The 62,330-nt window shown below is 42.6% G+C and overlaps 5 protein-coding genes across 6 annotated transcripts in view; 2 read left to right on the top strand and 3 right to left on the bottom strand.

Annotated features, from left to right (window-relative positions):
- Positions 1 to 4,027: 4,027 nt before the first annotated feature.
- Positions 4,028 to 6,679, bottom strand: ctsbb (cathepsin Bb; the record flags this gene model as incomplete). The annotated part of the gene is made up of 9 exons (XM_080514051.1): positions 4,028 to 4,104; positions 4,232 to 4,360; positions 4,751 to 4,867; positions 4,953 to 5,093; positions 5,170 to 5,255; positions 5,824 to 5,939; positions 6,147 to 6,261; positions 6,379 to 6,464; positions 6,557 to 6,679. The coding sequence occupies 9 exons, from the start codon at positions 6,677 to 6,679 to the stop codon at positions 4,028 to 4,030; spliced, it is 990 nt and encodes a 329-aa protein (XP_080370177.1).
- A 770-nt stretch (positions 6,680 to 7,449) lies between these two features.
- fdft1 (farnesyl-diphosphate farnesyltransferase 1) lies at positions 7,450 to 15,683 on the bottom strand. Of its 2 annotated transcripts, XM_080514325.1 has the most exons (8): positions 15,570 to 15,683; positions 13,371 to 13,468; positions 11,164 to 11,347; positions 10,884 to 11,012; positions 10,454 to 10,645; positions 9,604 to 9,780; positions 8,640 to 8,792; positions 7,450 to 8,524 (listed from the first exon to the last, which is right to left on the bottom strand). In XM_080514325.1, the coding sequence occupies exons 1-8, from the start codon at positions 15,666 to 15,668 to the stop codon at positions 8,300 to 8,302; spliced, it is 1,257 nt and encodes a 418-aa protein (XP_080370451.1). In that variant the 5' UTR covers positions 15,669 to 15,683; the 3' UTR covers positions 7,450 to 8,299. The 2 variants fall into 2 exon arrangements, with proteins under 2 accessions (XP_080370451.1, XP_080370450.1); XM_080514324.1 differs by lacking the exon at positions 15,570 to 15,683 and having other exon boundaries at positions 13,371 to 13,877.
- A 6,783-nt stretch (positions 15,684 to 22,466) lies between these two features.
- Positions 22,467 to 30,047, bottom strand: gata4 (GATA binding protein 4; the record flags this gene model as incomplete). The annotated part of the gene is made up of 6 exons (XM_080513708.1): positions 22,467 to 22,592; positions 23,134 to 23,270; positions 23,428 to 23,509; positions 25,468 to 25,593; positions 25,711 to 25,877; positions 29,513 to 30,047. The coding sequence occupies 6 exons, from the start codon at positions 30,045 to 30,047 to the stop codon at positions 22,467 to 22,469; spliced, it is 1,173 nt and encodes a 390-aa protein (XP_080369834.1).
- Positions 30,048 to 46,423: 16,376 nt separating this feature from the next.
- Positions 46,424 to 59,392, top strand: ncoa7b (nuclear receptor coactivator 7b). Its single transcript, XM_080513791.1, has 16 exons — positions 46,424 to 46,510; positions 49,320 to 49,477; positions 50,988 to 51,058; positions 51,181 to 51,288; positions 51,388 to 51,489; positions 51,797 to 51,922; positions 52,609 to 52,793; positions 53,156 to 53,318; positions 54,680 to 55,202; positions 55,383 to 55,554; positions 55,714 to 55,861; positions 55,946 to 56,071; positions 56,880 to 57,032; positions 57,254 to 57,349; positions 57,447 to 57,520; positions 57,623 to 59,392. The coding sequence occupies exons 1-16, from the start codon at positions 46,473 to 46,475 to the stop codon at positions 57,756 to 57,758; spliced, it is 2,379 nt and encodes a 792-aa protein (XP_080369917.1). The 5' UTR covers positions 46,424 to 46,472; the 3' UTR covers positions 57,759 to 59,392.
- An 877-nt stretch (positions 59,393 to 60,269) lies between these two features.
- LOC308143513 (adenosine 5'-monophosphoramidase HINT3-like) overlaps positions 60,270 to 62,330 on the top strand; it is a 2,369-nt gene continuing 308 nt past the window's right edge. Inside the window, exons 1-4 of the mRNA XM_080514348.1 lie at positions 60,270 to 60,398; positions 61,412 to 61,529; positions 61,932 to 62,001; positions 62,216 to 62,330. The exon at positions 62,216 to 62,330 is cut by the window's right edge and continues 12 nt beyond it. Of these exons, the coding sequence (XP_080370474.1) occupies positions 60,297 to 60,398; positions 61,412 to 61,529; positions 61,932 to 62,001; positions 62,216 to 62,330 (405 nt within the window). The 5' untranslated portion in view covers positions 60,270 to 60,296. The remainder of the gene's footprint in view (positions 60,399 to 61,411; positions 61,530 to 61,931; positions 62,002 to 62,215) is intronic.

Raw genomic sequence — 62,330 nt, 5'->3', positions numbered from 1 at the left:
GAAACGATTTTCAAATTATTGGATGGAAATTGAAGAAAACCAATGGGCAAAGAAATAAGCAATACATTTATTTATTTATATACATGTATTGGATTTCAACAAATCATCACAAAGTAACATCAACCATGAAGAAACTGTTTCTGGCACAAGGAGGTGGAGAGGCCCCATTATGACCACATGACGTCAGAATGCCCCATTAATTTCCCACTTAAGTCTCCGTCACTCCTCCCTGGAGATGAAGAGTAGCCTTCATCACTCCACCATGCCTCCGTCATTCCTTCCTGGAGGTGAAGAGGAGCCTCCATCACTTCTCCTTGGAGGTGAAGAAGAGCCTCCATCAATTCTCCTTGGAGGTGAAGAGGAGCCTCTATTACTCCTTCCTGGAGGTGAAGAGGAGCCTCCATCACTTTTCCTTGGAGGTGAAGAGGAGCCTCTATTACTCCTTCCTGGAGGTGAAGAGGAGCCTCCATCACTTCTCCTTGGAGGTGAAGAGGAGCCTCTATAAATCCTTCCTGGAGGTCAAGAGGAGCCTCCATCATTTCTCCTTGGAGGTGAAGAAGAGCCTCCATCACTTCTCCTTGGAGGTCAAGAGGAGCCTCTATAACTCCTTCCTGGAGGTCAAGAGGAGCCTCCATCACTTCTCCTTGGAGGTGAAGAGGAGCCTCCATCAATCCACCCTGGAGGTGAGGAGGAGCATTGATAACTCCTCCCAGGAGGTGAGGAGGAGCCGTCATAACTCCTCCCTGGGGATGAAGAGGAGCCATCATAACTCCTCCCTGGAGGTGAGGAGGAGCATTGATAACTCGTCCCTGGGGATGAGGAGGAGCCATCATAACTCCTCCCTGGAGGTGAGGAGGAGCATTGACAACTTGTCCCTGGGGATGAGGAGGAGCCATCATAACTCCTCCCTGGAGGTGAGGAGGAGCATTGACAACTTGTCCCTGGGGATGAGGAGGAGCCATCATAACTCGTCCCTGGAGGTGAGGAGGAGCCATCATAACTCCTCCCTGGAGGTGAGGAGGAGCCATCATAACTCGTCCCTGGAGGTGAGGAGGAGCCGTCATCACTCCTCCTTGGAGTTCAGGAGTCTCCAAGGGATCTGACATCCTCTTCTTCTTTTTTTTCCCCTGAAAAAAAAACAAAAAACAATTTTACATGAGTTGATCAAATATAGTTACTGTGCATGTTCAATCAGATTTAGTGTTGTCATGTCAACCTGAAGCGACATTTGTAAATGCTGCTTTCTTACATAGTTGATGCTGTTGTTCCACCCTGGGTATTTCTGAGCGTGGAGCTCAGCCTCTCTCTTGGCCTGCTCTTGGTATATGGCCTTCTGGGCCACTGTCATCAATTTCCACTGTTGAAGAAGGACAACATAGAATCAAAACACAGACACACACACGCACACACACAGAGATGCTCAACCACAAGCCTGCTTGTTAATATAAGAATCATAACAATGCCATTGTTACTGCTTGGTGAGTGCTGGCAGAGGGGATAAGACACTTACTCTCGCCCCCAGGAGTTTGTTAATTTGTGCAGTTCCACTCTTGTCGAATTCAGCGACCATCTTTGGCCTCTGGTCTTTTAGAAATAGTATGAAGGCATTTGGTGGCTTTTTGATGCATGCTGTTTTTATCTCCTCCTCGTCCTCGTGTTTTCTCTTTCTAAAAAAGAAAACAGTTTTAACAAAAAGGAGTATTTGAGAAGAAGTAAATGAAAGGATAAAACTATCAGTTAACAAAAAGGTATAAATGAACATCTTGTTAAAGGCCCATCATGACAAGGTTCAAGTGCATCAATCCAAATCTGATCCACTTCAATTTCAAATCCAGAGCCTGTTATCAAGGTGAAACAAACTTTCAGGGAAAACCAAAAAGAGATGGAAACTTACTTTGAATTCTTGGCAGTAGTTGGGGGAGCGGCAGGGTGAACCATAAGGCCAGTCTTGCTATTCCTACACAGGCAAAAACAGGCATTTAAAAAATGACAAAGTGAAGACCTAGGAACTAGAGACCTGTGCTTACAAGGATCTGATTTACTTACATGTATCCAACAATCTGCCGACCTTTGAATTTGTCTGGTGGGAAGCTGGTCACTGGTATATTGGTCCACTGTAAACAAACAGAAAGTGGAGTGAGACGACATGTGAGGGTATCATTGGTTCACCAATTGGCAGGATTTAATGTGTATAACTTCACAGCAGTGATGTGACAATGCAAGTTATAGTGTGCTGTGTATAGACATTGTTGTGCAATGAGTGGTTAAGTATGATCTCACAGGGTTTCCAGCAGGGATGGTTGTTCTGCCTAACCCTTTACAACCAGAATGTTTGTCACTGAATATTTACAGTAAGTGTCTATTTGTTTGACAGCTGACTAATTAAAATCTACAGAATCCTTCAATAGTGGAAGTTCGTCCTTTTGAAATTGTATAAATGTGTTTATCAGCAGATTTCCATCATACTATTCTGGTTGTATTGAAATGGAGTGTGGTGATGTCTGTCTTACCTGTCTCTGGATCAATGTTGCAGCCTGACTGCACTGAGCTGGTTGCCAGGTGTTTGGATCAGCCAGGTGACTTGATGGCTGGAACACAGGAGGAGCTCCTTCTGCCATCATCCAGCCAAAATGTTGTCCAGTCTGATGATTGGAAGACTGAGACTGGATGACTGGCTCAAGATTCGCTGGAGCAGAAAGGGGTTTTGGGACCCAGTTGTTCACCATGTTTGGCGTATCTGGATGCGAATCGTCGTTCAGCAATTCAAGAAAGGAACCTTTAAACTCATTATCCATGGTTGCACAGATGATTGTCTGGCCTCCGTACAACTTGACTTAATGAGCAAAGTCTTGACTCCTGTGGTACACAATTCCCAAAAAGCGACCGTATCCTCCTTAGTTGAAACTGGAATTGGAAATTGGAAATTGGAAAAATGTTCGCTCAAGATGTTGAGTAATCAAATAGTTCTGCAGTTTAGCCCACTAAAATGCTGAGTTGTATCGAGCAGCTCTCAAAAACACTCTGATGGCCTTTGACCGTCTTCAGCAAAATCAGACATCACAGCACATCTTCCTGTCCTTTGGTCCTTTGATCCTTTGATTTTGCTGACAACACGACATCACAGACATCATAGCACATCTTCCTGTCCTTTGATCCTTTGTGATGTCATGTTGTCATGACAACTAAATGAACGCGGACTCTTCTTCTTTTTTTTTTTTTTCTTGATCAATGAGAATGCTCCTTTAAAATGTCTATGGTTCTTATGGCATTACTGCCACTTTCTGCTGGGTATTAGTTACTTTTAATTCATTCATATTGTTTTATTTTATCCAACCCATAACATAGTATTATTTCTATACATCTGCTCCATCTTCATGTTTATTATAATCAAGCATGTTCAGTAGAATTCAACTGCTCACTCGTATATCACTCTTATACATAAATATGCTCTACTATACTATACTGGACTCAATATTTGTGTGGAATGAGTTTTCCCAGCAAAATCACACAACTTACTTTAACCACAAGTACTCAATTCCTACTGTGCGAGGGACTTAAAATGATTCGTCTTCCTTGGGTAGTTTTAAATATTTAGTTTTACTCCTAACATAAATCCAAAATTAGTATTTTTCAAAATTCCTCACCTCTCTTTCTTCTTGGATATTTCAAAATCAGTCTGGTGGGAACCTATACGCCCCGTGATACATGAGAAATTTGTTTTAACCAAAATATTTAAATGGATATTTCAATGGTCCAGGAAATTGAGATAGTCAAAACTTCACAGCACATTTTGGTCTTTGTTTAATGAACTCCTTCACTGCTGACATAGGTGGAAGTGTCAAATACTGGAGTTTATTGGGTTACAGAGAGGATTACACGTCTGGAGTTCAACATGAGTGAGTTATTTAGAGAAACAACCAAGAAATAATTCATGATTGACTTGTTTATTACAGCATGAGGTGATTCCATCAATTCTCATAATAAACTTTTGATTTATTCATTCGATTGTAGCCGGGACTCATTAGATTCAGTTGTTTGGGGTTCCTGCCACCATCTCTGACTCAAATCCACATTCATTGCTTCCACGTTTGATCTTGAAATATCCTGAAATGAGAAAGTAACAGAGATTATTTCACACAAATGTGATACTGTTGTGCTCCGTACACAAAACACAGCCTATGTGGCCATGTGCCACCAAGCTCTGTCACGTAAGCCCCTCATCACACTGTACCTTTGTCACCCCAGTCACTGTTCCAGGAGTTTGCAACCAGCCAGTATGGGGTCCCCTCCTCGGTCCCCCAGCCCAGAAGCTTAACGGCATGACCGCCCAGCATCTCCCCTGTCACATGCTGGTACACACCTAGTAAAGGGACACAGGCCACAGCAACTTAATAAAGCCTGTACGCAACACAATCAAGCATGAGTTGAGGTTTATTTCGTCAAGCCAACAGCCTAAAACTATAAAGACATTTTGAAGTCATGTTTGTTTCTGATTTCATGAACTCTTTAAGATGAAACAATGTGATCTTAGTAACTGACTGACTTACCAGCTGACCAGTTCACAAAGTAAGAAAGTAGGTCAGCGCTTACTATACAGGTCAATGCTAATACAAAGAATAAGCTTGTTGCAGGTAATGGACTTACACATAATTAACCATCAATATACTGTACAATGCAAGCTTTTGTTTGCATTTTTGAAAGTGTATTAAAGAAGAATGTGTGCATACAGTTCACCGACTACAAGTCTCACCGGTCTTGTACTGAAGAAAATCTGCATAAACAGAGAAAGCTGCCTCCACGGGGCCGTTCTTGTACAGCTCAGTCATGATCTGCTGCTGGTCGGATGGGACGCTGTACGAACGCCTGCCTGAGGTGGAAATCAGGGAACAATCAGACACAAGACAAGGCATGGCAGGAAGGCTGGAAGGAGTAATCATGTTAAACCTCTCTACCAAAGTGTTTGTCCTTTGGATAAGACAGTGTGTATCCCTGGATGCACTGCCGCGCGCACTCGGGAGTCTGCTGGCTGTGGCACGGAGGACGAGTTCCATTCACATGATGTTCACAGGGAGCGATGGTGTAGGGTCGACAGCCTGCAAAACACAGACTGCTTCATCGAGACTTTCAGGGTCCAAAACCAAATAACTGTGTCACATGCAATAAACTTACCCACATTAGAGCCATATAAGCCTCCTGTCACAAGTCCTGTATTCACCCAGTAATTCCAAGCTTCTGCAGGGTAGCCGCCAAAACAACTGCAAACAGACAAACACATCATTGGCAGCACTTCACATTTATCATAATTATTCAGCTGACTCATGAGAGGCAGGTTTAAATGCCTGATTAAGGTTTCTGCAGTCTGCAGCTTTATTTATCCTATACCTGTAGCTTTTGGGAAAAGATATGTGAATTTTATTTGTACACCTGACTCATTTTTCAAAAGATTTTTTTCTCCTGGGTAAAGTGCATTAAAAAAAAAGGCAAAACCTTCTGAAACAGCTATAATAAGCTTAAACAGATAAAAAAAGAAGGCTAAGACAGCTATTAGAAAGATTAGAAAATTATAAATATCAAGCAAATTCTAATATCTCTGCAAAGCAATTTTAATCGAAGTTCAACTTCAGGTTGCTTTATTAGTACGGGTAGGCAACGCTCTGTTGCAATGAACTGTAATGAAGGACCCTGTTAAATGTGAAAAACATGTAACTGTTTGTGACCTGCATGAGCAGATCAGATGAAATTCGTGTAGACCTCTGATGTAACACTTAAACTTTATAGGTAAACGTGTAGGCACACACGACGCCGTATAACTCTGATAGTTACCCCATCCCACACGTATCACAGCAGGTGAGTACGTCCTCGGCAGAGATCTCCACAGAGATCTGACCATTTGTCCGGATGCAGATTCTGTCTGACATTGCCTCAGCTGCCCCGAAGGCCTGTGGGAAAGCAGATTAGGGAGATCTGATATTTAAAAACGTGGCATCTGTTGTTCAAATTGATATGCAAAACCATTTTGTTGTGGCCACCTCCATAGACTGATGCCATTATGACTTTTTATCGATTCTGTGCTGTTAAATGACAAAAATGAAGTCCAGACACACGCACACTCCAGTGCCAGTAGCATATCTTTCTATCTGTCTCACCCAGCAGGATCCACAGGAGCCCTGGTCTCTGATCTGTTGGATTGTGGGACAGTTTGGCCACTGCTGACGCGCATCAAAGCTGTCTGGGAGCTTTATGCCTTCAACATTATGAGTCCTAAACAAAGACGGAAGCTCATTAAAACAGCACAAATAAAATGAACCTCCAGCCTGTCAGCTGGTTTGCGCGTGTGAGGGATCGTAAACACACACACACACACACTTTTAAACTTACACCTCGGGCAGCCGGGGCCCGTTCAGTATGGTCCCACACAGTGATCTCACATAGCGGACGTCAACATTGTTGAAGTTGTGTCCGGCCTGCGGCAAAAGGGAAAGTTAGAATCTCCACAGCTTGTCAGCAATCACCATTGAATTGAAAATGTATTGAACGACTGTGTAAGTGACCTCACCGCCCAGGTGGTGTTGGCTTTGCTGATAAAGTTGATCATCTCTGACGAGAGAGGAGACGGATGACGGTGCGCCCAGGTGACATGGAGCGTCACCGCGGCACAGAGAACGACCAGAGAACGCATCCTGCAAAACTGACAATTTAACTTGTATTTAAAGTGAAAACTAATTTATATTAGAATGATCAAATCCATCATTTTAATTATAAATCTCCAGATCGCGTCATTTGGAAATAACGAAAACGCAGCAAAGCTTTTTCTTGCAACAACTGAATAAACGTCTGAAAATTGTTGCCGTTAATTACATACTTCATTCATACAGCACTTTTAAGAACAGTTGTTACACATTCCAATGAATCTGAAGTATACAGCCATCAAATTCAGAACATTCTGACATTCTACCAGTACCCTTTCTTAATCTGGTATCGCTGTCATTCAGCAAATAATGCAGATTTATGTCATTATGCTGCACTGTACTCTAGTTTATCCAGGAGCCGCCAAGACTGATGTGAACTCCGTGGAGGCCAAAGAAAGAAAAGTAATGCAATTTGTGTTTTACCTGCGCTGCTGTTTCACGAGACGTCCTTTGGTGCAAGTCTTCTGTCTCACTTGACAAAATCTCGGCTCTTTTTATGAGGCACACAAGCGCAATCACATGTCCTGTGTAATAAATGTATAATCAGTAAGCATCTCATGTGACTTTCCAAAGGTTGACCGGTAAACTTCTGAAAAAGGAAATTTGAAAACAATGTGAATTATGTATATTGTCTATAATTTTAGTGTCAGAACTGAGCACGCACTACAGCTACAAACTATACCAGTACATTATATGAACTTTAAAAATAAGCTCAGTCTGCAATCTTTCAGAACATCCAGTCTAAAATAAGAAACATGACTGAATTCATTCACCTCTTTATTTGTCCAAATATATACAAATCAAATTGTCACATTACATAGCAATGTTTGTAGATCTCCTTTGGTTCTGTACAAGGTAACCCTGCGCTGGCCTTTCTACTCACCAAAGCTGCATTAAGGACACTTTGCTAGCAGTATATATCACAATGCATCTGAAATCCCATTTTCTATCTTTTTTTTTTATCCCATTTAACAGTCTGTGTGAAAAAGCTACCTTGATATTGCACAGTTATTTTCCTCAACATTTAAAAGACAATGCATTGAAAATAAAGCTTGCCTAAGATTGAAAGCAAAAACATGAAGGGTGGAATACAAATGTTTTAGAATCAACTACACATAAATTAGAATGAGGTTTCTGTGGTTGTGCTCCCCAAATTTCCTAAATGGGGCAATGCTGTGTTCTGCCACACTTTAAACAGTTCAGAAGTGTGTTGTGTTTGTCTTCAAATATTCAAAAAGAAAACTATTTCAAACAGTGGCTCTAAGGATTAAGGGGAAAAAAAAAACCCCTGACAAATATCAAATTGCAAAAAAAAACAAACCAAAACAACCTGGATTATTTCAGTGTGCCTGGTTATGCTGGTGAATATAACCACAAAATACTTTGTGTAAACAATTTAGCAGACACAGGATGGACTATGGGAAAATAATCCTACATCTTAAAGACACTGCTGCAGAACCCCACCATCATCTAGATGAGTTCATGGTCGTGTAGCAGCGGCAATAAAATGGCAAAGTGGGGAAGAAGTGCTTCAGAAAGTTCATGGTCAGTCCTTATGGGGGGGGGGGCTTCTTTAGATTCCAGGCTTGTGGATGGATGAGTAAACTGGTTCACTGTCCATGCACGTCACCGGTGCCCTGCGCCTGTGCTGCAGTCGTGCTGAGGTACTGCCAGCTGAGAGCTGCGAGCAGCATGGCGGCGGACAGGTACATGGGAGACAGGTGCGTCTTTGAGGGGAGGGCCGACGGCGACACGGCGGACTTCTCTCTGATCACAGCCAGGATGTGCAGGGTCTTGTCCCGTGACGGGTCGGTGATGGAAACCTTCTGTAAAATCTGCAGAGGGGAGGGTGAAAACAATGGCGAGTCATTAAGGTGGCAGCGGCGGCGGGAACCACACAGAGAGAGAGAGAGAGAGAGGGAGAGAGCGCGAGGCGGAAAACACGCCCACCTCCTGGCTGTACTGAGCGATGAGGGTCTGCACAGCGCTCATGTTGGTGGCTTCCATCATCAGGGTGACGGCCTGGCCCTTCCTGATCTTCACCACACCCTGAAACACCATGGGGTTGTTGTAGCACGATGATAGTGTCGCTATCGCCATCACCTGGCCAAAAGAGGAATGACATCAGATCAGGTGGGATCTTTGGAAGTGTGTGTATTAAACCATCATTGGTTCAAGTTTGGTCTCAATTGGTGCCACATCCTGGCTAAATAGAGAAACACAGGGAGATGTTAATGCAGACTAGTAGAATGATGGCAAAACAACATTTAACCAATGACCAATTCAAAACTGTATATTTTTTTAGTTCATATTGAACACACATTTGATTTAAAATCTTGGTGCAAAATATTATTTTAATATATAATATAATTGTTGGCCAGACGAAACCCTTTTCTGTGCCTGGATGTTTGATGATTATATAAATTCATCCCATCACTTTTTCCACTTTAATGTCATATTTCTTTCTCCTGTAGACCTTGGTGTGAAGCACCCATAATTTCGTTGTACAATGAAGCCGATCCTACTTGCGTTTATATTCATGTTTCAAGCCAAAACAAAAACATTTACAATGGGCTGTCCCAACAACTTGATAAGACTCATTTATTTTGTTGAAGGTGTTTAATGTTTGAGTGTTCAGGTTTTGGCACCGGAGCATCCCACTTTTCAATATCATCAATATTTCCTGCTGTTGACTCTGAATTGTCTGTAGGATCAAACATTGTCGGAGGGAAATTTATAGATTTGGACTCAAATGACTATCAACTGTTAAAGAGTGACAGTTGCACATCTGCTGCCAAGTTCTGTCTCGACCACAACTTTTAACCAATGCGTCAGACTAGTATTAAATAATATATCCCATATAAATCATACTAAATCATGTCATTTGTGGGGTGATCACAGAAACAGGGTTCACCTGTGGAATGGCACAGAAATTGAAGACGCTCTGGTTGCGCAGGCGGGCCAGGTAGGCGATAACGTCCGGGACGTGTCGCAGGGCATCTGTGACCAGCAGGTTGAGGCAGGACAGAGCCGAATCCAGCTTTTCAGGGTCGGCCAAATCCTCCAGACGACCCGCAAACTGACTCCAAGCCTGCAAAGCCAACGTGACATCTCATGTAGTGCAATTCTTTTTTTCTTTCATCACAGCAGAATAATACACTACATGCAGAACAAAGGTCTTTCAATTGTTTTTTTTATGCCGAGTGCTGTAATCATCTTCAACACAATCTGCAATGGCTTATACATTTTTGTTTTTTTGTGGTTTTTTTACACTCGACATTCACACAATTAGCTTCAGGGTTGTTTTCTAATGACTTCATATTCATAATGCCAACGTCTCATCAAATTGTCCTTAAGGTGATGTACTGCTCGTTTTCTGGAGACTGTCAAGAACAATGGAGTACAATGAAGTCAGTCATGTGCAGGAAACTTTGACATGATGCATTTTCCGGCTGGAAATAGCTGGACCTGGTTGGCAATACTCAAGTAGACCCATTTTTTCCTCCCACAATCTTCTATTTAGATCCGACAGGACAGGAGAGACAAGATTCAACTTGTTGTGTGGTCAGAGACACTTCTGAAGCGATCAATCAGCAAAAAGTTTGACTTCCCATTGAAGCCGTTCAGTTTCGATGTATCAATGAGAATATTGGCATTGGGGGAAATTTTAAAAACATCTTGTGTATTGGCGTGATCTTCACAATCCAGTTCGTTGTGTAATCCATTAAGAACAGTGAAATGCAAACTGACAAAACGCTTCGTACCTCTTGAGGCCAGAAGGCACGTCCCCCTTGCATGTCTTCTAAATAATCTCGAATGATGTTGGTCTTCTGGAGGAACAGACCCATAGAGTTTGCCAGCTCAGTGTCCCGGCCCACCTCCGGATCCTCCAGCTGGGACGCAGAGAAGAGCTGAGACAGCCCGATGCCGACCAGACCGGCGACGTAGTGGCAATACTGCAAGGAATGGAAAGAGAAAACATTCAGTTCTAATCATATCGCTAAATATACGTCCATACAATACAGTCAGGAAACGTGCCTAATCTACTGGTTCAGAGTTTTTCACAACGCTTGCAAAGATGTGACAAAAATCACGATTGTGAGTTTTTATTGACATGCATAAAGCAAAAGATGAAGATATCACATAACAATGAAAGTCACGTTTGCGCGAGTCGATTGTGAGCAGTGTATTTACCAGGTCCCACTCCTTCATGGATCCCACTTTCTTCTCCAGGAACTCCGCCATCCCCACTCCCATTCTGTGGCAAATATCGGAGATGACGTCTCTGTATTCCTGAGCAAGGTTTCTGAATTCAAGGGATATCTGGAAGTCAAAAAGATGCATAAAGGCCATGGCCAGTGATTAGCACAGCCTTAATGTTACGGACATGATTTTCATTTTGCAACCCAAATGGAAAATCCTCATGTCATCCTCCTCTTGTTCCGTCTACATGCAAACAAGCGCGAACACTGACCGTCGGGAAATCCTCCAGGACCTGACGATCTTTCTCCTGGCTCTCGGTGAAGCACCACTCATCCTGGTACAGGTATGTGTGGAAGTCATTCAGCATGGGCACCTTCTTGTCCAGCGGGATGCTCATGTCATCCTCCACTGTGTCCAGGGCACGGAGCACCAGGTAGAAAATACAAACTGCATGTCTGGATGATCAGGACAACACGATTGGAGATCAGACCAATGCAGGATCTGTGTCACAGGTTAGTCTACATATGAAGGGTTCTCACTGGTGAACATACTGACTGAAGACACAACCATAATAAAAGGTGCACTTTTACAAACAGCTGTCCTTTCTGACCCAAATAGTGTGGTAAAAAAAGCTGTGGGAGCTGTGGACATACAAGAGGTTTCTTTTAGATTTCGGCAGTGGGTCACCACATGTTAACTTTTTGCGATGGTTTCATCTGCGTTTTCACTTTGAAATGAGTGGAAAACTATCAATATCAGTGCTCAGAAGAGCTTTCTAGAGTTACGAATTTATTTATATTATGCATGCATTATATATTTCTCCAATAACCCAATATTTAGATTCATTTACAGAATGGGCAAATATACGATTTAATTCTCAAGACTGTAAAGACATGTTAGTACCCTTCAATTTTTTTCATCCATACAGAAAAGGCATACTTTGAAAAAAACAAATTAAAAACCTGTCAAATTAAACTTAGTTTCATTTAATCATCTTAATGCCAAGCCAACTTGTCTTTTATTGAAATGAAAGTATGGTTACTTAAATTGGTGTGTTTTAGGAACAGCTGTGCTAAATCATATCTTGGGGCTGCTCAATTAATCAAATTTTAATCATGATTACGATTTTGGCTTCAGATGATCTCAAAGTTCATATAATCGAGGAAAAACGATTATGTGGTGTTTTGGTTGCGATATGCGCATTTGCCTGCAGGATCTCCACTCAGGCATTTCCGGTGCGCTCTACTGTTGGACAGGAAATTACGACACATTTAACGCGCGGTGCCGGTGTGAGCAATTTAGCGGTAAGATGATACTTTTAAATTTCCCGAAAGTTATGAATGCATGGTTTCTTGCGTGTGTTGGCAGTTGATATACCTGCTGTAAACTAAAATTGACAACAACAGCATGTTACAGTGATTTAGGTTCCGTGTCCCGAGTAATGCTAACGGGGGCTACTAGCATTACTTAGCTTAGCTGTCTCATAGGACGGCAAATGATTAATATATAATGTAAAGGAATATGATTCATTACTGTAGTTTTATTACTTGTTTTAAAAAGATTGAGTGCAGTACAACAGTTTATTTTTTACTACTACATTACAAGATATTTTTATATATTTAACAGGATTTTTTTTTTTTAAACATGTTCAATAAATGCTGCTTCAAATTCAAAGACATAAAAATAAATCGTGATTTCAATATTGCCCAAAATAATCGTGATAATCGAGCAGCCCCATCATATCTGCACATTTCAAAGAGGGTTCACAGCAGGGGACTGCAACTTTAATGTCCAAAAGAGTTGTTTTTGTGACTTTCCACCAAATCGAAATAAACTAAAACTGGATAATACACCTTACCTTTAAAATGAGGCCAACACAGTTTCATATACAATTTTGATATACGAATATAAACCATGTTGTATGTTCCATAAATGAAGTTTCGATTACAGTTTAGAATGGTAAACATTTCTTTTAGTACCCGATTTTATTTCATCCTTCTCTTTCAGCATTCCTTGAGACAGTTTAGCTATTTTAGCTCCTTTTTAGCCAGTTGTGCTTTTTGTCCAACCATTTATACATTTTTTTTCTCCTTTAAAAATCCTAGTCATTTCAGAGTTGTTTTTTTTAATTTTATTTAAAGCCATTTCAGAAGGTCCCCCCCTCCATGCCGCTTGAGTTGAGTTTAAATCCTAAATAAGGGAGTGACAAAATAATAATACACACAATAACACTCCACAATAGGTGGGAGTGCAATGTGGGCTAAGTGAGGTCACATGGTTGGTGCACAATTCTGTTAAATGAAGCATCCAGAGACATGTGGTCTTTGTAAAACTGCACAGAAGCTTGTTGGTGTCCCACCACACTACGGTTTCCCCTAAAATAGTGAAACAACCACCCCAAAGTCCATTCGTGATCTTGCACAAGTTGTTTCTAGTAGAGGAGAGAAGTTCCAGCCCTGCCGACACACCCCTGCTCACCTCAGCTCCCCGTCCAGCGCCTGGATGACTGCTGCGAAGCTGCGGCTGGTCTGGTTCAGGTACACGTAGCAGGTCCGCAGGCTCTCGCTCATGGACGCCTGGCAGGAGACGCACAAGAAGGACGTGGGTCGGTAGAAGCCCGCTGGTCTGAGAGCGCTGGAGGGGCGGGCGGCCTCCTGCAGGGCCCGCTCCCCGAGCCTCCAGCTCTGCAGGAGGGAGCAGCGGGGAGCGGAGCCGCAGCGAGCCACCGAGAGCGAGCGCTTGAACACAGACAGGGACGCCGGACACTTGCAGCAAGCTCCGGCCATGCGAAACACCCGGTCACCACGAGCTCTTGAATAACGCTAGTCGAATGCGACGCCGCGCCCGGTGGGGGAAGTTTGCGACGCGGAGTCCATACAGAGGTCGCGCGAGGTGAGAGACTTCTTGGAGGTCGTTGCCGGGAGTGAAAACGGAGCGCTCCTCGGATCTGTAAGCGGCGTAATCCCTGCACGTGTGCGAGCGAGGGCCGCGCACACCTTTTATAGATTTGCTGATGAGCTCGCGCACCCGACGTCCAACCTCTAACCCCCCCCCCCACCCCACCCAAAAAACAACGCCAGCTGCAGGCTTCCTAATCAGTTTCCACCGCGCGAAAGTTTCTTTCACTGCCAATGTGTTTAATCTCGCTCGAGACGAAGAACGAGTGAATCGCTCCACCGAGGAGGAGCCGTGAGCAAAATATAGAAAAACAAAACGCACACGTGGTTGTGTAACGCAGTTGGCTCCTTATCATATTTACACAGCACCTGCAAAACTCAATTTGGCCTATTGAGAGTTTGCTTCGTGCACGCAGCAGAAAAACCTGAAAAATAAACTTCTTATGCGCGTGAAACAAAGTAGGAAGTAAATGCATGAAGAAGGAAAAAAACAAAGTCCCGAGTTTGAGGGAGAATGCTGACACCTGCTGGCAGACTGCAGGAAAGACAACAGGCCGCTTCATTTTTTTCATTACAGCAGCATCTTCGATAGTTATAAAAAAAAAAAGAAGAAGAATCATGAATTGTTTTGTATTAAACATTAAACAATTGTTGTATTATTTATATTCATGCTATGGGGACAACTTGTATCAGATTATGTATAAGGATTTGATTGACTAATTTAACAACTAACCAAATTACTGTAAAGTAGGTGAATTGAATCAAAAGATCACATTTTAACTCAATAGCATCAATTGACCTTGTTCACTTCTCACCAAATGTTGCCTGTGTCTACTATTCAGGCTTCATCTGCTTCATCCAAATAAGGGCTGTACTGGATAAACTAATCACTACACACATTAAAGTATTATCTAAAGTTTGTTTAGAGAGAGCGTGATCCTGCTCTGGGAAGATCTCCTCTCCAACAATATCTTCAGCAATAAGCACTTTATTAATTCACACTATAAATCCACACAACTTAAAATGAATTCAACCTGATGACACCAAAATCCTAACTTGTTAAAATTGTAATATATCAGTCATAATCTGAAAGTGTCACCTCTTGCTTTAAATATCCATATACTTATCTTTATTATTGTGCAGGTTCAATAACGTTGTAATGCTGAGGTTATGAAGCATTACATATACAGTGCATAGATGCAGATACAGCTCTATGTGATAATTAAGTTTCCAATGCATAAAGAGTGATTATGAATAAATTCCTGAGGGAAATATGCTGTATCGGTCCTTTAATGATGCTTCCTGTCAAAACAGGAGGCTCGCAGGCCACCCCAGCCTGTGCAGTTTCTGTGTCTGCAGGTCACATTGGTGTTAAAACAGGAGGATTAACCCTCAAACATGCGCACGTCCCTCCAAGCTCATTATGTAACGCAAATCCCAAGTCAATGGTCATCTCTGCTAGTGTGTGTGTGTGTGAGAGAGAGCCAACACACAGCATAGATCTAATTTGTCCAAGTCCAATTAGCCGACTCTTGAGTTTCCACGGTGCAAAGCTGCGCATCATACGAGCCACTTCGCTGTATTTCAGATCGTGTACAGGAAGCGCGTGCAGATATCGGCAGGCCCGTGCGGTTGTTTGCGTGCGGTGATGCGGGAGATGGAACATCATGTGCTTATATGCCCCCAGAGGCAGATGCATCCCGTCTGTCTGCGGCCACACTCCCGGATATGCGTGTTAAATTCACTTTATTCCCACTGTCGGAAGAGACATTTTACTTACATAATCCAACTTCGGCATGACGGCTCTGCATCCCCCCATCTTGAACCTAAAGAGGTTCAGTATCTCCTCCGGGTGGCCCAGCGACTTCAGGATGTCCATGCTGCTTCAGCCGACCAGTTGCTGTTTTCACGAACTGACGCAAAGACCGGACAAGATGCTCCCCATCGACACTGTGCGTCCCCGAGACGCGGCGGCAGCAACGACAGCGTGAAGCTCGTCAGATCGACTGACGCTCCTGATTGGCCAGCTCCTCATGGGCTTAGTCCGCAGCGGCCAATCAGCGCTCAGAGCGTCTGGTGCGATGCCCCGCCTCGGCCTCTGATTGGTCCCACTGTTATCCGAAAGGGAAACCCGACCTGTTCATTGAAATTGATTTATAATAATCCCTGTTACCTGTTTCGTCTGCTCATCAGACTGTATCCACACCCTCATCACTTGTCATCTGACACAAATTAGGTTAAATAGTCAGGATATGTTTCAAAGAAATGTATTACTTTACTTCAAATGCATCCATTCATAAATTCATTGATCAACACATTTTGTTGTAATATTTCTGTTTCATGAACAAAACATTAAAATTGCATTAAAATGTGATCATTATCGACTTTTATTTGTCTTAATTCCCCCCATTGAGAGTCACTGGAGCAAACCAGTATACATTCATGTACATAAAGCAAGATTGTTGTCATGTGGTTTTCTAAATGCACTGTATTTAAATGAAGTTAAGGTAGGCTGCAATTCAATAAATAGATAAATGTGAATATACAGTATAAGATTAAATGTACACATATACTGTACTATACAGAAGAAAATACACGTCATACAGTGGTTGCGCGTGTGTACAACTACAAGTGCATAATACTTGGCATAAAAGTGCATACAACTTTGAGAAATGTATTGAGCCCCCCCCCCCCACCACCACCACCACCACCACCACCACCACCACCACCTGCACATTGAGTCATGCAAGAAGTACAGCAACTGAGATGAAGCACATGCAACCAAGTGAAAATATATCACTGAGCGTGACATGAACAATGGGTGTGTGGAGTTCAGGTGTACCACTGATTAATCATACTGAGAAACTTGAAACTGAAGTAGCTGGACGCAGCCACTTTTAATGCCATTGTTCATTCTTGAAGCTTATGATTCCTTACAAGAGCTATACCTTTACGCATGTGTCATAATAGCCATACATCTTATGAGATGACACATGCTGGCAGAGAAAGGTTTTAGTGCAACAGCAGCAGTGTGTCACATTTGATGTGACACAGTGAATACCAAAGAACCAAACACGCTCATACAGGTGTTTTATAAAACTTGACTCGTTAGGCCTCTGCTGGAGCTCCATTTGGCTGAGGATGCCCAGATTTATGCAGTGTTATAAACCTTTATAGACTGATAAGAATAGAGAAATTATGCAGCTTTATTAAATGCGAGTAACTATAATCAAGGAGCCATCAATCAAACTGAGAAACAACACAATGCTTCTCTGTGTGCCAGAGATATTTAAACAGACTCTATGCTGCACCTGTCGGAGGGAGGAGGGATTACAATACTTAACATAGGATATGTAATCCAGAGATTCATTTGTATTAGATGTGTAATGGGAAACAAAACCTTGTGACAAACATGGAGAAAAACAAGAAACTTTTTTTTTTTAACTGGTGTATTTGTGTTCAAAATTACACAACACAGAGAAAACCTTCCAAGCTGGGAGTTCCTAACTTCTTTCTTGCCCTTCATTTTTACCACTGTAAACCTCAGCGAATTACAAAAAAAAAAACCACAGTTACGGAAATCTCATAATGAACTATGTGAACTACAGTTTATTTATTGTAGTCTGTTATGATGAGTTCCTTTTCTCTGAGGATTAATTCTTTAAAGGTGGTTTGGGGTTTTGGTGGATTTCATCGCAAAAAGATGCATTTTGCTCTAATTTTGTCCATTGTGTGTATGAATCCACATTTTACAGTTTGTAACTCTTGACACACTCTTATATTATATATTTTTTTATTTCAGCAATTCACATGTATCTAGCCTGATTTGCAGACACTTTTAAATTGTGAACTTGCGTCTATTGTTTATACCGAGATAAATTATTACACTTGAAATATAAACACTTAGGGTCAGTTTCATGAATTAAAAGCCAACACTGTACCCTTGATGGTCGATGAGTCCTGGTCTATAAATGAGGCTGGCGGCTCCTCAAGGTCCAGTCCGCACCAATCCTATCAGTGAGATAGAAATGACTGGATCAGGGAAGAGGCTTCTCTCGCTCTCTCTCTCTCTCTCTCTCTCTCTCTCTCTCTCTCTCTCTCTCTCTCTCTCTCTCTCTCTCTCTCTCTCTCTCTCTCTGTCTCTCTCTCGACTGGAGATGAACACAGTCAAAAGACTGAAAGGGGCCCTACTGCCACACCTACCATACTAGAGCAACTCGTGTTACATATTTAGAATTTTTGTTTCAGTAATGTGAATATTGATAATGCTTCACTTTCACCACCACAAGAAGCTAAGGTAAAGATGACTACTAAGGCTCAGTGTTGTGTTGCTTTGGTGCATACATATACCTTTCCAAAAAAAAAAGTGTATAAGAAAAGCCTGTGAACTTGGACATCGGAGTCAATCAGGTTGTTTTTTTTCTTGTAAGGCCCACAGCGTTGAACTGCATCCAATATTTGGCATTGCTCATAAATCCCATTGACACTTGCAAGCCACTGGCATCTCCTTTAATCAGTCCTCAATCATATCATCCTTAACCCCTAAGTTGCACATTGTTTTTTATTGTTTGATTAAAGTGTATGACCAGTATTATCAGGGGACGGAAGGCCTTGACCCGACCTCTCCATATACAGTCACTGTGCATGTTAGGAAAATTGTACATGGCCGTGAGCATCGTGGATGGAGGGGTTCAGTGCTGACAGTAACTATATCACATTGGCACTTCTGACTTTGTAAACCACCAGGAGGAACTGGCAGCTGTAAGGAGACAGACTGGACTTCCCCATGTGAGTAAAATGAGTTTAAGGAAGTATTCTTTTTAGAAAATGAAAATCATTGACACCACAATTGAAGAGGATATGAAGCCCTAAAACAACTTGATTTGTCTGCTTTAATCCAGGTTTGGCCGGAAACGACCACCGTCGGCTGGATTAGAGTCTCCGCTCTACAAAAGGAAATGCTTGACCAGTCTGGACACCGCATGGGACGGATACCAGACACACACATGGCATCGAGCTGCACAACATGCAGCCGGACAGTAAGTAGACGAAAGCAGAATCATTTCACACACTCATCTGGCAACATGAACTTTTACCGTCCAGTGTCTGTGTCCTTGACTGAGGACAATGATTTCTCACTATTTTCCGTCAAGGAGCCACATAAAGTCCAATTTGATCTCGGATGGTCCAGACCAATAAAACGACTGCATGATAATCTATAGAGAATCTGTTAATAACCACACATGCAAATGTTTTTCAAAGTACATGAAATGTACATAAATGTCGTTTTTACAAACCAAAATGAAGTGAAATTCACAATTACAAAGTTAATTCATATATTGACAATATTTAACAATGTCTTCTTGTGCAAGATACACTGAAAAGTCATTCTGGAGTTTATGGACCTCATTTTTTGTGGATCATTCTTTTCTTTTTCTTTTTTTTAAATCAATTTTTGCATGAAGGAAGCTACAATTGTGATCAATACACCAGAACATATTCAAACATTTCTTTCTTCTTTTTTTTAATTTATTGTAATTAGGATAGTTTGTTTTGGCCAGTCGTTACGCAATAAGTAATTATTAACAATGTGAATAGTAATTGAAGTAGGAGTGACGTCATTTACATCAATCTGTTTTCTATATTGATTTATCCAGTTCACAATTGCCGGGGGCTGGAACCAATTACAGCTGATAAGTGAACTGCGGTTATACAGTGTGGCCAGTTCATCACAGACAAGCAGAAAACTCCACACACTCACATTTATATCTATTGTCAAGTCAAACATGTGACCTCCACATATAAAGAACTGAAACTCGGGTGTGTTCTTGATAAAAGACCAGAGTGTTTAAGCACTACACTGCTGTGTTTCTGGTTTTGGCCTCATTTCCTTCCAACATTATAACCACGAGTTGTTGTTTGTCTTTCTATCTCGATTTAGAACAAGATTTTTTTGTTTTTCTTTTTGCACCATAGGAACATCTGTAAACCCCAAGCCCTCGAGCTTGGAGAGACCGGTGACCTCTTGGAGCAGCTATCCCCCTGGGCCGACAAACGTAACTCGGTGAAGAAAGTTTTACATCACCTCAAGTCAAAACAAGCCGCCGGGGATTTTCCCCTCGACGACACGGTGAACCGGAAATTCGCGGAGTTTCACCGCAACGTCACCGACGAGTGTGGCGCCGAGGACAAGCAACACTCGTGGGCCGTCCTGGAGCAAAAGGAGGCGGTCATCATTTACGGACCCTATTACCCGGAGTACAACAACGGCGGGCACAGCGAGGACGTCGTCATCGAACAGACGCAGGAGCTCCTGGAGTCGGAAGGGGACCCCGAAGACTGGGAGGTCTACATCTTCACCGTGAACAGCCCTTGCTTGGCAAGGAAGACCAATCCGTGCATGCTGAAGCTGGCCCGTAAGGCTCGGGAGTGGTGGTGTTCGTACGGCGTGAAGACTCACATTGGCTTTGCGAGATGCTGGGGCTTCAAGGGGCCCAAAGAGAATGTCTTCAAAGACGTCAGCTACAGACAAGTGCAATGCATCAGTCAGAGTGAAGACTTCAAGAGTTACGTTAGAACAGCTGAGAGGACCCTCGCCGACGTCAGGCCTCTGTGCGAAAACGTGTTCTGCGTCGCGAAGCGCCTGCTGGAATCCGAACGGGCCAACAGGTTCCCGCTGACGACCGCCGCGCACAAGCAGGACCGGAGAAGCTACTGTAAAAGTATGCAGGTCCGATTTGAAAGCAAGCCAGAGGACGAGAGAGAAATGCTGACACGGGAGGTGGGAAGAGTGACGGAAGCTGCGGAGGTTCTGCTCTCAGGTCCGACTGGACGCCTGGAGGAGTGTCTGGAAAGAGGAGGCCAGTTCATACTAGGTTACAGCTTCACCCCGCAGCTGCGTGACACCCTCCGGGACGAGCTGAGACTGGCCTTCCAGCAGTGCTGGACAGGGATGGTGCAGGACATGTACGCGGGGTTCATCCGGGAGAAGCTCACTGAAGACTTTAACCACTGCACCGTCCAGCTTTTTATCCAGGATGTCCTGAAGGTCACAGCGGAGTGGTTACAGATCGGACAAGTGGAGTTTTCAGAGGGCGAGCCAAGCCAATACTCATAATACAAATATTGGAAGCAGAATGAACGGAGGCGTCTTCACGATGTTTACGTTATATCAAAATGCTTTGTCTTTATTTGTCAACGCCGACAATATGTCACAAATGGGGTGGTACACAATTATACTGGAGTGGAGTTTTTACATAAAAGCCCGTATATTTTTTATTTTAGGAAATTACATGTGTCGTTATCTTACATTTACTCTTATTTCCCTCCATATTTGTAACAAGCAAGTAAAAGAAAGACATGTTACTCAACCATCGTTGACAGAGTCGCTCCACACACACGTTTCCAGAAGACGGCTGCTAATAGACAATAATTTGGTTTGTGGCTGACTGTATACTTTATAATAATAAATACACATAGGACTTTTTTTTCTTTTTTTTTTTTAAGGCTTTAAAGTTTAGAAAAAGAAGAAAAGGTGTAGCGAGTGTATATCTGTGTCAGCTAGGGGGCGCTGTGTCACAGTACACGTCCACATCACATTCATCATGTGCAACATTCTGGCTGCATAGGTAGTTTCTCACGTGTTGGACAATGTAGGAAATGTCAATACTGACATGTTATTGTTGTTTTATTTACTTTTTTTTTGTTTTTTTTGTTAACATGTTAAACGATCAAAGAGATTAAAGCACACCACTGGAGGGATCCAGAGACGAAATACCACTAAAGGACTGATTTTATTGCACTGAGCAAATCAGGTTGAAAGAGACGGCGTGAAATGAGGAGGAGGATCGATGTTCAGATCAGGCCTGAAATCTCAACATGGAAAGAGACGTTTTCCATGGCAGATGTGGCAGGAAGGTCTGTCCACGGCAGACGGAGCCAGAGATCCGATTAAATAACAGCTTTAAGTGCTATATTGTTTAATGTGGATCCATGTTCCTGCTACTGTTGAAGATCTAATAACGATCGAATGTTGTTTTACCTGTCCCTTTTTCTTTTATATACGGAGTTAGTTGGTCATTTTGGATTAGATTCGGATGTAAATTGAAGCTTTCACCCATTACAACTGGGGTACTTAAGTTTTATACTAGTACATTGGCGGAAGTGAGGAGGAAAGCCCACAATAGTTTCTTCGGATGCACTCCGGTTGGAACGAATTCCGCTTTAAAATGCCTTTCAACACAGTTTCACCCCCAAAAATTTACATTACTGCATTACAATATATTTCCTGGCCTTCAACCTTCAACATGAAATTCTGATTAGGTGTGATTTGAATGTTGGCAGTAATAACAAAGAAGGTCCGTGTCTCTTGTGTGATGTTCCAGGCAGAGAAAACTGCAGCACTTGCCATTGCAGAAAATAACGACAAAAAAAAAAAATGTCCTTCTGATATTAAACACAGGCTCCTTTCAGTCCTCGGTTGCTCGGGTTGTACAGACAGTTTGTGCGCAGTTCTGGTAACGATCTCAGGTGATCCTTTGTGGCTCCCACACATCTGTCCCAGACGGCGTGTTTGAAAAAAGGGGTGGGGGGTCGCCTGCAAACGAGAGCTTCCCCGGCAGTCTTTGATTGGTATTCCCTCGATAGGTAGGTAGATAGACGTTGGGCGGTCAGTCTTCTAAGCCAGGATCAGGTTGTTCCAGGGCTCCGTCTTGGAGCTGGAGGAGCCGCTGTGTCCTCCAGGGGTCATCTTCAAGGGAATCGCACCTCCCTGAGCCGTCATGTAGGCCGGTAGGCCTGAAATCTACAGAAAAGGAGATAAAAAAAAAAAAAAGATGGCTTTAGTCATAGTTCATGGGTTGCATCTGATGCTGTCATTCAAGTTCTTTGTGTGAAAATCACTTTATGTTACTGTCTCATATAGAAATTCAGTGCAGCTGTTGTCTTTTTCTTGCCTTTAAAGATCAAGTTTGTAATAAATTTAAATAAGTTCATGATTTTGGTGACTCGTTAGTCCTTGTTTAGATTTTTAGGTTAACTGTTATTAAGATCTTCATTAATCATCAGATTTCCTTCTCCTTTTCTTAGACTGAATGCAAGAGAAGTGGTAGAGTAACGAACCGCGCCATCTGGTGTCCGTAAGGTGGTATTACAGCTTGATAACTTCAAAAGACTTCTAAAATCTGCTGGTTATTTCCAGGTTATTTTTGACTAAACATACTACTTATTGCATTTCCATGTCGTACTTGTCAAGGGGGTCATCAGACATGTTTACGACGCCGAGTTCCCACCCGAGCCTCTCAATAACTCCACGTGTTTCTGTTTCCACTCCCGCTGTGTCTTACCTGCGTGTGTGTGCCGTGCGGTGTGTACAAGCTGTGATTTTCTGGCTCCGTCTTTATCTGACGCGTCTCCTCCGTGTTGGCGGCGGAGCGGGGAGTGCTACTCGGTGTAACTGGAGTCCCCTCGCTGCCCGGAGTTCCTGGAGGGCAGAGGTCAAGAGATCTGAGGTTACCACACAGACGTGTTCAGACTTGTGGATAGACCTTGATACACAAACATATGTTTGCTCTTTTGTTTACGTGATTGTAATCATATGTTGTTTAAAAATAAATGAATAAATAAAAAAAAAAACTCACCAGCTTGAGACTTGTTGAGGTTCTTGGGTTTGCGTTTTCGGGTTTGAATCCCCTCTTTCTTCATGGCCAAAGGTCGGGGGACCTGTAGGGACACCAAGAAAATAAACATACAGGTTATAATTGTACAGACGTTTTCCACTGACGCTCAGCCGGTTGTGGGAAGAGAACTGAAGTCAGTCGCCTTCGTTCTTCACCCTCCAGATAATATTTTTAAATACAATCAGGATGGGGGAGTGCGTTGTTAATATGAATCACCTCTGGCGTCAATATTATTCAATCTACTTGTTTCCCTATTGTTATATGAGTCCCCATTAAAGAAGCTTTGCTGCAACCACTAATGTAATAAAAACACAATACCTGCAGATAACGTGCCAATAATGTAATACATTGTTTTCACAAAACTAAGATACAGAGACGGTGTTGCTTCGTATGTATCTTATGATGTATGCATCTTAAATCTTTTATTGACATGAAATACAGTCCCATTCATGTATTTTACTGGCAACAGTTATTACATTTTAAACGTTGTTTTTTTTTTTTACTGTGCTAACCAGCCAATTGTGTAATAACTTATTAAATTGTTGTGAAAATGTAAAATCAAGGCCCAGATATTATATTACACTGATAGAAAGTTAATGTGTTATTGTTTCTACACATTAGAAAATTGCCAACATTGCACTTCAAGTCAAGTTTCTTCAAATGTCTTTATTGTTAAGGAAAAGCTTCATGTATTATGCATACATTTTTTAACCATTTAATTTAAATATTTTTTTACTAAAGGATTGTGTATACACAATGTAACTTAAAATAGCCTTCCATATAGAAAGCTGCGTATAACACGCACAAAATCTAACGGGGCACCTCGCGTAAAATACGTTGCGTGAAAAAACCCTGGCTACGACCCTGTTGTGTATAATATTGTCTGTGATTCCCAACAGCTGTTGACAAAGGAGTGTTATGATAGTTAAAGTAAGAAAGCAAGACATTAAACCTAAAACTACTTGTTACGACTGCGGTCGGTTATGCGTGTGTATTTCGTGTGCGCTTTTCTCCGACGTGCCAATTAACTATGTAAATAAGGCTGTGCCGTCGCGCCAACCTGATTGGCTCAATTCGCCAAGCACACTGGTACTTATGGATCGATTGAAAGATGGCTTCGACTTCCAGCGGCTACGAGGCTGGGGCGTTACATAAATTCGGGGTTGCCCGGTTCCGCTGTCAAAACGAGCGTAAATTTTGTTCTCTCGGTATGTTTTGGGTTCTATAAAGGATTCCGTAGAACTTTTTTTTCTGAGATCATCGCTCCTTTCACTGCCCTCGCCCGCTACGGAAGCCTGTGCGGTGCAGAGGCTCTGCTGTGGAGCTTGTCTGTTCTCGGTGTTTGCTGATACTTCGTCACGGTGTTCTCTTTAAATTAAAAATTAAATCGTCATGGGGGTATTTAATTCTTGGGGAAGGGGTTGCTACCACTGCGGTCGCTTTTGTACATGTTTTTTTTTCTGTGTTCTGTGTTCTTCTACTCGATGTGCCATTAAATTATGTAAATAGGGGTGTGCCGTCCCGAAGACCTGATTGGCCGAATCCACCAAGTACACGGTACTCATGGATTGATTGAAATATGGCATCTATGTTGTGTTCCAGCAGGTCCGTGGCTGAGGCATAACATTACCACCTATGTTCACATATTTAGGGCCTATTTTCTCACTCTCATTCATTTAGATTATGGATGTCCAACATAAGGCCCGTGGCCCAAAACCGGCCTGCAAGAAGGTCTAAATTGGACCACCAAACCACCAAGCACCAGAAGATTTCAATAGAATTATCATTATGCTGAGATTGTAGACATTTTCTTTATTAACTGTTTGGTTTTGGGAAATTCTAGACATTTTCATCACGTATACTCTGCAGCACAATAACTTAAGTTAAGATGCATTAACTTTATTTTTATTTTTGAAATGTTGTGTGGAAGGTGTCGGTGCCGGAGCTTTAGCACAATAAAATCTGCCCTTCCTGTTGGTGTTTACTGTGCAGTGTCCTCACCCCGTGGAGTTTCATGTAAAGCCCGCAGGCATTGCACACTGGCTCCCCCTCTGCGTTTCGTCGCCACAGGGTGGTGGTGGTGGTGTGACAGTTGGTGCAGGACAGGCCCACCCTCCTTGAGGCAGACTACAGCGCAATGGAGAGCAGAGAGAAGAAGAAGAATCAATCATTTTGTGAAATGTCTTCCAAAAATAACAACACCACAAAAAGTTGAAAGTTGAAACGTGTTCTGCTGCCACCCACCAGCCGTCTCTGGGGTTTGATGAGGGGTCTGTTGATGCCATTCATCTTGTGGTACAGTCCGCAGGCATTGCACAGGTAGTGGCCCGTACCATCCCGCCTCCACAGTGGGGTTGACATCGCCCCGCAGTTGACACACTCCCGTCCCTCAGCAAAGTCATCGAACAAGTCTGGAAAGAGATGATACCTTGAGTTGGGCTGTTGTTATTCATTCAATCGATTAGAACAATAGCAAAGCACAACCCCCAAAAATGCTCATGACAGGGAGAAACCTCCAACTGGGCATATTTCACATTTCCTTCTTGACCTTCTAGGTTTCCTGCAAAGAGGAAAGAAGCTCTGGTGAAGTGCACTGCAGTGCATCGACCAGCAGGAGGTACAGACTGCAGTCATTAGGTGCTCCAGCAACAGCAGTCTGAATTCCCTGCTTATCTCCCGGGCACCACTCCAGATCAAACTCCACTGGGAACGAGAGATGGAGTCGACCTCCATCATATTTATAATCTCCATGTCCATCACATCTCTTTCTATCGCTCACTCGCAGAGCACGACATCTGATAAACTTCACTCTCTCATTTGGCTCATGACAGAGTATCACCACGAGAGCCACTTAGCCACTGAGGGGAGGAGACATCAATCTGTGCAGCTCGCCTCCTCGGCCCTCCTGCAAATGACTGGGATCGTCTGTGCAGGTTGCATTAGCTATCAGAAAAGGGAGACAAGGCAGGTAATAGCCACATTGCTCTGAGACCAGATTACAACCTGCTTTTTAATTACGCACAAAACTGTGCATAATGACTCTCTCCTCCATCTGGTACTCCTCCATTGCACCCTGCATGAGGAATGGCACTCCGACATACGCGGGCCTCCTCAAGGCTGAGAGCCAGCAGGCCGGCGGGGCGAGTTAACCTTGAGTCGGGCAGTGATTGTAGCCAACACAATGCAGAAAGTCAAGACAATACACAAAAAGAAATACGTTGCTCTATCTTAAATGGGCCTTTATTTTTATTTAATTTTTCCAAAATGTCATTGTGTGTCTCTATCAGGGTGTTAAGAGACTCCCACACAAATACAGAGTGGATCTGGAAATGAAAGTCTCCTTTCAACGTAACAAGTGGGAACTATTGTCTGTAGATAGTGTAGTTTGGTTGTCACCTCAACAGTTAATGACGACAAGATAAAAGATAACTTTGCCTTTTCTTTCTAACACATTATCACATCAACGTAAGGATAGGATGTCATTCTTTGGCTCGCTCTATGAGTGACAAACTCTGTGATTTAAATGGTCAATGCAACAAGTGTACATCATTTCCTTATGCAATAAATAAAAGGAATGTCAGTCAGCCTCCACATTATATATGCATTAAACATCCTAAGTGTTGTATGTCAGTCAATAATGTGTATGTTAAAAGTGTTTGAGTAAAAAAAAACAACCTCTCATAGATAAATAGATAAATGAAACAAATAAATAAACAAATGTGTATCATAATATATTTTACATTTAATTTGGTCATTTTTGTGTAGATATCAAAAGTAACTTTCATGTATTTATATGTAAAATGATAGAACTTGCATGTAATATATGAGAATAATTGAGATTTGTATTATTATTATTATTATTATTTGTATTATTATTATTATTATTAATAATAATAATAATAATAATAATAATAATAATAATTATAATAATAGTGATAAGTATCATGCCTGTTGAACATAATGCTATTATCTTTCACCAATGAAATGCATTGATCCTCACATTACAGTACACAAGATTATCAGAGTAAATTTTCTAATCAATGCTGTAGTCAATACCATGTTCTTACCTGAATAATGGGTATTTTAAATACATTTTCCCACATTGTCTGTCTAAGGCCTACAGCAAACACAGGTTGTAACATTAGTATAGTTTTGTTTTTTGTTTGGTTTGTTTGGAGTGTCAGAGTAATGCTAGTATCACATTTTAATTACTTAAAAGTAATTGTTATAGTCGGATGAAAGACTTTCATGAGTGATTTCTTTAATATCATTTAAAGTGGACCAAAATTGGTAAGGAAGTCAAGTGAGATGTTAAAAAAAAAATCAAACCATAATAATATTATGGAAATAATAAATGATATTATTATGCGTACAGGTCAGCTTAGTCCAAAATACGACAATGGGCCTTCAACGCTGCTTATTCAAACAGATTGTATTTAATTTGTTGTGATTGAAAAACAATGAGCTGAGCACAAGCAGCTCTCACATGATGAGGTCAGACTGAATCAATGATGTTATCTCTCACATGGATGTATCAGTGATTTTTTTTTTCTTTCTTTCTTTCTTCATCAAAAAGTTCAGGGAGGTGGCCTTATAGACGACTATGTAAATAACCATAGGTCACCTGCCTTTTGTTGCTGGCAAACATGAAGAGTGGGTAATATTTGAATATTGGGAGATAATCTGCTTCTGGAATGATAACTTGTGTTGCAAAGCTCCACTGGATTAGATTTGAATTTAAATGCTGTTTGGTGTTAATGGGGAAAAAAAAACACAAAAATAAAATAAAGAGGTGGGGGAAAAAAAACTTGAGTGCCCAACCTTCACTCTTTAGCATAAATAGATGGAAGACAAACATGTCACAGACACAGTGGAAGCAACAGCCACTGGAAAACTGTCAGCATAGGCAAAATGTATGTGTTGTGAAATATCTGTCATCCATATGGTCCAGAGTACACTGCAGGCCGCAGCTGTATACCAAATTCACATCCACATCCATACTGTCACATTTTAGCTCCTGCATTTCGGTTTTATTCGAACATAAATGCTCCACTGGGATTTAAACAGTGTGTCCTTTCAAAAATACAAAACACTTCTTTATTTTGTTTTGTTTTAGCTAAACGTGCAGGGATGAGGTCCCCAATCAAATCAAATCAAATCTGATCAGATCTAAGAGGCCACAGTCAAACTCATAAACCTCCATCTCCATAAACTGTGTTATCAATTACACTCCTGTCAAATATTAATTTCTATCACAACGACGTTGTTCATTTGGTTTCATACAGGAAGTGTCGTTTCGACTGAGACGTTCGAAATAAATCATCTAATTGAACCTCAAACCTGCACTTAATAAAATGATCAGTCTGAGCTGTAATTTTATTATTAATTTCGTTGGTGGAATTTTTTTAATATATTTTTTTTACAAATACAACTGTTGTTTTATTTTTTTTTTATCCCCCTCGAATAACAAATAACGCAATTCATTCCACGAATTAAAGAAGAATGGGCTGTGTTTTTATGTCTTCAAATTTGTTCTATTAAAATTTCGAATCGAAAAGTCAACCTCTTTATTCTATAATTTAAGCTTAATTATTAGATCTCTTGCATGTCAGTTTTTTTTTAGGGAGAAAACAAAGCATGACATTTTATTTTCGTTACAAGTAATCCCTCAAAAATATCAACCCGATTTCAGCCTTGTTTTAATTTATTCCAATATTGTACAATGTGTTAAAAAAAAAAGGTGTATTAATTTTAATCCACATTTTGGACTTTTCATTATAAGTGAAAAGCAAAAGCGCTGCTTTAATTCTGAAGGGGTCACGAAATGTAACACGGTTGTAACTTCTTTTTAGTGGAAAACGTGAACATTTTACAGAAACGCTCTTGTGTTTTTATGAATGTTTATAATTCTTTCTACACAGAAACGTCGTTTGGAGACAGTGACGCTGAAAATTCGACATGTCACACTTGAACGACTCATAAACAATTTTCTGTACACGATTTTTTTTTTAAATAATAATTTTTGTTTCAGTAACTTGGTGCTCACCTATGTTGGGATGCCGCGTGGCGCAGGGCGGAACGCCGGTTTGGAGACCGTGCAGCACCGGGCTGTCGAACGGAGAAGCCGGCCACGACCCACCCACGCTGGGGTTCATGTACGCCGGGTACGGGCTGTGATACGACCCGCCGAGGCCCCGGGCGCCGTAATGCTCCCTCCCGTTGGCGGATATGTTGAGCGGGCTGCTGTAGGACACCGCCGTCTCCCGGGCCGCTGCCGCCGCCGCCGCCGCCCCGGAGGACAGCGGCGGGCTGGTGGAGAAGCTGAAGCGCGGAGACACCGGGGAGTGGTTGTACGCGGACACCGGGTCGGCGCCCGGCTGCGCCCAGGCGGAGTGGCTCGACGCGGGGCTGCCCTGTTGCGACGCGCCGGGGGTCTGGAGGTACGGCAGCGCCGGGATCATCGGGGTCACGACCCGGCTGGTGGGCACATACACCGGGGAGGTGCCCGCCGAAGCGTTGTGGAGAAATCCGGCCTCGTAGGAAGGGTGTCCGTGGTTGGTTGTCATTATGCCCTGGTACATGTCCCCTGCTGGAAGATGGACATCCGCGGAGAGAAACGGGAGAAATGGACGCGTAATGACGCACGGGCGGCATAAACGTGTGGTGTAAAAGTGCAGCCGGTGAGGGAAACACTGTTAACTCCAGCAAAGCATTCAGAAAATTAAAAACAAAGGCATGAGAGAGAGAGAGAGAGAGAGAGAGAGAGAGAGAGAGAGAGAGAGAGAGAGAGAGAGAGAGAGAGAGAGAGAGATGATAACAGCTGGATCTTGATCACAGAGGATAGTCTGCTCTCACTCCTCCTCTCTCTCTCTAACAATCAGATTTGATTGGATCTTCATCATTTAAGACAACAGCTTATATTTGTTTGCCAAATAAAAAAAACAAACAGTACAAATAGTACTTAAAGTAGCCCCCCCCCCCCTTATTGATAGGATATCAGAATCAGAATCAGAAAAAAAAACTTTATTTATCCCCGAGCGGCAATTAGGTGGGCAAAGAGCGATACATAAAAGGCATCAAGAGAGAATAAATAAATAGGTTAATTAAATAAAAATAAGAAAGCTAGTAAAAGCAAGCAGATTTGTAATATTGCACAGGTCAGAGAGGTTAGTTGCGCATGAACAATATTGCACTATAAAGAGGATATACTTCTTATGTTGGAGAAGTTCAAAAAGAGAAATACCATCTATATTGATCATAAATGGCTTTAAAAATGCAATTTAAAACACGTACATTCATTAACTTGCATATGTTGATTAAATCCACTATTTGTGCAACTTGTTAAACATTATTTCCCGGAAAGGAAGTAAAGTAATACTTAAATCCTTGTTTCAGTTGCTGAAAATGATTAGGATTTAAAGATTCTAATGGGTTGGTTTTTTTTTACCCTTTAATAAATCTGTACCCATGTACAATCATAACATAGGATGTGTTTAAAAAGACCAAAATTAATAGAAGCTGTGGAAAAGTTATATATAGTTATATATAGTTAAAAGTTATATACAGTTTTATATATATATATATATATATATATATATATATATATATATATATATATATAGTCTGTTGCAGTGGAAGAAATCCTCATGTCTTAACATCCAGCTTTAACATCCAGCTTTAAAATAAAAACCCCAAACACTTTTTGCATTCCTTAATAAACCTTTTTTTTCTTTTTTTCTTTTCCTTTTTTTTCACTGGTGTCAAAATGAGGAATGGATCTGCTTTAGTCGGAAGTGTCCGGCGGTTGTTGTTATCCTCATGAAAATAGATTTATACTTGTCATCGACACCAGTCCACGTAAACACAGCAGACCATTTGCATTGTGCAGCCACTTCCAGCTGACAGCCACTCAGTGAATTATGCGGCTCTGCACAGGCCAGTGAAGCCTGCAGTGAGTCCATGTGCACAGCAGGAGACTCCTCGGGGTGAATGAATCAATCTGAAATCACTCTATCTGTCTATCTATCTATCTATCTATCTATCTATCTATCTATCTATCTATCTATCTATCTATCTATCTATCTATCTATCTATCTATCTATCTATCTATCTATCTATCTATCTATCTATCTATCTATCTATCCATCCATCCATCCATCCATCCATCCATCCATCCATCCATCCATCCATCCATCCATCCATCCATCCATCCATCCATCCATCCATCCATCCATCCATCCATCTATCTGTCCTGCATAATAATGCAGTGTGAGCATTAATTGTTCCCTTCCCCTTGCAGGAGTGTAAAAGTCGAGGCAAAGTGTGCAATATGCCTCGCTGAAAACGGGGAGCTGTCATCAATGTGTAACTGCGTGCTGATAACACAGCCACAAATTACTCACTAATAATATCGAGGTGTGTGTATGTGAGTCGAGGAAGACACAAAGACGCACCAAAGTCGAGGGTGATTCATGGTTTTTATGACTCGACTGGAGTCGACGACTCTCTGTGAGAATGAGTTTTCTCTGCCTCTGGCGTTGCAAGCACGAGAGGCAGAGACACGGGGCATAGAAAAGTTTCTCCGAGTTTGGAGGGATAATCATCCGTTCCACTGAAAACTGTGTCGATATCGCCGTCTATTTAAAAGCGGTTTCTCACGATTGCGACAACAGACGGTCTAATCTGACAGAAGAGAGGGTGAAAAGTTTACAGAAATAGCCAAGAAATGTGGAAGAGTTCATCCTTATTATCTTTCAGTACAGTGTGTGTGTGTGTGTGTGTGTGTGTGTGTGTGTGTGTGTGTGTGTGTGTGTGTGTTGATTCGTGTGTTTGCACATGCCAGGCTGCAGCACTGACAGTGACAGAGGCCAGAGCCCATGTAAACCGTGTGTGTGTATGTGTGTGTGTGAGAGTGTGTGTGTGTGTGAGTGTGTGTTTATACCAATGATTATGTGCAACCCTGTGTGCGCGGTGTGTGTTTGCTGTGAGTGTGTATGAATGAGGAGGTGTCGGGTGAAGGGACTAGATAGAGATGCTGGTATGTGTTGGACACCAGGAGACAGTTGCTGAAGAACGTGTGTGTGTGTGGTGTGTGTGTGTGTGTGTGTGTGTGCGTGCGTGCGTGCGTGCGTGCGTGCGTGCGTGCGTGCGTGCGTGCGTGCGTGCGTGTGTGTGTGTGTGTGTGTGTGTGTGTGAGGCAGGCACCAGGAAAGCCGTCCCCGTCTTGGCTGGGGGTAAAGATTCAATCATTTGGGGTCGGTGACTTACTTTGGCCCTTTCTTCCTCTGACACACAAACCTACGCACAAACGCCCGCGCACACACACAGAGGTTAGTAGACTCCTGGCTCCAGGAAGAACACTTCAAATGGAGGAGCAGGAAAACGCAAGGAGGAATGATATGAAGCCACACACACACACACACACACACACACACACACACACACACACACACACACACACACACACACACACACACACACACACACACACACACACACACACACACACACACACACACACACACACAGAGTCACTGAAACACACACTCCTTGTTGTACTCCTCCGTATTCTTCATTGCAGACTAAGCAGAAAGTCTTCATCCTTGCTGCACGAAAGACTGTTTATCTCCCCAGCATCTGTTTTGCTGACGTCAAGTGTTTGTCTCCTTCTATCCGATCAGATTGACGAACTCTTGTTGTTGATGTGAAACAACAGTGAAGCTGCACATCAACGCCCGACCCCGAGTGACATCACAGAAGCCGCAGGCCTCATCTCGCAGCTTTTACGGGTTTGTCTTTGCCTCTCGTGGAAAAGAGACCTTCGTGAGACTGCTGCCGGTGAAGGTGGGACAGTCCTTTCTGAGTTGTTCAAAATAAGAAATAATATGTTAGCGACAAAGACAGACGGCATAGATGCTTCCTGAGTGGGAATATTGTGTTGGATCTTCTCAGTTTTTCAGGCTACCAGGTTGTTTTGTCAGGAACAGTCGGTGGAAAATTGACTGATGGAAATATTGTGGTTAGAGTCAGTTAGCTCGTACAGTTTCTTTCTTGTTTGGGAAAAAATGTATAATCTAATCTAATCTAATCTAATCTAATCGGTTTTTTTTTTCATGTTTGACTTGATTTGGTTTATTTATTTTGTTGAAATAGTTGATATCAATACAAATCGATTTAACACATTATTTTAATTTAACTTGTCACTGAATGAAAATGACTTGATAACGATATCATTGTTTTTGTCTTATACTGCAATAAAACTGAGCTTTTCCCCCACAGATTATTTGTTATTCATTCACTAACAGTTAATAATAGGATCCCTTATTGTCTCAGTATCAATAGTGTCCATGTGATTTGGCTCTTGTTAATTTGATCCCAAAAAAATCCAACTCAAGCCCCCAGATTTTCTTAATTTAAATGAAATGGATAATACAAAAACTGCACCTTTGTTCATTATTTCTTAACCATTTTCTCATAAAATAGCAGTTTTACTTGAGGCAACGTGTCACTAATAAGTTGTGCTTACTTGTTTCTGAGTTTCTCAACAAAGAAAAACACACAATTAATCCACAGTCTACTAGATGTGAGTTTCTTGAGATGTGTAAGTGTGTCAATATACAAGAGTCTGGATTCGTGTGTTATTTCAAGATATCTGGACGTTTTGCTTGTGGATTAACAGTGTTTGCCCAGGTAAGGTCACGGAGTCACACCGGGGTAAAACACAGTTTGTTTTGTTTGTTTTGTTTTTTTGTGTCTGCAGGACACCTGGGCTTCAGAGATGCAACACACACACACACACACACACTCACCGTGAACCAACGGGAGTGTGTTTTACCAATAAATTATTAACTGCTCCGCTGCAGGTTCTCCTCTGAGGCCGACTGGCTGGAGTGGCGGATTGGACTCTTGATTCACACAGTTTAAAGAGCAGCGCAAACACGTCGCAAAAAAACCCCCACTCCATTACAGATGATAAGAATTCAATTATCAATACTTCTTTTGTCCCGCCGATCTCCCGCTGTTTGTAAAAGTGATAAACAAACTGTCTCGCGCAATATTTCTCCCTCTCGTTCGTATTCTAAATTCCTCTCCCTGGGTGTTGGTTGCCTTATAAGCGAGGCAATGAGGTCAAATTAAATCCTGATTGAAGTGCTGTTGCACTGGCTTCACACTGACCAGTCACATTGAGTTGAGTGACGGACCACTACTGCCCGTCAAACTCCTCACGGCGAGTGAACGAGTGACATGCAAGTATTAATGTGTGTATTTTTAGCAGTGAAGACCATAGAGATCCCGGGACCTCTCCCAGTGATAAGCACTGACCAAAGTCCGCTGGCTCGCAAAAGCCTAAAGAGCAAATACGGAACAACACACACACACACACACACACACACACACACACACACACACACACACACACACACACACACACACACACACACACACACACACACACACACACACACACACACACACACACACACATGTGGAGCCAATGTTTAATATGCTTCACGCATGAGGCTGAGGGCAGTGTGATGTGGGAGGCAGAGGGGACGGTGTTTGCACGTGAGGGGCAGGTGAAGGGTAAGATTCAGGTTAGGTGGAGGTGAGGCGACGTCACCAAAACAATGGCTTTGCGAGTGTTAATGGCGGGTTCATGCAGAGGTCATTTGAAGGTTTTTTTTTTTCCCCGAAGAGGTCAGCGTGGCTCCGATGGGTGTGACAAACGACGGGGGTTTGGAAGGCACGCCGACGGGGACGTGTGTGAGAACACTTGATGAGATGTCAAAAGCCGGCCGCCTCCGTCCGTCAAGCAGGGACTCGTCTCTCTCTCCCAAAACACTGGAGGGGGAAAACAAAAAACACAATGAGGAAGCGAGAGGAGAAAAAGGTGCTGCAATCGAGGGGGCTGTCAGAGCTCACACGGCCGATAAGAGCGGGGAATATTTCTGTTTGTACAAGTGGAGGAGAGGCCGGTGGAGGAGAGAAGTCGACCGAAGCGGGTGAAGCCCGAAGGAGCTTTTTTTTGGGGGGGGGGGGGAGGAGAAGAGAAAGGGAACGTCGGCGAGGACGAGCGAGGGAGATGCCACCAGACAGGAGGAGCTCTGGAAAACAAAAGAGGCTCCGCGCTCTGCTAACATCTTATCTGTCTGAGGGTCTTATCCACCGCCGGCTCTGTTAGTGTAACCCCATTCCCTCCCTCACTGCTGCTCTCCTTCCACCTCATCCCCCCCCCCCCCCCCCCACCACCACCGCCACCATCCTCAACAGCTTGCCGCGGACCCCGTTATCAGCAACGGCGCTGACGTCAGGGGGCCCGCTGGTGCTGGGTGGGGGTGGGGGGGAGGGGGAGGGGGGAGGAGGGAGGAGGAGGGGGGGGCCGGAGACGGAGGCTGATAGCGCTGCAGAGACTGCCTCCACGCAGGCTGTGGGAACCAGGGGACCCAGCCCAACCGCGGCCTATGTGGCCCCGCACGTCCACCACACCGCGGCAGAGCAGAGAGGATATGCATGTGGAGGATTCCTGCATTGTGCACGTTTGATATTAGTTCTGATCGCAATATATATATATATATCAGATCAGAACTGTATAAAATGTATAATCTGGGTAAATACAACCCTTCAAATTGCATTTAAAATAAAAACACACGTGACTCAAACGTTTTAGCTACTTTTGGCTACTGACATTTACTGGCTTTTTGGGGCCACGACAGCAAATCGTTGCAATTCGCACTGTCATACACTGGTGAGCAAGTTCAGTCTGGAGTGGGATTCAAACTTGGGCCTCCCACATTAAACGATCAAGACTGAACCTGATACTCAACCTGGATTGAATGGATGAAATGAAAAAAACAAAAACAAAACCTGCCTACACCTTCAGGAGAGTTGAAAAAAAAGAACTGGAAAGAAAATAGGTTAGTGTGTCTTTTCTGTATATGTTAGGCTTCTTCTTTTATTAAAGTCATTAACAGTTTCATTCGTTCACCGGGAGAATTTGACTCCCAGATCGATACAAATGACATTTGAACCTCTCATTTGTCTCCCGTTTGCAATATTACCACAACTCTTAATCTCCCATTTCCATTTGTCACAATATTTCAACTGTAAACGACTTTAAACGAAGTAGACAAGTTCAGTGATTCACTTTATGCGTCACAAGTTGGATTCTTCCAGCCTCCATTCCTCACAGACCGATTCCCCAAAGGCCCCCCTCTCGGCCTGATAAAACCACATACCAACTATTATCCAGAGTAATTTATTGTCATGTTAGGTTTATTATGGAGCTGAACTCCGCTTTTGTCAGCCCATGTGTCTCCATAAAAGACAATAGGACTGTGCTGAACTTGGGAGATGTTGTTTTAGTCCGTTGGGGGCATAAATTCCCTGGACGGGAGAAGAAACCGAGGAACCTGGGGGATTAATTTCCCTCCTATTAGCTTGAGTAGGCCTCTGGGTTTGAGCGGTTGGTTGGCTGCTGTCATGGTTGCGTTAAGTTGTTTAAAAAAAAAAAAAAAAAAAAAAGGTGTGTGTTGGTGAAAGAAAGGCAAGAGTGTGTGTCCTGGCATGGGTCAGCAGGTGCAAGCTTGATATGTGGGGAGTGTGTGCAGCCGGGACGGCTGCAGCAGACGAAGTCCGCAAATTTCACATCATTAGTTGCAGGTGCAGCACTCCCGAAACACGCACACGCACACGCACACGCAAAATATTTCATGTCATCTAAACCTTGTTCGTTTCCAGTCCTCCACGCTCATATATGTAGTGAAACCAATAAAAAAAAAAGCATCTCTACTCTGCTGTTAGATTCTGGCTCGACTCATTTACAGTCCAGGGAGTGATTCAGCCATCAATCTGCCACTTAAACACACATATATTTCCACGTCTTCCGAAGTGTGTCACAGATGTTTTTCGGAGATGGATCTGTCGGATGGGGAGTGGAGACACACTTATCAGTGTGTTGTCCTCGATAAAGCGGAGGAGATTTGTAACGGTTGCGGTCGGTCAGTCCTGGATGTGTGTGTGTGTGTGTGTGTGTGTGTGTGTGTGTGTGTGTGTGTGTGTGTGTGTGTGTGTGTGTGTGTGTGTGTGTGTGTGTGTTTCTCTCTGTTACTCTGACCTCTCTCTTACTCTGAGCAAGTAGGAGGAAGAAAAGCGTGTCCTTGACAGTGAGAGAGGAGGGGTGAGATGTAAAATAAGAATCGGCAAAAGAAGGAAGCCATTGTTCCTCAGCTGATTGCTCCTTCTTCTCCTCGTGTTGTCGTTTTCCTCTCACTCTCTCTCTCTCTCTCTCTCTCTGTCGGACAAACAGTCCTTGAATTGCATCCCGACTCCTCGTGTCTTTTGGTATGACTACCTGTTAAGAAGGTAAAATGTAGAAGATTAAATGAATACATAGGTCGCCACTCCATCGCAAATGCTAATGTAGCGACAGAAAGCCACTTAATTCTAGTCATTGAAGGAAGCCAGAGTACCAGAGAAATCTAAGATTAAAACTCCAAACACCACACAGACAGTCAGTGTTGACCAGCGAGTTACAACCAGGGCCTTCCCTCCTGTGGAGAAAAAAAAAAAGACAGCTTGATATGTAAAAAAAAAATATACGTATATTGAATTGTTTTAATTTCTCAGACAGTTAGACTCACTGCTTTTTTGCTCTACATGAACATATATATTTAGTGTAAACCTGACTCAATCTGAAATGTGAGCAATATTGCTGGAAGGATTATATATTTTTTTTTTTACATGATTTATTTTGCTGGAAGCGTGATTCTCCGTTATGAAACATACAACACAAGGATCTGGTCATGACTTCCATGCTGGAGAGGAAGGTATTCAGTTTATGGGCCTTTCACACATTACAAACAGTATAATGTGAATACTAACTCCATGTTGAAAGTAGGACCATGTCCAGTTCGATTAAAAAAAAAAGAAAAGACACTAGCTCTGTGATTGCAGCATTCCTTTTTATTTCTGTCTGTTTACATAATAAACATCATTGAAACTCTCTGAACTGTGCATGTTTGGTAAACAAAACAACTTCTTCTTAAAATAATATCTCATCTGCACTTATAACCCCCCCTTTTTTAAAACCATTTTTACTTAGAATAGTTCTATTGCTATTTGATGACATGTTATTAATTGCAGTATTAAGAGAATTAATAGGAGTTGGATGAAGCAGTTGAAGACAGACAGAAGTAACTGTGAAGAAACCAGAAGGTGCTCAGAGAGGAATTTGGAGGTAGGAAACCTTTATTACTTCAGGCATCATTTTGAATTTTTTTTTTTTTTTTTTTAAACATGTGTTAGTTAAATGTTTTATTTCTTGTGTGCCTTTGTTGATTTATCTCCTGCTTGTTGCTGCTGGCAGTAATAAGCTGAGCCAGCATGTTAGCATACTAGCCTCAGTGACACATTTTTAAATAGAAAACTCTCATTTAAAAAAAAGAAGTTATGTTTAAACAGGAACTAGTGTAAGAGACAGAACCATACGTTTTTACACAGTTCTGGTCAAATTGCATCTCTCATGAAAAAGCAGTACTTTTTGCACTGTGCATCAGTCAACATGATGATTCATGTTGTAATTTATTTTATAGTGAGTAAAGATAACCACTTTCAAAGTAAAGACAAACTATTGTATGGATAATGTGCTTTAGTTTCAACTCCATAACGTCTCAGTGTTTCATTTTCCAAAGAGCTGCAGGAGCAATGTCTAGTAATAGAGTCACACATTATTTTGTCAAGTCAATCAAGTCATCAAGTCATGTGTTTTTTTTATGAATGTAAGTTGTGTGATTTTAGGTGAAATCCACTCATATAATACTATTATCTAACCAAGTTCTATTGGGTGCAAGAGCAAATCTGAGCTATTTAAAATACTACAAATATATTAAATGTAGGTCTGAACAATGTTCATATTGGACCTTCCTGTTGCAGCTGGGATTTGAACCAACACCCTCATCAATTAGGGTCACTTGGGGGAGGGGGGGTAATATATATATTAAAAAAATTACATTTCACAAGACTGAAGCTTGTAAAGAAGCAGTAAACATGCTGTTTGCGTAAATATCGATCGCGTCAGGCCCTCTGTTATCATTCACCTCTTATTCACAACAGCGTTTATTAGTCCCCTCCCACTTCAAGTCTTATCTGCTGGGACAGTTTTTCAAGTTGGAAAAAAGTGTGGAGGCAGCAAAACGGCATTAGGCGACAAGACGTATTGGGAGTACTTCATTCTGACAGTTTTTGTTGTCGTTGTTGTTGTTGTGTACAGTCAACTATTTACTCCATGTCTGAAGTATACATGTATAAGCCCAGCTTCAGCCGCCTGTCCTCCTTCCACCTCTGCCATACTGTGTGAGTTAATAGTAACCGACCTCCGGTGCCCTCCAGGTGACACGATAAGCTCCTCATTAGCCCTTTTAATCGGTCCGGTACAGTCGCAGTGGGCCGATCGCAGTTCTGGCCACACGCCCGACTAAAGTAAACTGAGCTGGTGGAAAAACTAAACAAGCTGACCGACAGATCACTGCAACACAGAGCCGGACAGACACAATGTATGGCCTGGATTTATTTCTTCACTCTAAGCTTTTCTTATAAACCTTTCCACTTTCTAAAACATTAGGGATAAGAATCCATTTCTTAAAGACATTGGTGTCCACTTTAGGAAAATGTGATGTTGTTTTGTCAAGTCTGACGGTTTTATTTAAGCTAAAACCACTGGAAATGTTTATTTATCAGAAGATGGCTGGAAATCAGATAGACTTCTGAGGAAAAACTTTACAACTTGTGGGGAGTTGTTGTTTTTAATCACGTGCTCGCTGGCAAACTATCACATGCCAGTCGAGGAAAAAAATATGTGTAAGGTGAACATAAATACTTTAAAGTCAGTTTAGATCCGCCTTTACATGCCAATTAGACCAATTACATCCAAATTCCTGCAGGTTGTGTAAACCTGCCCACGTTTTACATATTTTATTATTTCTAGTGTAAAAACAATCTGTAAACATATTGGTTTTAGACATTTTGTTTTGTTCCATACTTTTCAGATTTTTAAGATGGATGCATCACCCAGGTGCATATACACTGAGGAGGGGGGCATTTTGCAAAAATAATAGGGGCTAATAGATGTGCTAACATGAGAGTTACTGCAAGAAATAACTCCTATCTCAGTAACTGGAAGTTTATCTTTGCGAGTGACAAAAAGAGGATAGAGATGCACAAGTTACTAAATATGGTCTCTTACCTGAGAAAGAGCTTTTTATTCATTTTGCTTTATAGGCATATATTTGGCACTGTTTTACTTGTGCGTGTGCGCGTGTGTTGCGTGCACGGTGGCGTCTATAGCTCGTGGAGAATCCATCAAAGCTTATCATTATAAGTAAACATGACAGAGTGGACAAAATGTCTTGTGCGCCGCCAGACCTGCTATCTAACCACAAGCCATATCTGCGATGATGGACTGATGTGGCGCTGGCTTGGACTAACCAGAGTCTGAGTGTGGGAGTGGGAGTGGGTTGAACACACACACGCACACGCACACGCACACACACACACACACACACACACACACACACACACACACACACACACACACACACACACACACACACACGCACACACACAAACACTCAGATCAAAAGGCACAACCATGTCGACTTTCATGTCCTTTATACTTCACCTCTCACAGACAAACTACCGTCACTGTACATGAAAAGTTAACTTACTGCCTGCTCCCTGTAGCAGGCGCATACTGTCATTATTCCAGTAGGAATTTATAGCAGTTATTTGTTTATAGGGGTTCGTATAGTTTGACCTCTGAGCTGAGCAGAGATGAGGATATGTCTTTCCCCCGCCCCCGTCAAAAAAACCCCCCCAGGTCGTTACTGTACAGGATGAGATGCTTTTTCATTACGGATAAGATCAGAGGAGAGTTGAAGAGTGCTAAAAGAGATTTATTGGTAATCTTAACTACTTGGTCATGATCTGTTCTCATTATCATGGTTTCCTGTGTTTAGATGTACTGGGGACCTCTGCTGGTTCAAACTGCAGTATGACAGGTCAAATGATTCCAAATTATTTGGTGAAGGGAACAGCGAAACAACTTTGCCACTCAGTTTTTTTGTTGGTTTTGGGTTGTTGTTTTTTCTTTTTTTTTTTTTTTTTTTTTAGCTTATTAGCATTTGCCCAAGGTGAGGTGTCTTGCATGTATGCATGTGTGTGCAAGTGTTGAGGTCAGCCTGTGTGTTCTTCTACTTGTTACAACACCACTGATAAGCAGGGTAAACATCCATGCACTGTTTGCTCCCCGACCACTGTCACATGATCAAAAAAGCTCTAATGATTGTGTGTGTGTGTGTGCGTGCGTGCTGCATATTCTGTTTATGTCCGTCTTCCCTTTGGCTTTTAGACACAGTTGGCTCCTTGGTGTTGGAGGTGTGGCTCCTGTGCCGCCGTCTGAATAGTGAGCTTTGAGAACTAAAACCATTGATAACCTTTTCCCTGCTGTTCAGTGCCCGGGTCAAAGGTCATGGCTGCAGTGCTTCAGCTGACTTGGCATATTGACAGTAAGTGTAGTGACACTGGATGGGATACAGTATAGAGCTGCTTCAAGCCGCGTCTGCATCGCTTTCAGTGACGCTGTGCGTGCGTGTGTGTGTGTGTGTGTGTGTGTGTGTGTGTGTGTGTGTGTGTGTGTGTGTGTGTGTGTGTGTGTGTGCGTGTGTGTGTGTGGGAGGTCATTAACCTCAAAGTAGCCAAGAAGGTGGTCTCTGAGTGGATCTGGACAGTGAAAGACCACCAAGGCAGAGATGAGTATTACTCACAAAATTAAACTATGACATTTCTTTTGTTACATGTCATCAAAAAAGAATTACGACAATCCCGTTCAAACTGTCCTCTGATCACTTCAACGACTCACATCAACTTGATCTCATGCTAGAGTTTCTGTACGATCGTCAAAGTAGCTTCATAGTTACATCGTCCTTCGTCACTGCAGCTGCCGCTATAGTGAAGAAACTATTTCATAACTGTGTCTTTAAACCTCCTGTAAAGTTTTGGTTCAATACTCCTCTTAATGGCGGCATTGGAAGGGCAAAGCTAACTTATTTTGGCTGAAATACTGGAAACCGGAGAATGCAAGTCGTGGCAAGTTCACATAAAATAATTAGTGTGTTTGAACCGATGGGGTTTAGTTGTACATCAGGGAAAGAAAGCGTAACACAAATAATTAAGTTTTGTTTTGGGTTGTTTTTAGGTTTTTTTACCGAAAAATGAAATATTGGCTATGAAAGTGATGCTTAATCTAAATAATCAAAAACATGTTAAACAAAAAGTAAATAAATAAACCAGCGTCTTTTCTTAAGAAGAAGGTTAGTAATAAAGACATTGTTGTTTATTCTGACGTTCAGGCGATTTGATAAATATTATGAGTTTTACGCCACTATTTTCATTTCATTTCATTGGATATATTCTGCAAGGCCAGTTATTGGCTCGTCTTCCCCAGCCCACATTGAAAATCAACAACTATCATCTCTTTCAATTGAGCAGGAAAGAAGTGGATCAAATGAAAATGACAGAAAGAAATATCAATCTGAAGTGAGCAGTATAAAACTGTGAAAATATAATAATAAAATATATATATAGAGAGAAAGACATTTTGATGTGAATGCTCTCCTCTTGGAGTTTATTTCCAGCGAAAGATTTCAATTCCTAATTGGCTTATTGCTCAAGCGTCTATCAGCATTCTTGCATTTTCATGTAAACACACAGATAAAAACACATTTCTCTCCTCATTTATGGCTGCATTCTTTTACACGTTGTGGTTCATTACATTGAATTATGACCTCTGTCGTCTCCATTAGTTATCATTTGTGTGACATTTGCTTTTTCAAGTGTTTAGGTTTTGTGTCTTCTTGCTGCCACGATGTACTTGAAATTATCAGTAGTTGTAGTCTAAGCTATAGAAGTGTGACGTCTGGGCAAAATGATTATAAATCTGTCCAAGGCCCCGTGCTCCGTTCAGGCCTTTGTGACCGCGGCGCTTTTCATGAGATATAAGCGAGATATCATCTGGATTTTTTTACTGACTTGGCAAAGCAAGTCACTGAGTCTTCTAATCTATCTGTGCTCCCTGACAAAACAGTATTGTAAAAAAAAATAAAAATCTACTATCTGCTGGAGAGATCTTATATGGCCTTAAACTCATACTATAGCTCTGTCTCCGATGCACATCTTGAAAACATTATTCAATAAAGACTTTTAGTGCCTAATATTATGTAATGCGCCTGTCCTCAGCATGTTTTTCCTTCATTCCCTTGGTCAGTCCTCAAACATGCACAAAAATTGTAAAATTGAGAGAAAACAGATTGTCAAGAGGTTCGGGAAGAACGCGAGGTTAATCCTAAGGTGCAGCGCGCTGTTCTGAGTTGTCCCGAGTCACACTCATGGTCTTGAAAGGGGACGATGATCCCCAGAACAGGGGGGGGTCCCTGCCAACACAAACCCCGCTCCTGACCAAACCGCCTCCTCTACGATCCTTTGCTCTTTGCAGGGTAAAGGAAAAGGTGGTGGTGGGGGTGGGGGGGGGTTGATGAGAGTCTGAACAGGCCGGAGGAGGGACACACCGGCGCCATGGCGATCCCTAAGACAACTTATCTGCTCTCTCACAATGATAGCGCCTGTCAAAATAACTGCCAAGATACACAGCCGGCCAGGAACTGGTTAACTCGCAGTCCGCCCAGTCAGACGGGGCCGGCTGCCGGGCTACCGTCAGTCTTTCCACATCTCACAGGCCTCTGCGAGACATCAAATACGCATTATCTCTGCTGTCTGCCATTCAAGTCGAGTTAGTCAAACTTCACTAAACTCCTTTGAAGTTATAGTTCAGAATAAGCTGAAATTCATATGAGAAACTTTTGGTGACTTCAAACTGACCTCTGTCAACAAATTCAGTTTTGGTTGCTTTTTAGTGTCATCTGTAATGTTTCTGATGGAGGTTTTGATGAGTATCTTTCAGCTGGACTCGTTGTCGAGATCTGTGCTATTTATTGTAAACTGTCTCCATCTAGCGGCAGAAATGCTAATTGCACTATTAAGAACTGTCATAAATATCAAAACTGGGTTTAATTCGCTGTGAAAAGAAAAACTGGGATTAAAAAAAGTGTTGCCAATAAACTCACGACTATCACATTGCTTTAATTATTGTAGATTTTTTACTTTTTAACTTTAAAAAAAATATATTTTTAAATTCAAGTCAGAATTCTGAAAAAAAAAAAAAAAAGTCAGAGTGATTTTCTTAAAAACATGTGGTTTTGGATTTTTGACCTTATCACACTGCCGGTCCAGCATAATCATCTGTAAATGTCTGGAAATCCATACAAACATGTTTATGTTATGTCTTCTTATTGGTGTGTTTTCATTGTTAATATTTACTTAATATACCAATATTTGAAGGATACTTTATGATGCATATTCTTTAATTTCTTACTTTGTCATCTGTGTGTGTCATGTAAAACAGTTTAACAACTAAAATATCAATTCTTCTCAATGAGAGGGGAAAAAAGGGAAGTTCCCTGACCGGGAATCGAACCCGGGCCGCGGCGGTGAGAGCGCCGAATCCTAACCACTAGACCACCAGGGAAGCTGTCTACCAACGAAGCCTAGTGAGTATCTAACTATACGTTAAGCCAGAGATATGTCATTTTGTTTTTCTATGATATCTTGCAAATACGAAAGTTTCCTATTAATGTTCCTAATGTTCAAAAAATAAGAGTAAAAGAAAACATGTTGACTAATGATCGATCGGTCGCTGTGGTAGCATATGTTAGCATTGACATGGAATCTCTCCTGTGCATTTACACCACATAAACCACAAGGGGGCGACATACAGGGACGAGCCTTGATTTTTTTTTACCCCCCCCTCCCCTCAACTTACATTAGCTGTCTGAGGATGCACGCAAGGTATGTGAGCATTCGCTTTCCTTTAAAAATGCTGCGTTTCAGCATGCCGTTGCCTGCCAGTGTTACCGGCCGCCGTTAGAGCACACTGCCCGGCGCCAGAGGCTCGTGTTCGGCGGAGTCGTCCTCGCCGTCAGACGGAGGTTTATTATCCTTCTCAGCCGCTCCAGGTTGCTATTGTCTTTGTAAACAAAGTGGCTAGCTAGCGGCGCTAGCACCGGCGGGGGGTCCAGGGGAACCGGGGGGAGGACCGTGGGGGGGCGACGTGGCTCGGTGTGTCTGGACCGAGCTCCTCCAGGTGTCAACCACAACACAGCTGGATTACCCCCCCTGTTTGTGGTTGACGATCCTCAGTGTGTGGAGACTGAGGGGTCCCCATTGATTACCAGCGACTGTGACAGTTTAGCTCCGTCGCTTCACATTCTTTTGGGGTTTTTTTTTCCACTTCATCCTCGTTATGTAACATTTTGGGCGACCGGCTCAAGTGTTTCACTGTTTTCAAGGCGAATTGCTTTGCTTTTGGTCTGGTTCGACGTGATCGTCTCGTCTCTCGGCGTGGAGCTGTGACGTCTGCGAATGTTTACTTCAGCCCCCCCCCCCCCCCCCCCCCCCCTCTCTCGACCCGATTCCGCCAATAATAAACACATTTGCGGAGATTGAACTTTGCGTTACGTAATAAAAACACATGTTTACTGTGGCAACGGTTAACTGGACCCAGATGGTGCTGCGCGTTTCCCAGCCTGATTGACCTGGCAGTGCTTATTATGGGACGCCTCCATCGCCCTCCACTTAAGTTGATGGGATTCTCGATCACTTATTGGGGCTTTTGCAGTGTGTCGTCGTTGAACGAGGAGGCAGCCGGTGATCTGTGCTAATCCGCTTGCTTCTCCTCCTCCTGCAGGGCAAGGAGGACGTGTGAGTGCTCCCTGTGAGAGGTGATCTACCTGGAGCTGTGTCTGCTGGCTTGGACACACTCTGGAGCCTTGTATGTGTGTGTGTGTGCGCATGTTTGCATGGATGCACCTAGCTCCATGCAGATTTAGGAGCTTGGCCTGATGGAAAAGAGAGACAGAAAGCCGGGATATTTTGCAAGGTGAGAGCTTCTGTGTGCATGCTTTATTTGCACTTGTCGTTTGCATGCAGCAATTGCTTTTTGCCCCTCCCCATTCAAAAGTTGCTTTTATCATTAGTGATACATTAGGACACTTTGCACTTGTATCGTACACAATTTGTGGTCAACAATCTTCCTCACAGCTACTTTCACAGGCTCGACGAAAGACACTTGAGCTGTTGGGAGATGTTGCCAAACCTGTACGCACAAGCTGCACAGATCTGTATTTTTTTCTGATGACGTAGCAGTTACAGCTGCTGAGCGTGTTCCTTCGCTCTGCGTTAAAAGAAGTGTTTTCATTGTTGTCGTCACTCACGGCTCACATGTTGGTTTTGTAAAGTCCAGAAGTTTTATGTTGACTATTACTCGTTCGATTTAACCGCCTGTGGCCTTCTCCTTTGTGCTGTGTTGTCATTCTTCTGTTGCCGTGCATGTGCTCACTCCGTTTACCCGGTTTTTGTATTCAGGATCGGGCACTGCCAAGTCACCTGTCTCTTGGCCACACCAGCCTTTTATTGGGCGTAATACAATTTCATGCGTCGGAGTTCTTCGGGGCATACATCCACACTGAAATTGGATTTTGGCAACAACGGTGAAACGTGATATGGGGAAGTGTGGAAAAAGGGGCTCGTCAGAGTTCTGCTGTGAACAAACCGAGCAGCCTCTATACTGTGATTTGTGCAGAATTGCCTGTTAGCGGAGGATAAATTGGATTTCAGCAGTGCACTGCAGAATGATGACCTTTTTAATTTGGCTAACAAGCCTTAACACACATTTACAAGACTTGTTTCAGCTCAGTTGTCCTTCAGTTGAATCTGTTCACACAGTAGAATTTCATTTTTTTTTCTGTAAATGAGCACCAGTTTTGTGGCTCATGGAGACTGTTTCTCATCCGTGATGTCTCGGGTTACTTGTAGTAAACCAGCCATTTGTCTTCTGGTCTTGTGATTAGTTTATGTTGGAAATATTATATTATGTGGAGAAATGACCCTGTGCTGGGCTCATTGTTCAGTCAGCGTGTAATTATTAGGTGGACTGTGTATTAGATCAGAAAAAAAAAGGGATTTTGAGCTAAGTTGGCGGTGATGCTCTGAAGAAATTCACACACAAAAAAAACTAGCAATTAAAAAAAGGGGGGAAATCTCCAGTCCAATCTGCTTTAAAATATCTGTTTGGACAGACGGTGAACATATCTGGAAACAAAATAGAGCTTATCACGAACTAACAGAGCCATAACATGTGTCACACTGAATGCGGTCGTGCTTCCTGTCAAATGGAACAAAGGTCAGTCTGAGTCGCACACATGTGGTGCCAATGCAAACATATTACCCCCCTGTGTGAACCCCACTTTCATACGGGCTTCTAGCATTTGGACTTAGCAAAAGCAATGCTTTTTTTCCCACCGGGCTGAAATGGAAAACAACATTTAAGCCGCGCGTGTGAAAATGTGTTACTCTTTTATGAATTATTAGATTTTTTTCTATTGAAACTTCAAAGACATGGAGTTCACACACCAACAATCATCAGATGATTTACAGTGTTCAAGGCTTCAATGTGGCAGCGTAGGGCAGCTCCAGTGCTTTCAAAGGCTTTTACACAAGATATCATTTTGAGATTATAATTCTTTCTTTGCATTGTGTTTGATTGTTCCTTCTGGCCGGATGTTTGACTTCCCTGGATTAACATGCTGTGTCATGTCATCAATAATTCAACTTCTGTTTTTTTTTTTTCGATTTTTTTCTAATACTTTTTCTATGATGCAAGTTCAATGGGAAGTCAATCTCGTCACAAATTCTATCCCGAGTCCTGAGAGAAGGATCCTTTATCTGTTATCAGTCCAGTTGCCTCACGGTTTACAAAGTGAATGTTCGGAGGGAGTGAGGAGGAGTCGAGCAGTATGTGTGGGGTGTGTGTGTGTGTGTGAGTGTGTGTGAGTGTGTGTGGGTGTGTGAGGGATCTGAGGGATGTCCCTCACTGAAACAGATGGTGCCGTTGAGAAAGTGTCTGCAGGTTTTTTTTTTTTAGGTTTTTTTTTTAGGTCACGGCCAGATGTGTGCTGCAGTGGGTGAGACGGGCCTGAGCTCCGTCTGTCTGCAGACTTATCGACCCCATCTTTTCCTTCCATTAAAGCACTCTAACACTTAAGATGCCCTCGCTGCGTTGCTGCTGTTTTTGCCCGGCGCTATGCAAGGCAGCAATACCTCTATCCCTCAGAGAATTGGACAAATCGGTCAGATTTTATCGTTATTTTAACAAACCTACCCCCCTTAGAATTTCAGCAGATCTCAGAGAGCATGTGTATGTGTGTTATCCTGAAGTGCACCACTGAACTGTGGTTGCATTTTAACTGCAGATTCCCCCTTTAATGAACCCCATCAGGGCTTGTAAGGCAGCATTGCACCATTCCCTTTCCTATCAATGATTGAACAAGGAAAAGAGCCTGTATGAAGGTACCTACCGCTGACGCAACAAAATCAAATGGGGAAAAGTTCACACAACTTTTTTTCGTGAAGTATCGTAGCACGTCGTCTGGTTGATTACACATTGAGACTGTTTGGAAGCTCAATGAGAGTCTCAAAAACATTGTGACGTGGGTATAGTGAGAGCTCAAGTGTTCACATCCTGCGTCGCATCGTTACTGCGAGAGGTTCAGTCTGGGAGAGCAACAAAAGAACTGAAATGACCCTGTGGTTTTCTCTCTCTCTCTCTCTCTCTCTCTCTCTCTCTCTCTCTCTCCCCCACTTCATGAGTTCATTGCAAACAAGTAACTTTCCTTCTGGCAACCCAACAGGCTGAAGAGGCGGAGGCAGCTGAAGCAGAGCCAGTCGGAGAGGAATGCCAACGAGCAGAGCCCCGCCATCATCTCCTGTCCCGACAAGCTGAACGACGGCGGCCTGATCAAGAAGACGGAGTCGCAGAGAGGGACGGCGAAGTCGGCAGCAAGTTTGGGTAAAACACTCGCAGCACAGATCTGCGTCACGTCCAGTCACGTCCATGCCCACAGTTCAGAATCACAAAATAATTCCCCAAGGGATGAAAATGCACACATAATTCAAATGGATTTGCTGTTGTGCCTCTTAGCCCACTTTGTTCACATATTTAAAGAAGTACTGTAGACTTGTATTATTTGTAATGATGAGTCTGGGCCAGAGGAGTGATACTGCCCCCCCCCCCCCCCCCCCCCCACGTTGGGAAAGGCTTGGTGTGAAACAATCACAGCCGTTTCAAACGGGAAGTTGCGTAACCCTTATCGCATCCTGTTTTACAGTTGGTGGATGACAGCGAAGTATCATTTCACACAGTCTTGTTTAGTCAGTAAAGAAATACTGTTGCATGTTTTAAATGTGCGTGTCGTCCTTGTGAGGATGAAATCGCCTTCCACGTCATCCTCAGAGGTTTTTTGCTGGGAGAAATATTTGTTTACAGAAAAGAGCTCGTATTGCAAGGGAACTTGAGATTGTTTAAAGTGTCCCGTTGAGGTTCTTGAATTCAGTGTGTGTATTCATAATGACTAACAGATATTATGTAATCAACTAATGTGAATGAATAATAATCATAAAACCTCGTTTTTATATTTGCTCAACAATAAATCGAATCTCCCTCGCCACCAACGGAGGCGTTAGATAAGGCAGAATATAAGCAAATGAGGAAGTTTCAATCAAAGTATGGTGCTTTTTTTGTTTTTTGGGACATGTTCTGTTCTGATATATTGTTTCTGGTTGTGTTTGTGGCGTATTATCTCTCCAAACACAGTGCAACAGTGATAATGGACTGTTGTCATGTGTGCAGTATGTCGGCCAGCTGTGTAAACTCGAGTGCATTGAGCTGCCGGCCGCAGCATTGTGGCCTTAATATAACACACTGCTGGGCAATAGCACAAGAAAGAACAAAAAAACCAACAACACACTGCATCCTGCACTGTAGGATATCAGTCACAGCAACTTAGTTGGGATGTAAGTGAACGAAGCACAGAGCTCTGAAAAGAAACTCTGGTGTTTGACGCTGGCCGATGTGGAGAGTGGCTGTCTAATGCTTAGTCACGGCCGCTCGTTCCCCCCGACGGCGGCAGCAGCGGTAATAATAAGGCAGTCAGGGAGTGGCGCCCTAATGGCTTCTGTGTTCTGGTAAGAAGAAAATGCTGACTGTGCTCTCCGCCGGCCACAAAGGTCAGCTTGTTTGCGTGTATCTACATTAACCGCTTCAGCATGTGCATTGGTACGAGGCCAGACGTAATGATAGGGCACGAAAACTGCTGGCACTCGAACACAAAAAAAAAAAAAAAAAAGACCGTGCAGGAGTAAAAGCAACCACGGCATTATTACAAGGTCCTCTCTGTCGGGGAGTGTCTCAGTTCTGTCTTTTTTGCTGGAGGGTATTTTCCTTCCCTCATAAGTGACATGCACGTGTTTTTATCCTTCACTTGGATGTATCCTTACTGTCCTCTCGCCTTTCCCTGCAGACGATGGCTGCAAAAGCAACAATCAGGCGAAAAGGGAGAAAAAGAGGCCACCGGGGACGGTGGACTTCACAGTGAGTGGCTGCAGACTTGTTCGGAGAAATGTTGCGGAACGATGTTTCGGCCCGACGTGCATTTAAAAAAAAAAAATCTTCCCTGACATCCAACTCAGAAGGGAAACGGTCTCTTGTTGCAGGTGGGACCCGATGATTCCCTCAACAGCATCGCGCTCAAGTTCAACGTCACCCCGAACAAGCTGGTCCAGCTGAACAAGCTGTTCTCCCGTAGCGTCTACCCCAGCCAGGTGAGAAAGGACTGACCCACCCCCATGAGGGACGCTCGCCGTCCTCGGTCTCGTCGACCGTCGATGTTGACTTCTGGCTGTTTTTATCGTCGTCGTTAGAAGCTCTTCGTGCCTGACGTGAGCCTCCCGGAAGCTGACCCCAAGAGTCCGTGCCCCTCCGACCCCTCCGTCACCGATGGTCTGTCTGTGGAGTCGCTACAGGTAAAAACCAGACGACAACCGAGGAGGTCAAATGAATTCCTAATAACAAAACAGTCCATTTATTAATTTGGGGCCCTTTTGGGATTTGAGGCAACAAAACCAGTAGTCATGGAAATGTATTATTTGTTAAATATCAATTTTTGCAAAGGCAGGAGTGTTAAATTTAGAGTCTGAGCCTTTTTCTCCTCTTTGTATTGACCTTTTTCACTCATTTGCTTTAATATTCACATGGAATATGAATTTAAAAACATTACAATAAAAATGGAGTGAATACAAGTCTAACATTTGGGCGCCTCGTCCCTCTCAGGACGGCATTTCAAACTGCAGGTCGGCCAACTCCATCCGACGAGAGCTCTCTCCAAACTCGGAGGACGACGGCCCAGCGACGGTCAAATTCATCAAAATGAGCTGCAAGTACTTCACAGATGGCATGGTGAGAAGCCCGGGGACTGCGGTCCTGTTGGGGAACTAATTAACATGAATTCCGACACTCTGTATCTCAGTGGATCCACTCAATTTCACCAGCCACCGGGATCGAAGCTGGTTTTTACCATCAGACCGAACTACATCCTATTTATTTGAAAGAGGCCTCTTCTTTGCACAGATCTCCTGCCTGCTCCTCCGACAGCGCGTCATCCTTCACGCCATCCAAAGCATTTTTATATGCAGCTTTTTAACAAATTCGGATAATAAAATGTGTTTTCCTTCTCAGTAATTACTTTTAATTTCTAGTAATTTGTTAGTTTTTGTAATACTAAAGAAGAAAGTGGGCATTATTCAGTGTTCCTGCCTCTTTAAGAGGCGAGGCGCAGAGATTTTTATCCTGCGTATCCTTTTTATTGTTTTAAATCAGGTTTTTTTCCACCTGATTGTATGTACATGTACAGTAAAAGTGTAGAAAATCCAGGAGTAGTGCGCTTTGATTTTCCTCATCAATTCGGCAAAACGGTTTCCACGAAAACTTTCAGGTCACAGCAGCATTTTATTGTTGGTTTTTTGTCGGCAGTTAATCTTTATTGATCGAATTCAGCTTGTATCCACACTTAATCACACTTGTTTAACCCGAACAACGCCGCGCCACGTCTGACGCGTTATGAACGTGCCGCGTCGTCGTTTCAGGGAGTGGTCGGCGGCGTGTTGATCGTCACGCCCAACAACATCATGTTCGATCCCCACAAGTCGGACCCGGTGGTGATCGAGCACGGCTGTGAGGAGTACGGCCTCATCTGCCCCATGGAGGAGGTCGTCTCCGTGGCGCTCTACGACGACGTGTCGCGTATGAAGCTCAAAGACAGTCTGCCATCGTAAGACAAAACAAAAACAAAACGCAACACAATGAGAAGCTTCAAGCGACTGTCAGATGTTCAGTCTTGTTGTAAATGTTGTAGAATTGATTCCACCTCTCCACATTGGGATTTCAAGATCCTTGGTTTGTCTTTTCAGTAAATCTCATCTGTACCACTGTTGATATTCTTTTTAAATTTCAGTTTTTTTTAATTTTATGTACTCATGTTGGCTTTTAAGTTGTTTTACATCACATTGTCACTTTGTTTTAATTTGTCATGTTCATTTCTGTTGGACATTTTTGTTTGTTTGTTTTTTTTCCCCATTTCCCCCTCCCTCTCATCCTGGTTGGCTGTGTTCACGGTGCGCCCCGACCGCACAGAGATCCACCCCAGGATCTGTGTCCTGTGTACAGGCCCGGCGAGTGGGAGCAGCTGCCTTCAGAGCGGGAGTTAAATCCGTTCAGCCGCTACGAGGAGATGGATCCGAAACGGGCGATCGTTTTGGATGACATCGAATCGGCCCTCTCTGAAATCGGTACGATGGTATCATGATTGTGATGCACCACAAAAGTTTTTTTTTTTTTGGTGGATTCAAACAGGAGCTTAAATGGCTGACCAGGATGAAATGTTTAGTTTTGATACATAATCGAGATTTTAAAGGACTTTTGGAACCAGTGGGGATCCACTCGCTGTTCACATTATAATGATCAACATCCTTAGTGCCATTGTTTTTTGGGTTTTTTTCACCCTCAGTCGCAGCAGATTTGTCCGTGTTTTCCATTAAACCACGTCACAAAAGTGCTAGTTTTAGATTGAAGCGTACACACTATAATCAGTCACATCACCTCGGCAGCAAACACAGGTATGAAAATGCACTGTCCCCTTAAATTGTCCCTTAAACTTTTCCATCACTTCCTAGAGCCTGACACACTCTCGCTATCAGTACTGATGATTTTCAGCCTGACGTTGGGGAAAAGTGACATCATACATAGATTAGTCCGATAATAACTTTTGTTTTGGCCATTTTGCTCATTTTCAAATTGTCTGCTTTGCGACGCTGCTGCCTGTTGTTGTCACGCGCATTACGTCGCACCTCAAACATAAACGTGGCGTCAGCATACCTAGTGTGGGTATTTTTCACTATTTCTGAAAGCAACAACGGACCGCCGCAAAACCTTTAACAGTGTGGTTAACTCTCGATGCCAGTTCAACAAGGCAAGGAGAGGTGTACCATGGACTTAACTTTGATTATAAGTCAATACTCATAATAATATATGATCGTAATAAATTATCATTTGGAGTTTACCTTAGTACTTAAGCTTTTGGGCAGCATATAATATACAGTGCATAAATAGTGCATTCTAATGCATTGTGGACGACTAAATACTACATTGTGACGAACGAACCAAACATCAAATATGATGTGGAAGAAACATACTTATTTAAAATTGCATAACTGAACCAATATAAAGATGTATATAATATATACTAAATAAAATTAAACTTCAGAAGCCATGTATAATCCAGTTTTATCTTGAGTGGCTGGACTGTTTAAAATATTGCTGTAATAACCTTTCAAGATGTACTTGAAAGTTTGTCTTTGTTTACGTGATGAAACTGTCTAGAATTGAGCAAAATCACACAATTAGTACTAAAATTGATTACAATCTCAATATAAAGTAAATTTTAATGCAACATTCTGCTGAAAAATACAGTGAAACATTAAAAAAAAACAACAACAACGTGAAGGTGGAGATTTGCACCGGTGGTGTATTTGCAATAGCAAGAAAGACATTTGAAGAAGCAGCGGAATATGAAGTGTGATAATATAGTAGCATCTCTCGAAACGTACTTAAAGCGTTTGCTCACATTGTGATCTATCAGGCAGTGCACAGGACGAGCAGACGGAGAAGTCTCCGTCGGACGAGGGCTTCACAGAGCTGGAGCCCACCATCAACGGGAGCACGGAGGAGACGGAGGGGGCGTCCTGCCGTCCACTCCAAGGAGAACCCCGGGACAAATTAATGCTCGGCCAAAGTAAAGGGAAGCTGGACGAGGAGGAGGACGAAGGCGTCGCCCAGAACTGCTCCATCGAGGACGGGGAGTCCACTCAGGCGTCGTTGGAGACGGAAGGCCGGGGCGACTGGCGGGACGAACCCACGCGCCAAGAAGTTACCCAAACCAAAGACATCCAATCAAAAAGACCCGAAGAGCTGCTAACCAGTATAGATCAGCCCGTGGACCAAAGCGGAAAGCGGAGGAGTCGGGAGGAGGCGCCGGAGGTTTGTCGACAGTCTGGTTCAAAGGGACAAAGTCCCAGCGGGCCGGCGGAGGAGGAGGAGGAGGAGGAGGAGGAAGATGAACTGAGTGAGGAGGAGAGACGGAACAAGTCGTGGCTGCTGGAGAGGATGCAAGCGCCTATTCAAGGTACACAACATCAACTCAATCCTTTTGTACATGATTGCAATTATTAGCGTTTCAAGAAAATGCTGTAAAAGAAAAAAACAAATACTACACCGAACCCTAATATAGAACCTGTAATGTAAAACTAATATTTTTGAACTTTGGTTCATGTCAAACTTCCTTTTTTTTTTTTTTTTGGTGCAGACATGCTTTTCTCGTCGGAGGAAAAGAGCAAGAACCCCCCCATGTTCCTCTGCTTCAAAGTGGGAAAACCGATGCGGAAGTCCTTCGCCACGGCGCTGACCTCCAGCCCCGCCCACTTGTTTGGCGGCAGAGCGAAGCAGCCAGAGTACTGGTTTGCTGTGCCGCAAGAAAGGTGAAGTGATGACAAGCTCGTTCATAAGTGACTACATGTTTGGTAATTCATCTGTTTTTTGTTTAGACTTTTTTTTTCGGGGAGGGGTTTTTAAGCGTGTGTGTGTGTGAGAGTCAGCAATATACTAATGCACGCTGACGGCCCGCGTGTGTTTTCCAGGGTGAACGACCTGTACGCCTTCTTCGTTCAGTGGTCTCCCGACGTGTACGGGAAGGAGGCTCGGGAGCAGGGCTTCGTCGTGGTGGAGAAGGACGAGCTGGACATGATCGATAACTTCTTCAGTGACCCTGCGTCCTGCAGCTGGGAGGTGTGTGTGGAGAAACGCGCGGCTCCCCGGCGTGTGGCGCACGTCGGGTAGCGGCTGTCGTTGACCGTTGCGTGTTGTGTTCAGATCATCACGATTGATGAAGCAAAGCGCAGGCAGAGCTTTGGCAGCTGTGACGGAGACCTGGCTGTGGACGCGCTGCCGTTGCTCAGCGACACCAGTGACCTGCTGCAGGACACGCACATCGAGAAGGTAGAACCGTCAGACGTGCTGAACTGGTGCACATTCCAGTAAACGTATAAATATATGCCATCTTTATCAAAAGAATCGGTCGTTTAAATGGGCCATAAAACAGCAGGTCTGCTGCTTGGAAATACTTCAGAGGGCCAGAATTATCAAAGTTTGAACGTCTGCTGCGATAACGGAGGGATCAAATGCACCAAACTGAGTTACAATGACCGTTTTAATGCTTCATTTAAATCTCAGACAGAACAAATGAAAGCAGAAAAGTTCAAAAGCTCTGGATCCAGACGTTTTCCACGTGAATGCTTAGTGAAATAACGTCAGTAAAGACAGGAAATGAGCAGGTGCAGTAATGAAATGCATCTGTCGCAGGAGAAAGATGCCAAAATGTCCACCTAGATTCAAATAAGAAAGAAGGAAAGAAAAAGAATTTAGGATTTCTTCACAAAATGAGCCAAGAGTCAAAGGAAAATCAAGAGTCATGGGGATAGGGCACCACCTTCTGGCCAAATGAAGTTATAATCATCAAATACAAATAATTCCCACCAATGGTGTATATATTGATGGGACGTGTAAAACTGAATTATTCTGATCCATATTGTATCTTATAACTGCTTCAAGTGAGTCTTTCCTTGATTTAAAAATGATTTGCCTCTTGGTTGACCTCTTAAAAAGGCAGTATTTTTGACATCCCTGCATGTGGCGGTGGCGCCCCGAGAGGTTTGAGGTCCCCCAACTGGGCGTTAAATAACGAGACCAGATTTCTTTCCTTCAACCTGTCTGGTTTCATCCTCTGGCGATGTGTTTGCATCCCCAGCTTGCCTGCCGCCTGCCAGCGCGTGTTCAGGGTTATCCCTGGAGGCTGACCTACAGCACAGAGAAACACGGGACCAGTCTGAAGACTCTGTACAGAAACCTGGCGGACGTAGACAGTCCAGTGCTGCTGGTCATTAAAGACATGGACAACCAGGTAGACACAGTTTCAAATTGAGTTTTGTTTTTTTTGTTAGATGCCTGTTTTTAGTGACGCTTTGTGGAAGAACAGGAGAATACACTGTACTAATGTACAATGCTATGGAGATGATTAGATGTTTGTTATAATCACAATAAACCTCAATATGATGGGGCTTTACACTGTTGATGATCATTTGTTCCACAGAGTTGAAAACTGATTATTGGTTCTAATTCCAGATCTTTGGAGCATTTTCCACTCATCCTTTCAGAGTGAGCGAGCACTGCTACGGCACAGGAGAGACTTTCCTCTACAGCTTCTGTCCTGAAATCAAGGTGCTTGAATTAGTCAGAGGTTCAGTTAAACTATTTAATAAAAATAAAAAAATCCTCGAAATCCTGATCTCAAATACGACCTATCGTATATTTGCAGGTGTACCGCTGGACAGGGGATAATTCTTACTTCGTGAAAGGCAACATCGATTCTCTGCAGATGGGAGGCGGAGGGTGCGTGGGTCGACTCGGTCTCAACTTCCGGGAGGTTTTTTTTTTTTTTCTGATCGTAGCGTGTCGTAATCGTTGCTCTCTCTTTTTTTTTTTAATCCGCAGTGGTCAGCTGGGCCTGTGGCTGGACGCCGAGCTGTACAGAGGCACCACCACCAGGTGTGCCACATTTAACAACCAGCCGCTCTCCTCCCAGCAGGACTTCAACATCCACAGCCTGGAGGTGTGGACCTTCGAGTAGCCCTCCTCCACCTGTTCCGGCTACGTCTGCATTCACGCCCACATTGCAAAGCACTAAAATTTACAAAAAAGGAAAGAAAAAAAACAAAACACCTTTAAGTCTTTTTGCGCACCACTCGGAGGGGAAACCCGGCTGGCCGTCAGTGACACTGAAGGTTCTGTGATTGTCCAGAAGCAGCGGTTTGGGTTTTTACTGTCGCCTGTCCTGAGCTGGGTTTGACCTGCAGGTTTGGCCTCGGGGGTTTAATCACCTGCCTTAGACATTTAGAGCCCAGCTTTCCCAGCATGCAATGCTGCCTGACCACCATAAACACGAGGAGAGACCCTGTGGCTGTGTGGCCTGAAGAAGCCAATTCAATCTGTTGATGTTACTGTTTTCTTAGTAATGGAGCCGAGTTGAAAGTGATTACGATTCCGGTCATTTTGTCGCTTTGTGCAGATGTAACGGTTGGTGACGTGTTTATGTCTGGAATTGTAAAGAATATTGTAGTCAAGAAATTTGAAAGGGTATGGAATTTCTGTTTTTTTTTCTTTTCTTTTTTTTTTTTAAATGCCATAATGAACTTGAAACTTGAAACAAAGTGGCCGGATTGAATTCCAAACTCTCCACCATCACATTGAGTTTCAACGTGGAAACTAGTTTACAGTGGAAGTGGAAGCTTCTGTTTTCCCTGTTCCTTTATTTTAAAAAGTTTTACATGAGATAAATGAGCTGCGTTTCACACTTTCATTCCCTGTACACTTCAAATAACCGCTGGTGTGACTGGGGAACACATGCAATGACCAAATATGTTCTTTTTAATTTCATATTTACTGTAAGCTCCTTGTATTTTATAAAAAAAATGCTTTAGATTTCTTTTTATTTTTACATTTTATTTTTTACCAAAAAGTTGTGTTTTTCTAAGTCAGTCTTTTTTTCTTTTTTTTTTTTTGGTTTTGTTTTAATAGAAACCGTGTGCTGAATATTCCAGTTGATTGTCAGTATTAAATTCAGATATCTATCGCCTTGGCTAATTTATCTTTGATTTTTTTTTTTTTTTTTTTTAAGTTGCAAGTTATTCGTGTTTAGCCATTTACAGGCAGTTGAATATGTCACTTTGCACTACAGGATGAACAGACAGTCCCATGCTGCGCCATGGCCCTTTTGTAATGACCCCCCCCCTTTTTTTTATGTAGAATTGTTACTGAATGTAGTTCAAACACCACTACAGGAGGGAAGCTGTCGGTCTACAGCAACTGCTTTATACTTACAAACGGAGGAAAAGGGATCATCTGTCGTTGCACCCTGATATGCCACTAACTCAACATTCAGATCTACTAACACTTCAAGAAAAATGTGCATGTGTATCCTTTGTATTGGGGACCAGGTTTGTAGTGCAGCACTGCAAATGTCTGACACCTCTATTAATGATACCAGCCGCACTATTATCCACTAATGCCAGTGATCGCTTCATGTGAAAATGAGCTTTGTCGTCTCCAGCTGTTCAATGTTGTAACTGTGAATGCTCCCCAAGTATTATTTCTTGTGAATCCAAAACTGCTGTGTGCTGTGATATCACTAAGGATCTATTTATTGTGTTGTTACTGCAACCACATTTAAATCTGAATAAATGTTAAATATACACATGCATAATAAAAGGTTGTGTTGCCATATCATTTTCTCATTTTTTGTGTGTGTTTTTAAGGAAATGTACTTTAGCCTTCCAGATTTGGTAATTTTGGTTGAAAATGTGTGAAAATGAGAGTTTAAGTCTGTGCCGACTAGGGTTGTAAAGAGGTTGACGATTTCTGGTAATTTTCCTGTAAATTTCTATGGGAAGTTAAGCTGGGGAAGTTTAGAAATATTTATTAGCCCACGTTTACATTGCGATGCATTGTAGTACAAAAGATTAGTTTTTAAGTGATATTTGTAATTAAAACATTAGTAATAATCAAATGGCAAATATTCCACTGTATTGCATGAAATCTGTTTTGTTCAGGATAATGCAAAAATATATATTTTCCCCAACTATATTTAAGTTCTCTATTAAAAGCCAAACCAAGTTAATGAATTCCTGATTTATTCCTATAAATTCCTGCTTATTCCTATGTAAAGTTTTCAACTTTAAAAATGTCTGGAATTTTGCAACCCTGGTGCTTCTTGTAAGTTTCTATAAACACAGAGTTGGACATGCACAAACACAGATAATAAAATTTGTGCTGGTGTAAATTAACTGCTTTTGCTTTAATACAAAATGTGTGTGTCTCAAGAAATGTCTTGGCTTTGGGTCTGGTTCTGCTCTAAGCTGTAAGTAGAAACAGGATTTCAAACTGTGCAAATATTCTGTTTTGAAGTGCGTTTCAGTTTGTAGCGCGTTTGCACTTGTCGGCCTCCGTACAGTGCAAGATCGTTGTGATTCTTCTTCGTGTAAATAAATAGACGATCGTTGGCGATGTCAGCGACATACCGAAGCTCTTCCGCCGACATGTAACCGGTAACATGACACCGACAACCGGCGCAGAGAGACGAGAGAACACTGTCCGGACAACAACCGGAGGCATGGCGGAGAACCTTACAGTCTCCAGCGAGGAGAGCGATAATAATTGTATTTTCTGTTTGATAGCGAGCGATCGAGACCCGGAAGCAGAGGTCCTTAAAAAGGTGAGATGCTTCCAGACGTCATATTCTCGGAAAGGAAAGTAAGTTTCTTGTTTTGTGTGTGTGGTCTTTCTTTATTTGTTTATTTACAGCAGCAACAAGTCATCACAATGTGCCCCATAGACTTTGGCTGGTTTTAATTAAAGTTAAATACAATTGAATTAAATAAAATTGACAAAGACCCTAGTTGGGAAAGTCCAATCCTCTGTTTAGAATGATATATTACAACAGAGAGAATAGAATAGAGGATATAAAATACTGTATTCATCCCAAAGGAACAGCTTCCAGACAATAAACCTAGAAATAACACTGAAGGTGTCAATTTCAGTAGAAATTAACACTTGGAGGAAATTGTGCTTTTTAAGTCAATAACAGACAAACTGTTTGAATCATGCATCATTCCAAAAAGTATCAGTCGTGTGTATAGATCCATAAATGCTTTTCTTGTGTTCGAGAAGAAAATATAGCTTCTGAAAGCTTGAATAAACATCCTACTTTAGCAGTATTTCCCAGCTAGACAAGCGTATTGTTCCTTCGTCGATGTCACTAATGAATCACCGAACTGTGTAGAAACCATCTCATATACATGCAATTGAGCAAACACAATTGCTCTTTGAAAGGCTCTGCACTTGAATTACCAGGCATGTCTTCAGGGTCTATAGCTGGAAACATACTTTCATGAGGTTGGGTCTTTTGACACCTTCAGGGATCCAGACAGTGTTCTGTGTCGTCCCGCTCACAATACCGATTTATGAACAAAGACTGTATATAACTAATAATGTACAATTATAAAATGGGATTGAAAAATGTCTAAATGAGTCATCTCAAACATTTCCCAAAGATTTCACACAGGATGGATTTAATAAGCTGAAAGATGTTCTCTAAATTTGTCCAAAAATCCCGATGGTTCAGAGGGTATGGAGGAATTTGGGAATTCTGGCCCATATGTGGGTGAAATGCCACAAATACAGTCCGTCTGTCACTGAACCGATTAAATCAGCTCCTTGTGTACGCAGAATGAAGAGCTGGTGTGTTTCAAAGACATTTTCCCCGCCGCTCCCCACCACTACCTGGTTGTGCCCACAAAGCACATTCACAGCTGTCAGTCACTGCATAAAGGACACATCGGACTCGGTCAGTGGAAAAAAGCAAAAGCAAAACCAGACATGTACCGGTGTTTTTCCTCATCTTCACGTTGTCATCAAAACATATTCTGCTTGCTTTATCCCCTTAACACTACTACTACTTCAACCTTCTAGGAATAAATCCTTACTACAACCTGAACTCTTTACTGCTACTTGTGTTCTTTGTGCTTTTTGGGGCGTGCGGCTTTTGTTGTTGTTTGTTCTGGATCTGAAAAATTAATAAAAAGAGTATTTAAATAAAAATTTAAAAACATTGACCGTTTAAATGAAACCTCTCCTTCGTTCTTTCACACGGCTTGTTCGGCTTCAGTTTGCACAAAACAAAAAAAAATGCATTTACCTGCCTTACCTTTTTTAAATGACCAACAAATAACCGTCTTGTATCCAACAGTTGAAAGGATGGCAGAACTGGGAAAACAAGTTCTCCATGACCAGGGAGTCACTGATATGGAGGATGTGAGGTAGGTAGGGAAATGAAACGATGTCAAATATCAGATGAGCGCCACACATTTCCCACTGAGCTTCTCTCACAGTTTTCCTGTAACCTTAAAAGGGGGTAAAGTCTCCAAACATAAAAATGCTCCGAGCTACTTTTATGGCAGTCATGTAGTTTGAATGCAGCGCTCCATTGTGAACAGGCCTTGTCCTCACTCTGTGGTGTTCCTCCCTCCACAGGCTGGGCTTTCACCGGCCCCCCTACACCTCAGTAGACCACCTCCACCTCCATGTGCTTGCACCCGGCAGCCAGATCTTTTCATTCATATTGTATAAATTCATTCCAGGATCGGTT

This window comes from Blennius ocellaris, assembly GCF_963422515.1.
Source record: "Blennius ocellaris genome assembly, chromosome: 18".
Lineage (NCBI taxonomy): Eukaryota > Metazoa > Chordata > Actinopteri > Blenniiformes > Blenniidae > Blennius > Blennius ocellaris.
Note: the sequence above shows the minus strand (reverse complement) of the source record. Positions and strands in the feature narration are given on the sequence as shown.

What these genes read in the sequence shown, in the direction of transcription:
- ncoa7b (XM_080513791.1), top strand. Translation starts at nt 46,473, where the DNA reads ATGGAAAAGAGAGACAGAAAGCCGGGATATTTTGCAAG. An exon ending in GAAGTCGGCAGCAAGTTTGG is followed by an intron (nt 49,478 to 50,987) that starts GTAAAACACTCG and finishes CTTTCCCTGCAG; the next exon opens with ACGATGGCTGCAAAAGCAAC. An exon ending in CTGCAGATGGGAGGCGGAGG is followed by an intron (nt 57,521 to 57,622) that starts GTGCGTGGGTCG and finishes TTTAATCCGCAG; the next exon opens with TGGTCAGCTGGGCCTGTGGC.
- fdft1 (XM_080514324.1), bottom strand. Translation starts at nt 13,678, where the DNA reads ATGGCCGGAGCTTGCTGCAAGTGTCCGGCGTCCCTGTCTGTGTTCAAG. An exon ending in GCGCTGGACGGGGAGCTGAG is followed by an intron (nt 11,348 to 13,370) that starts GTGAGCAGGGGT and finishes CTGATCATCCAG; the next exon opens with ACATGCAGTTTGTATTTTCT. An exon ending in CCATGAAGGAGTGGGACCTG is followed by an intron (nt 10,646 to 10,883) that starts GTAAATACACTG and finishes CATTCCTTGCAG; the next exon opens with TATTGCCACTACGTCGCCGG.